General features: G+C 38.6%; 1 protein-coding gene across 3 annotated transcripts; it reads right to left on the bottom strand.

Annotated features, from left to right (window-relative positions):
• Nucleotides 1–22,938: 22,938 nt before the first annotated feature.
• magainins.L (magainins L homeolog) lies at nucleotides 22,939–41,172 on the bottom strand. 3 transcript variants are annotated; one of them, NM_001087837.1, is given in 15 exon segments: nucleotides 22,943–23,058; nucleotides 24,279–24,345; nucleotides 24,768–24,815; nucleotides 27,535–27,624; nucleotides 27,953–28,000; nucleotides 30,803–30,892; nucleotides 31,221–31,268; nucleotides 32,270–32,359; nucleotides 32,688–32,735; nucleotides 35,486–35,575; nucleotides 35,904–35,951; nucleotides 38,684–38,773; nucleotides 39,103–39,150; nucleotides 39,481–39,632; nucleotides 41,070–41,094. In NM_001087837.1, coding segments are annotated over 13 exon segments (912 nt in total). In that variant the 5' UTR covers nucleotide 39,632; nucleotides 41,070–41,094; the 3' UTR covers nucleotides 22,943–23,058; nucleotides 24,279–24,322.
• Between the last annotated feature and the right edge of the window lie 13,601 nt (nucleotides 41,173–54,773).

Genomic DNA, 54,773 nt, shown 5'->3' with positions numbered 1-54,773 from the left:
CCCTACTATACCTGCTATCCCACAGTCACACTCCCTTCCCAGAGACTATTATCTCACTGTTACTATAGGCACCATCTCTCCCTACTATACCTGCTATCCCACAATCACACTCCCTTCCCAGAGACTATTTTCCACTGTTACTGAGACTGCATAAGTGAACCCAACTTGTGAAACAGGAGACCCCTGTAGACACTGTTCTTTACCAACAGACCTTTAGGGCACTGGAAATTTTTGCTTATAGAACCTGAAAACAGCAGAGAGAATTCCAGTAAAAAAGTACAGACTAGGCATAAGAAAATGCATGATAAAAAACAGAGAAAATGTCAGGGCAGGCAGTGTCATATCCTTTAAAGTCAGAAAAGGGCACAAGGTCAAACCAGGAAGCAAAATACTTGGACAAGGCTTAAGCACAGAACTGTAAACACAGCCAGCCTGGACACTAGGTGAACATCGGGAAAGCCGTTTAAATGAAATACTAATGCCAAAATGATGTCATGACGTGTGCTGGCTTCACGATGCAGTGGCTTGCATCATCACATAGCACTATGCAGCAGGATCCCTTCTTGTAGACACACAGAAGTCTTGCACTGCAGACTTAGAGACAAGTGCACATGCAGGTGGGATCATCAGTCTTCTGGGACACTTAATAGTATGCGTGTGAAAGTTCATGTGTACTCAGCAACTGACAGTGAGCCATAAGGCAGAGTAAAATCTCTTGTGAAAGTCTCTTGGAAGCTGGAGAGATAAGCAACAAAACTGTGGAAAAGAAGGCCGTCCCATACCCATAATAGAGAATCTCAAGCAAGGGCCTTTCCAGAGAGCATTGCAATGTGCTAGGCAACTTTGGACTTCTGAATGGGAAACTGCTGAGGGATGAGTTCCAACTCAATCTAACAATGATTTATTGGATCTAACTCATAACGGACAAGTGCAGGAATTTGAGTTTCAGAAGCATGAGGCGCAGCTGCATTGGAAACAACTGGTGCCAGAGGCAGAGAGGGAAGAGTAGATAACCCTTGAGCACTTTGGAGAGCATCCAAATGGGACGAGAAGTGCAGCATGGCTTGCAAATGATAAAGTTGGTAAGCGTCTTGGATCTTAGGTGAATTAAGAAGACCTTCTAAGAGGGTTTCCAGAGAGGTGGCTGTAGCAGCAGCTTAGGAGGGTTCCATCTTGGCCCAATCAACTGTACGGTCTGTACAGAAGACCGATGCCATCTTCACTAGCACCTGTTAGGGCCCCTGAATTTTCGCTACATGATTGACAGGGAACCTGACCACACTAGAAAGAACGAATTATATGCAAAGGTTAAGGAATGTCGTAGTAAGTAACTAACAAAATGTAAGGACAGGCAACATAATAGTGAAGTCAGTAACAGGCACATGGAAAAAACACACTAACAAGGCTTAAGCAAGGAACTGTAAAAGTTTGGGCATTGTGTGAAAGTCATGAAGGCCTTTTTTTTCTAACAAAAATGCTTTATTGTCATATCCACAAAAGCATCATATATAACATATTCATGATATCTGTGGAATGTCACATACAATGTCCTGCACTGCAATATTGCTACGCATTGTGAACAATAAACAGTAAATCTCTCATAACTGTGTCTCCTCAATATGTATGTCTAAATTGACTGGGTAGCCGAAAAAAAAAGAAGAAGAAAAGGGGGAGAAAAAGAAAAGGGAAGGGCAATATAAGCAGGGAGGACTTAGGATGATTCTTCCTCCCGTGATTTAGCGATATATTGCTGCCATGGTAGCCAAATTTTGTCATGCAAGTCCCGTTTGTCTTCTAGGGTAGCTGCCATCTCTTCCATCTGTTCACTGGAGGAAAGCAGGGCAATGAAGTCAGTATGTGCATAGCCAGAGTTGAGCTTCCATTTTCTAGCAATGATCGTAGCTGTCGCCGTTAAGATGTGGAACAACAGTTTCCTCATAGTGGGAGTAGAATCTGGTGGGGCTGCATTGAGGAGTGCTATCTCTGGTTTGAAGGGTATTATCCACCCTAAGTGAATTTTAATCCATTCAAAAGTTGAGGTACAAAGCCTTTTCACTTGTGGGCACTCCCGCCACATGTGGAACAGGGTGCCCGTGGTATCACAGCCTCTCCAGCATTTTGCGTTATAAGTAGGATTGATACAATGAATCTTAGCTGGTGTCAAGTGCCATCTGAAAAGAATTTTCTTGTGGAATTCAATGTGGTAAGTGCACCTAGTTGCTACCTTAGATGCTGAGAAGATTATGTCCCATTCTTTTGGTGCGAGGCTTATATTGAGATCCTGCTCCCATCGAAGCTGGTACAGTAATTTTTGATCTGGGTCTTTCTGTATAAGCATTTTATAACAGTCTGATAGCACTCCTTTGGTTTTATAACTTGGTAAATGCGTCTGCATCAAGTGACATATTTGTAGCCATGGGTATCTAGACTGCTCCAATAAGCCATATTTCCTTTGTAAGTCCTCAAAGGGTCTCCATGAGTTGGCTAAGTAAAGGTCTCCTAAAGTTTTAATCCCTTTAGCATACCAGTCACCTATTTGAATATGCAGGATCAAGCGTTCAAGAGCTGCAATAGGGGTGAGTAAAGATCGGAAGGCCCCAAACTTATATTTCGTACGGTGTGCGTCCCAAGTATGAAGAAGTAGTTTGGTTGTCGGTAAGGCTGTGGGAGTTGCTGGTCTTGATTTACGGGGAAGCCATAATATTTCAGCTAGGGAATGGCCATCTGGATAGTGGGATTCTATATCTACCCAAGATTTGGAGCCAGGATCACTGTGCATTCTTACCACATTTTCAAGTAGGGACGCTCTGTGGCATAGGGAGACATTGGCTAGACCTAATCCGCCTGAATGTGTCAGGTAATGTAATGTATTTAAAGACAATCTAGGTTTTTTACCCTTCCATATGAAATATTGGAGAATGTTTTGTAGATCTTTAATATATTTTGGAGGTAGGTGTACTTGTAGAGTACGAAATAGGTAGAGGATGCGAGGGAGAATGGTCATCTTGATCGTAGCTATGCGTCCTAACCACGAGAGCTCAAACTTTTGCCATTTGGTGCAGTCTGTTCTAATATTATTTAGAAGTGGGGGGAAATTTAATTGATAAGTGTTGTGCAGGGTTTTGGGAATTTTAACCCCTAAGTAAGAGATATAGTTGTCTCGCCATTCGAACTGGTATTCCTGTTTTAGTCTCGTGACTGTATCATGGGGGATACCAATTGGGAGGGCTTGAGTCTTGTTGCAGTTGATTTTGTAATGAGATATGTTCTGAAACCCCACTAATTCCTTCACTACCTTCATTAGAGATGAGGTCGGGTTCGTTAGGGTAAGAACTATATCGTCCGCAAATAATCCTATTTTATGTTGTTCATCTGCTATCTGGATGCCCGTTATATCTTTGTGAGAGCGGATTCTCTCTGCTAGGGGTTCAACCATAAGTGCAAAGATAAGGGGTGACAACAGGCACCCCTGTCTGGTCCCATTGGTTATGTTAAAGGCGTTCGACAGGGCCCCCGGGACTCGGACTTTCGCAGACGGAGCGTGTATAAGAGCATGATTGCTTTTAAAATATTACCCTTGAGTCCCACCTTTTTCAGTACTTCCTGCATATACATCCAATTAATCCTATCGAACGCCTTTTCTGCATCCAAAGAGAGTACCATCAGGGGGTGTTTATCCTTTTCTGCTATATGAATAAGGTTTAACAGTTTCCTGGTATTATCAGGGGCTTGCCTTCCCGTAACGAACCCGACCTGGTCATTACTAACCAGTCTCGGAAGAAATGAGGACAATCTGTTGGACAGTATTTTGGCATAGATTTTGATATCTGTATTCAGAAGTGCTATTGGTCTATAATTGGCGCAACTATCTGGGACCTTACCTTGTTTTGGAATAGTAACTATATGGGTGGTAAGGAATTCGGGGTTAATCGAATTATCAGAGACCCAGTGGTTGTATAGTTTTGCATTTCTTGGTGCTAGAATAGTTGAGAACAATTTGTAGTAGTTATTTGAGAATCCATCAGGGCCTGGTGACTTGCCTGCTTTAAAGTTTTTAATCGTGTCCATTACCTCATTTTCTGTTATTGGGTCATTTAAGGTTGCCAGTTGTTGATATTTGATAGAGGGAAGTGTTATAGTGTTTAGAAACTTGTGTATTTCTGCTGATATGGGATTGTGTTTGTGTCCCTGATCTGAGAGATTGTAGAGCCCCCTATAGTAATCCGAGAAGGCTGCTGCAATTTCCCTTGGGTTGGTGAGATGTTTCCCATTATGTTTCAGGTACTTAATTCTGGACTGTGCCTGAACATCCTTGAGCTTATTGGCTAACATTCTGCCTGCTTTATTGCTTTTAGTATAGTATTTTACTTTCAGCAGCTTAAGTCTAAATTCTGTTTTGGCAAGTAATATTTTGTTGAGTTGTTCTTTACATGCTACTATTTGTTTTTTAATTTCGGTTTGTTTTGAAAAATTTTGTGGGGATTGAAGAGAAGCTTCAGACTGTTTTAGTTGTGTCTCTAATTTAATTTGTTGGGTTTCTCTATTTATTTTGACCTGTTTGCCTGTGCCTCTGGTTACCGCCTTATGGGCTAACCATAGCATCTGCGGTGAGGTGGTCTTGTGTTGAGGGGGAAATATTCTTGGAGTCCCTGCTCAATTTGTTACTTATGTTCTGTTCTGGTTAGTATCGAGTCATTCAGTCTCCAGATAGTTGGGCCCTTCATTTCATGTGGGGTGCTGATATCCACTACAACCGGGGCATGGTCAGACCATGACCGAGTTCTAATGGAGGCATTTTCTAGCAGGCTTGTTGTTTGGGGGTCCGCTAGAATGAGGTCAATCCTCGAATAAGAGTCGTGTCTCGGGGAGTAATAAGTAAATTCCCTTTGAATGTGATTATGGGCTCTCCAGAGATCTATAAGAGCATTTGTGTGTATATATGTATTGATTTTCTGAGCCATTCTAACTAGATTTGGGTGTGGGGTCTTCCCTGAAGGTCTGAGAGTGTCTTCAACCTGGATGAAGGCCTTTTAAATGCATAAATGGTGCCAAATTGATATGCACTGGCACCACAGGTCAGCAACATGCATCACAAAATGTGAATATGCATCTGGAGACATTAAAGAACACGAGCACAGGAACCAGAACAGTGAAGATAGGAAGGATTGCCAGTCTCTAATAATCCCTAATTTAAAGAAGGGCAATGTATACACTACTGCGGAGCTATAAACAGCTCAATTGCAATAGTAATCTCAATACAAATTTCACAATTTCACAAATGTCACCACTTTTTGCAAATTTCAACCAAGCAAACACATGAAGAACTATTCTTAACTTCTCCAAACCTGTCAACTATTTTCCCAGGATTCCCTCCCCCATTCTCCTGTCACAAACCAGCATAATTTTTTTCCTTTCATGAGTTATAGTATTCTTATTAGTGAATTTTTAGTGAATTTCTGGGGGGAAATTATGTCTCAACGGTGCTTCATTATACAATGGTTTTTTACAGATTACAAATTAACAAAATTGCTGGTTTTCAAAATTTAGATAAGAATTTTGATTAAAATATTTCCTCTTTACTGTAGAGAAAATATATATACAGTGAAACCTCTATTTTACATCCTTAAAAGTTTTCCCTAATTTTACATTGTTGTTTTGTGGTCCCACCTACTGCATATATTATGCATGATACATTTCCCTGATTTTACATTTTCCTGGATTTTAAGAATCAGTTGGTATTGTTTCTTATCAGCTTTATCAACCGCAGGTTGATTTTTATAGAGAGATTTTTGGATCCCGGCAAGCACATGTACTGGATGTACTGGATTTTTGAGATAACAATGCGGCACCAATCTTCAATGGCTTTCCTCAACGATCTTATGAATCCCACACCTACTTTGTTCAGTAAAAATTTCTAAGCCGCTTTGTTAACCACCAGCATGTCCCCCACATAGGACAGTTTAAGACTGTAAGTGGGAGAGTGGTCTCACTATTCATGGCGCTGCTCTTATTACTTTAGTTGGGAACCAGAGCAGGGTAACATTTGTATGTGCAGTATCTAGTCTGTATTGTTATACAGGTTTAGGTTGTTATCCTGTTATCCAAATAGCACTGAATTGTGGAAAGACCATTTCCCATAGACTCTATTTTAATCAAATAATTATTTTTTCTTATATATAAAAATCTCTGTAATATCAAAACAGTACCTTGTTCTTGATCCCAAGTAAGATATAATGAATCCTTATTGGAGGCAAAACAATCCTATTGGGTTTAGTTAATGTTTTAATAATTTTTTAGTAAACTTATGGTATGGTGATGTAAATTACAGAAAGACCTTTTAACCAGAAACCCCCAGGTCCTGAGCATTCTGGATAACAGGTCCAGTACCTTTACTGACATGAAGAAATAGAGACATTGATGGAAATGCCACCTTTATATATGAAAGTGATAAAAATGTGGATGGGAATAGGATACTGCTGAGAATAAATGAAGTAATTAAGGCATATTTAAAGCATGTTTATTATGCTGTGTAAAACGAAATTCTCTGAAAAAACAGTGTAAAATCTGTGTAAAATAAATGGCGAATTTATCAAGGTGTGTGTAATTTTACACCGTGTGAGCGCCAGATTTGCGGACGTTACTTTACGTTGCTGCCGGCCGGAAGTCACTCTAAGAAGAAACACTTAAAGATTTTTTTCGCTGTTTTACAAAGCGAAGCCTGGCAATGTGTGATGTATTATCCTGCTGTTTTTTACACAGCATAATAAATATGCCCCTAGGAGTGAAGACAGACGGGAAAGCTAGAAAGAGTGGAGATGAGGTCTGATCTCCATAGCTGTAATGTAGGTAACATTAACTCAGATGGTGTGGTTTGTTCATGCATCTACATCTGACATTCAATGTATTGCCATGAGAAGAAAAAGTCTGGCAGGCACCATTAGATTTAATCTCATCAGATGAAGACACGGCATTCATCGTTCCTGTCCGACAGGCATGTCACGTCACATGGCATGCAGTTTACACATCAGATTTTTATCTATCTATCGTACAATCTATCGTTCTGAAACTATCCTACAAAATCTCCCATGTAGTTTAGCCCTAAGAGTCACAGGCATTCTAGTATCCTGATTTTGCAGCATTAGAGGTGCAGCTCCTTTTCTCACAATGGCCCAGATGAGAAAGAGGGTCAGAAGAGTAACCATACTCAACCTCCAGAGTAGCTCTAGCACTGGATTTGAACCACAAAAGGGTTGCAAACCCAAAGCATTCTCCGGGATAAATATTTCTATTACAAAATGGCAAACAGAGATCAGACCTTGAAATAAGGGAGAATGACAGCTATAGCATACAAATGCAACATTTTACATATTTTTAACTAAACTTTATTAAACAGAGAAGAAACTTTCAAGCAAACTTTCAGCTCTATTTGCCTGGAGTGCAATTGCTTTGTCATGAGTTCATAGCATCAAGCCAAACTTGCATGATGCTAATGCTTCAGTTGCCTATGTCTGTGCAAATAAATTAAAGTATTTACATAAGGGTTAGTGTAAGTAGGAGAGCAGTGGTATAACTAGTAACAGCCAGCCACCCCCCTGAAAGAAAACTTTGTGGCACCCAGTTCAATTCAGCCTCCTCTTCCACCCCCATCCCCTTCTGGATTCCTGTCCGCTTAATCGTTTTCAGCAGTAAACCATCAGAAGGGGCACAAGAAAGGCACTACCATACAGCAGCATAATTACTGCAGCTTCACAAATGCACTGAAGTGGCCAAAACTTTATTGTACTATTGTCCTAAAAAGCTAGTAAGTGCGAACTTAGAAAGTGTCCCCCATCCAAGTTTTTAACAAATTCAAGTAGCTTCTAATGAGACCATCATCTATCAGTGTTATTATAGGCTTCTGCTGTTGTATAATTTGCCCGTTGCTGCCCTGAGATGGCCTTTTGGATGCTGCCCCCCCCACCCTTGCACCCCAAGATTACCTGTCGGAGCGGGGAGAGGGGGGGCTGCATTGCTAGTGCAAAGAGCTTAAATTCTAATTTAAAAATCAGAATTTTGGCTCTTGAAGCATTTGCTGCCCAGGTAACATGCAGTCTGCTTTTACAGAGGGTGGGTATTATGTCATGTTTTCTTCCTATTATCTTTGTTTCCTATTAATAATATTTGGATCCATCATTTTTTTTTACTGCCCATGCTGATAAAATACTGGCCAGATGGCATTCACCAGTCATCCAACTGGCTTTCTCTGTGGTGAAACATCTTCAAGAAAAAACACAGCAAGTCCAGTTGATTTAACTTATTTCTACAGATATACCATGATCTGGATGATTAAGAATCTTCACAAACATACACTAATTATTATTATTAATATTATTATTACAATGAAACCTCAATTTTACATCCCCTTATTTTAGGTTTCCCCTCCTTTTACATTGTTGTTTTGTGATCCTAAATACTGTGTATATTATACATAATACATTTCCCTGATTTTATATTTTCCTGGATTTTACACCATTTTTTTATAGTCTCCTGAAAAACTTAAAATGGGGGTTCTACTGTAACATGTATTTACACATTTAAACATATTTACAACATATTGCGTAGTGCTCTAATTCATAAACATACTGCGAGGAGACAATTCAACCTAAATATGAACACCCAAGATCTACTGAACAGTTTAATGCATAGATATGCATAAATATACCAAATGATGTGGTATGGAGGGACCCCAAATGAAAATAGTGCCTATGTGCCTATCAGTGTATTACAGTATGTGTCGTAAGACCCCCTAACTGTACAAAGACCCCCATAAAACTTTATATTTTTGTAATGTACACATTCTGACAAAACCAAAATAGGTAAATTCATTTTTATAGCACAGCTATCCTAAACTTAGCGGGTTTTATGACATTTCTGAAATCTCCTAAAAATGTTGCAATTTGCTGCATTTATCTCACACATTTTTTTTACATACAAAGGCCTAAAATATGAACTGTAGTTATTTTTATCACTTGAGTGAGAAATATCATAGCTGGAAATGCATCATGCTCTCTTGTCCATTATATATAGCAGGTTTAATAGTGATTCTGCCTAACATAGCACAACACCATATTTCCATTGTTTCTCAGTCATGTACCATGTTATATCAATATATACCCCGCCATTAAATCTACGGAATCTAAATAAACCCAAATACATGAATACATGTACTGTATATTGAATATTTTAAATTAGTTGTTCCTGGTTTGTTTGAAGGAAGACATTGGCACAGCATTAGTTCATTGCTTTATAATTGCTATTTCTTTTCCCTTATAAGGCAGTGTCAAAATGTTTATTTCCAAGTTCAAGTTGTTACCTGCACTCATACCCATTCACTTCAACAAATTAGGATATTCATAAAGTTTGTGCAGTGCATATTTATTTGTATATAGTTGCTTTGAGCATGTTCTTCCCTTAAAGGGATACTGTCATGGGAAAAAACATTTTTTTCAAAATAAATCAGTTAATAGTGCTGCACCAGCAGAATTCTGCACTGAAATCCATTTCTCAAAAGAGCAAACAGATTTTTTTATATTCAATTTTGAAATCTGACATGGGGCTAGACATATTGTCAATTTCCCAGCTGCCCCAAGTCATGTGACTTGTGCTCTGATAAACTTCAATCACTCTTTACTGCTGTACTGCAAGTTGGAGTGATATCACCCCTCCCTTTTCCCCCCCAGCAGCCAAACAAAAGAACAATGGGAAGGTAACCAGATAGCAGCTCCCTAACACAAGATAACAGCTGCCTGGTAGATCTAAGAACAACACTCAATAGTAAAAAAACATGTCCCACTGAGACACATTCAGTTACATTGAGAAGGAAAAACAGCAGCCTGCCAGAAAGCATTTCTCTCCTAAAGTGCAGGCACAAGTCACATGACATGGGGCAGCTGGGAAATTGACAAAATGTCTAGCCCCATGTCAGATTTCAAAATTGAATATAAAAAAATCTGTTTGCTCTTTTGAGAAATGGATTTCAGTGCAGAATTCTGCTGGAGCAGCACTATTAACTGATTCATTTTGAGAGAAAAAATTTTTCCCATGACAGTATCCCTTTAACACCTAAATTTTGCACCTCTTTGCCCACCTTTCCTTTTTTTTTTTTTTTACAAATAATAGTGAAATGTGCATTGCAAAAAAAATTTGCAAATGAGATGGGTGTTTGCATGAGTGTGGCCACTGTGCGTGTTCTTTGTGTGTGAATATAGTGTCATCGGTCATTTTGCTAAAACTGTATAGTGAATATTTTTCCCTCCACTGCAGTTGTGGCATAACTGAAATGCAGAGTGTGTGCATACAATTTCGCAGTTTGCGAGTGTGCCTTATTCTAAAAGCTCTTAAGGTCATTAGCATTATGAATAAAAATTTGCAAATTATGCCTGCACCTTAAACATGTCAATCTTGTCCAGTTTTATAAATATAAAAGACGCATATTACATTACCAATCGCAAGTTAATGGATGGGGGAATTGGAGTGGATGTGTGCCACTTAATAAAGTGTTCACCGATGAGAATTCTGCCTCCACTTTGTACACGTCTCCTTGTATTTTTCATACAATCATAATTGGAAACTTTAAAGGAGAACTAAAGTTTAACTAAAGCAGTTGGCTAGAAATGTTGTACAATATGTTTGGGGCTTCTATACCAGACCAAGGCAACCACAGCCTTTTAGCATTGCAGATCGGTGCCACCAAAGGTGCCCCTGTAGCTCCCCATCTTCTTTTCTTCTGATTCACTGCACATGCTCTGTGTTGTTGTCAGTTACTGATCTTAGGGACTGACTCAAAATATACAGTACACATAGAATATTAATGTCACAATATAAGGCTGATCAGTAATTAATACAGATAATTGCTACATGGCAGCACAGAAACCAGTGCAACTAGCATGCACATTTAAGAATTAGCCTTGTAGCATCAGTTTATATTACAAGCCAACCTTTTCTGCTTGATAATTTGTGAAGACACCTAAGCTCAGCTTCTCAACAGCTGCTCAGAGCCCACTGAGCATGTGAGTGTCTCAGACACTTTCCAAGATTGTGACCCCCTGTGACAAGTTTGAAGACCTGGATTATTGCTGCTATTGACAAGCTTTTCTTTTGCAAATACAGGTTAATCTGATGTTGTTGTTCTATGACAACTTTACTGGCTGCTGCTTGTGCATTTAATTTAGCAACAGAATATTGGTTTATTACTAATTTGTATTTGTTTGTTGTCGTATAATTATGGCTTTGTCATGCTTTTATGTATTGAGATCTCAGAGCAGTTCCTTGTGATTGCCATTCATTTCTTAACACCTTCTCGGCTGCATAATCTTAGTCTAAACCAGCTGCTTTATTAATTTCTCCATGACTTCTTTTCATAAACTGGTGCCTCTCAAACAGTTGTCTGCATGTCTGCATCAAACCACCATATAGCAGTTAAGTCAACTTACCTCTCTCACTTTAATACCTTTCTCAGCAACTCTGAGTGTAACATAGGGTATGTGTGTTGTTTTGTATTACCAAAAGAGTTTTCCACAAGACAGGAGACTTTTCAATTTCCACAACATATGCAAACAACCAAATTAAAGTATATTCTTCTAAAATCAGAACAGACTGGTCCTTTGGTATTCTAAATATCTAAGCAAATCTCTAAGCATGTCTCTACTATGAGGACAACTCAAGTTAATTTAAAATATTTTATTGGTCTTTTTTCTTCTGCTCTTTCAACTGCATAAAGAAGTCTTGTGCTCGGGAAGGGGATGAAGTGATGAGAAGAGCGGTGAAAGTCAGAAGCAAATCATAGGATCTATGAAGAAGCTGAAATCAGAGATGATATATAGGAAGAGGCTTTATTGTTAAGTGCCTTGAATGTGAGTGTTAGTAATTTGAATTTGATTCAAGAAGACGTTGTGAGCCAGTGGGGAGCAGCTGATGTGTAGTGGTGAGTTTAATGAGTTTAACAGCAGTATTTAGAACAGACTGGAAAGATGGCTTATCATGAGCCCTGCAATGAAAAAGTTGCAATAGTCAAGTGGGTTGGAGCAGAGCAGAAGTTTGCTAACCTCCTCTACTGTTGCAGGGGTAAGAGTGTAAAGCAGATGTGACTTTAGCCCAAGTTAAATTTCCATTCTCATCTAAAAGTATGCTACGTCTAATGTTATCTATTTTGTCTTTAAAGAAAGCAACAAGACCTTTGGCAGGGTGGAAGAGCCACGGTACAGAGTTAAATATAGCAGACAACCATTGTGGTTTAGAGGATAGAGAGGAAATAAAATAAGTTCAGTTGTTTAGCTAGTGAAAGAGCTTGATTGTAGCAGGAAAAAAAAGTAGAAACATTCAGGATCAGTTTGTTACTTTCTCCACTGGTGTTCAACTGATCAACCACATCTTCTAAGGTACTGAGTTGAGCTAGTGTGCCAAGGTTGGTGTTTAAGTATAGAACATCACAGGTTTATAAAACAATATCACATGGATAATGACATTTAGGCAGAGCAGCTCTTAAAACATGCAGGTATTCAGACTGGGCCTTTGTTAAAACCAGCAGAAGGAGAAAGAGCAACACCAACACAACCAGTGAAGGTGGAAAGCAGAGTGCCCGAAAAATTAGAAGGATCTTTCATAAACACCGCATCTCAGTCTATTTTAAATCTAGCAACACACTCAGCACGGGATTTGCTGGGCGGGCGCCCAAAGGCCGTGCGCTCTGCGCGGTCCTAGCACCCGCCCACATTACCACATGCTGGCGCAAAGTGCCGGAGCACTGGGGAGCACAGGCTCCCCACAGAGTGGCTGGGCAGCATGGCGCCCCCAAAAATGTGCCTATGTGGCCTCGCCACAAATCCGGGCCTGAACACACTGAGGTAGCAACAGGTTCACCCAAAAGACCCGATACCAAAGCATAAAAGGAGTAACATTGTTTATGCATTGCAGTGAGGAGTGCTTGGATTTGTATGTGCGAGAAACTAAACAATCATTACACAAATGTATGGCAGAGCACAAGAGAGCCAGCTCCTCTGGTCAAGAGTCTGAAGACTGCCAAAGGACACACGTCGGAAGACTGCCAAGTTCACATTCTGGACAGGGAGGAAGATTGGTTTAATCGAGGGATCAAAGAAGCCATATATGTGAAAAAAAATAATTTGAATAGAGGCAAGGGGTGTGGCAATGTTGTTTTGGCACCTCTCATTTTAATAACACCTCATAGCTCCAATCAGACTAATACAATCAGCACCTTGCCTTCATGAAGTTTTTAACCCCATGCTGGTTTTACAGATTATGCTGATTGGAGTAAGATTCCAGGGTATTTCAAAGAGAACTCAACCCCCCAACTAATAAAAATCCCTACCCAGAGCCCTACATAGTCCCCCCTCCCTGCTCCCCCCAAATAGGTGATAACACCTATAAGGGGCAGATTTAAGAAGGGTCGAATATCGAGGGTTAATTAACCCTCGATATTCGACCAGGAACTAAAATCGTTCGACTTCGAATATCGAAGTCGAACGATTTAGCGCAAATCCTGCGATCGATCGAAGGATTATTCGTTCGATCGAACGATTAAATCCTTCGAATCGAACGATTCGAAGGATTTTAATACAACGATCGAAGGAATATCCTTCGATCAAAAAATCACAGTCAAGCCTATGGGGACCTTCCCCATAGGCTAACATTGACTTCGGTAGTTTTTAGCTGCCGAAGTAGGGGGTCAAAGTTTTTCTTAAAGAGACAGTACTTCGACTATCGAATGGTCGAATAGTCGAACGATTTCTAGTTCGAATCGTTCGATTCGAAGTCGAAGTAGTAGTCGAAGGTCGAAGTAGCCCATTCGATGGTCGAAGTAGCCCAAAAAACACTTCGAAATTCGAAGTTTTTTTAATTCGAATCCTTCACTCGAGCTTAGTAAATCTGCCCCTTAGTGTCCCTAATCCTTTACGCACCTATAGGTGCAGAGTAAGCACAGTGGAGCTCATGGGCGCCATCTTCTGGGTCTTCTGTATTCTTCAGGTCCTCTTCCCTTCGGAAATTGCAGACACTTTTGGCGCATGTGCAGTTGCTATGAACCGGAAGACTGCTCCAACTGTGCATTTGCCATTACGGCGCTCACTTACTGGCGAAACTGTTCTTTTAATGTGTGGGAGATGGGAGTTGCAGCTTAAAATAGATACATCTGCTTCAAATTATTTAACTGGTGAGAAATGGTCTAATCCGATACACAGGGGCTAATAGTAGAGGAGGCAGGAAAGTCTCTGTACCTGGCTTGTGAGTCATTGCAACAGGAGACATTGAGAAACTTCTAGAATTAGACTGTAACACCAGAGCAAGAGGGTGAGGGGAATAGCTAGTACATGGGATCCAAAAGTAAGGTTTAGAAGAAGGAGCAGTAGCTATAGGTGCCAAACTGTGGGAATAGGAGCTGAAAGAAAAGCACAAAAAAGGGGATAAGAGATGTGTCTGATGCTGCTAGAGAAACATGTGGTGCAGAAGTTGAGAGATTCCTGGTCTCCCTTATGTGAACAGAGCTTTGTGGTTGAGGTGAGAAAAAAAGAGTGTGGGCCACACTTTTCATACCGGGTATAGCATGTGACCCTAAAGCATTTCACGACTGACACAGAGTGTGACCCTCCAGCATTTAATGACACATACAGCATGTGGCCCCAAAATATTTCATGACAGACACAGTTTGAGACCCTTAAGTATTTCATGACAGACATGTTGTGTGGTCCCCCAGCATTTCATGACAGGCACAGTATGTCCATAATACCCCCAACATTTCATGACAGTTCATGGCACAGTATATGGGTTAATGGAACTATCTGAATATAGGCAACATGGGAAACACACATAGCATATTCATCCTATTTAGTTACAGGGTGCCAGACACACAAACCAGACTGGCTCCGCTTGTAGCAGCAAAAGTCCATTTGTATGATTGGATCATTATAATTCCTGCATCACTGGGCAGACTGTGGGGTCCTAATCTCAGGCAAGCCTTAAACTGCCTTCCTGATTATGTTGCGCATGCAAGCCCACCTGTGTCGAATCGGCACAGACAATGACATCGTATTACATTCATGCAGATTGACAGTTTCTACAGCGCTCCACAAATCCTCCATAGAAGATTGTGTGCATGTGTGTGTGCATGTGCGTGATCTAATTTTTAATATATTATAGATATATCAAATATCCAATTTATGACCACAGGACCAGCGCTCCCTAATTTTGTACTAATGAGGACCAAAAAGTCAGATTGCGGCCTTTATTTGCACTTTGCACATTAGGTAGGGCAGGAATGCCCATACTTTACTAATGCGGGGTCTACTTTTAGTGATGTTGTCCCTTTATGATCTACATCCATAATATCACTATGAGCATTCTGTTCCATGGAAAATAATCCTTAAATATTATATTGATTTATAAGAGAATTTATGTTACTATATTTAAAAAAAATATTTCTTAGGTAACCTTTACAGAATAAATACTGTATGTGAATGAAAAGAATAAAACAAAAGGGTAATTTAGTCAAGCTGTTTGTTGATGGTGTCTTGAGATCTACTGATCACCAACTAAAGGTCTGCTGGTAGATCCCGATCTACCTTTTGGACACCCCTGCTCCAAAGTAAACTCAAGAAGATCCTCTGATGTAAATATTTACTTGCTCTTCGTAATTCCACCTTTTCTTTGAATGAAATTGAAGATAGAAATATTAAGTACACTATGCTTAGTACCATACACCAAAACATCTCTATGTCTCCCCTTTTGATGTTTAGTGACAATGTTATTTTAACAATGCAAAATGTCATTGTAAACGCTTAGTTAAAAAGATGTCTGACATCAAACTGGTATACAGGATTTCCATTATATTTTGGAGAGCTATTTTTGAAAATGTTTCATTTTTATGTAGTATTATTCGCAGTATTAATACAAAACCGGATTATTATATTAACTATCAATGACAAAGATTATATGTGTCAAACTAAAATATTGATTTGTTTACTTACATTAGTAACTTTCTAATTTCATACCAGGATATTAAAATGCTATACTCAGTTATGCTTGCATATATAGATACTACTCTATGTATGTGCATGGTGCCAATTTGTAGTTCAGTCTGCTTTGGTGAAAAATACAGGCCACACAGATGCAAGGAAGACCTGGAATTAACACCAGCCATTAGGAACTGTGACTTCCATGGATCCCTTATGCAAGTTGCATGTACACATGAAATTTGCACATAATGAATTGCAGGCTAATGGTCTATTGGGTGTATTTAAAATTTACATGATTTTCTAGTAGACTTAATAAGGTGGGAAGATCCAAATTACGGAAAGATCCGTTATCCGGAAAGCCCCATGTTTCGAGCATTCTGGATAATAGGTCACATAGCTGTATCTGAAAACTTGGCAAGAAGTAGATTTAAAAGGCTTCACCTATTTCTCTCAAGGTGGTAGGGAGTGTAAAGCATACCTAATATGGGTAGTGTCTTAGAAGGGGGATACACCACTCAAAGGTCACTAGGTAGCTATACATAGGGTTTTGAATTGGTCTGTTTCAATGAATTGGGGCCAACACAACCATTTCTTTGTAAACTGTACAGTATCTTTTTCTGAATTCGAGTTAAGTTCCTCAAATTTCTGAATTTCCTTAATTTTGGCAAGACATTCCCAATATTGGTATCTCCCAATTTTCTTTCAGTTTCTTTCAGTTTTGATGATGGGTCAGGGTGCAGCTGTTGAAGTAGTTTGTATAGGAGAGACAGTGTTCTAGGTGGGGCTGTTTCAGACATCCAAACCCATTCAATAGGCATTAGCTCTGGTCTGGCGGTATGTGGGAATGAATCAGGTGAGTTATTTGTCTATATTTATTATTATTTATAACAGTCAAGATCTGTAATCGGACGGCTTGTTATCAGGTCTTCTAGCATCTTAGGAGTGTTTTCTGTGTTACAGGTGGAGGCTCCTTGGTGGAGATCTAAGTTCCAGCCTTCTTAGTTGCTAAGATCTAGCCCAGGGCTACAGGAGGGATTGCCTAGGATTGTTGTGTGGAGTGCAGTGTGGTTAATCCATTTCCTGGATTTAGTGAGGGAATCCCAGTATTGGAGGGTTATGTGAGTTTGGTATCAGCTTTGTCTGGGATTATTCTGTTTTGTGTTGAGAGCCAGGGGATGGCCCACAAAGGGGTCACTACGGAGTCTTGTTCCACTTGTATCTACTATTTACTGCATCTGTGGAAAGCCCAGTCAAAGCATCTGATCGCAATCGTGGCTTTGTGGTATGTCGCCCAGTCTAGAAGGCTCAATGCTCCTAAATGTTTAGGGGCTGTCAACGTGGATCGGGCTATCTGTGGATTGGCCTAAATGAAGCTAGTGGTGAGTGCTGATAATTCTTTGAGCATACCTGGGGGGAAGGTATGGGAGGGTTTGGGATATGTAGAGGAATCAGTGTAGAACGTTTATATTAAGGATGTTAACTTTACCTATCCATGAGAATGTAGGCTGGACCCAATTTTTAAGGTCTTGCTTTACTGCTTGAAGGACACCTAGGTAGTTACGCTTAACTGGGGTTTTTACATCTGAAAATATCTTGATTCCTGAATGCAGAGCTTGAACATTTGACATTAGGTCGGCAAACTCAAGGGCAGGGATAAAAAAGTTCTGTGCGACTGATTTAGTCAAGTTCAATTGAAGTTGCTTACTTACACCTTTGATGAGTCATAAGGTTAGCTAAAGAGGTCCTGGGCTGCCTAATGAATAGGAGCAGATCATCTGTAAATACTGCTGTTTTATGTTCTGCTCTCACAACTGATATTCCTTGAATATTTGGGTTTGAGGAAATGGTATAGAGAAGTCTTTCTAAGTTGAAAACAAATAAAATTGATGACAGGGGACATCCTTGGCATGTACCATTTTTTATGCATATTGGGTCTGACAGGTGTCCGTTTACTTGTATTTTAGCGTTGGTTATGGGTTGGGTGTATAGGGTGATCCAAGGTTAATGCCTTCTAAGGTGGTGTGTAGAATTGACCAGTCTAACCTATCAAAGGCTTTTTCTCATCCAGGGAGAGAAGCATGAGAGGAATATTATTGCGTTTGCAGAGATTCATGATGCTAAAAAGTCCATCAAGGTTATCCCATGCCTCTCTCCCTGGGATGAAGCTCACCTGCTCTGGAGGTAATATCGTAGTGGTAATCTGGGTTAAGATGTTAGCAAGGACCTTTGTTTGTTTGTTTAGTTTTAAGGATATACGTAGGTATGTAGCTCTTAGGGTCCATGGGGTATTTCCCTTTTTTGTCAATAATGGAGATATCATCTTCCATAGCTTTGGAGGGCACTTTGTTGGTTGCAGTAGTGGAATTGCCCATTTCTAAAAGATTGGGGAGGAGTTGGTCACTGAGTTATTTGTAGTAGGAAATAGTAAATTTGGGAAGATTCTTATTCATCCAGGTCATGGTATAGCTGTAGAAATAAGGCAAATCAACTTTACTTACTTTGTTTTTTCCATGAAGAGGTTTCACCAGTCATCCATGGATGTAGGTCCTCTATGACCTGTTTGAATCATTGTTGTTTGTGTTGACTTTCTAGCTTGTGTATCTTTACTATAAGTTCCCATGTTTTAGGTGTGTGGTTTGTTTTTTTCCTAGTCATGCTTAATAAGTTCTCTTCTAATGACGCATTTGTGTGCCATCCACAGCGTCCAGTAAAAGATGCATTTGGTTTTATTTTTGGTGAAATAATGTTTTAGAGATTGGATTGGATGGTGTTCTTTGATTGTTGTGTCATGGAGGAGGGATTCATTCAATTTCGATTGCATGGGGGTTCTTGTGAGACTGCGTCTTTTCAGTACAGGCTATGGGGGCATGGTCTGACCATAATATTATATGTTTGCCTTTTTAAGGTGTGAGACATCATTGTGACTGATCATTATATTATATAGTCTAGTCTACTGTATTGGGAGTTGGGAGTAGTAAGTGTAGTCACTTCATAGTCAGTCATAAAGGTGTGTTGTTGAAGTCGGGACTTAATGGCTTCGAGTTTTTTGTCACTGGTTGTATTTCAATAGCAGATGCAGAAAGTATTTAGTATATTGATCTGTACTCTTTTGTCTTGTTGTGCTGTTCTCTGAACTTATATGTGTTTATACAGTCTGATGCAATCTAGGCATCAGCATCAGTCATCCTTTGCTTGATGCGTTAAACTCATGACAAACTATTGGCACTCCAAATTAAGTATTATTCTCACCCTCCAGTCTTTCTTTGGTTGTATAATTATAATATTAATTGTATTACATCTAGAATTAATACAATTGATTAGTCACATGTCCTGCTTCCCATAACAAATACAGGTATTGGATGTCCAGGGTTTTCTAGATAAGGGGCCTTTCCATAATTTGGATCTCCATACATTAAGGGGGTTATTTATCAAAGGTTAACGTTTTTCGAGGGTACTTTCAGTAAAAAATAAATTTTTAGGGATAAAAAAAACTTTTTTGAGATTTATTATGCCCTGAATCAGCAAAATGCTTGAATCTGAATATACTCTTACTAAAACCTGTCGAGGTCATGTAGAAGTCAATAGCAGAGGTCCCTTGAACCATGGGAAGATGTGTTTAGCCTTCATGATTTTCAGCTTTTTTTTTTGTACTAACAATTAGTATTCAAGTGCCCCCCCAATTGTATTGATTCGAGTTTTTTTTACATTCAATTTTTTTTAACAAATAAAAAACATTTCAGTTGTGAGTTTATTTGAGGTAGAAAAAAAGGTAAAAACCTTTGATAAATATCCCCCTTAGTTGTTCACCTTAATTAACTTTACGCATGATGTAGAGATTGATATTCTGAGACAATTTGCAGCTGGTTGTTATTTTGTACTATTTATGGTTTTGAGTTATTTAGCTTTTTTTTCTCCAGTCTGCAATTTCAGCATTCTGGTTGCTAGGGTTCAAATTACCCCAACTAAAGTAAAATATTTTACTCATATTTTTAAAGCATTTCTCTTCTGCTCTCCCAGCTGCACCAAGAGAAGTCTTGCAGTCATGAATGGGATGAAGTAATGAAAGGAAAAAGTAGAGAGAAGTTAAAGGTAGAGGCTTCATTGTTAAAAGGCACTTTAAACAACACTTGGGGGCTAATAAAACACCCACTTTGTTTGGGGGAAACTATAAGGCTTTTTCTTAAGAATTGTTCCCACCAGTGCTAGGTCACCTACACCAGTGGCCACATTGAGGAAGACGCATGCCACTATTAAAGGCATTAACAGAATCAGCCATCACAACATCATCCAACAGGGCATTCAAAACCTCAATGCCCTCATTGTGAATAACTGCATGCACTGCTTCAAATGAAAATTCTGTTCTTCTAATTCAAAGGCGTGACATGATTGGCATCTGGTGCTGCGATCTTTTTCATGGGAAAAAAGGTCCCCCACTATCTGTCTATAATGCCCTCTAATACACTCGTAAAGAGTAATCATGCTCCCTTGCAAGTTCCTTTTTTTCCAGAGAAAACAACCCCAACCTTGACGGTCTACCCTCTTGCAGCCCTGCAGCTTTACTTTATTCTTGTTACATTGATTGTGAACAGTGATGGACTTAATGGAATAAATTCGCGAAACCGCTACGGAAATTTGCCGGTGTCCAAAAAACGGACGCCGGCGTCAAAAACAAGTTGCCGGGGCCGTTTTGCGAAATTTTCGCTGTTTTGCTTTTTTTATCCAGCTCCAAGACATCCCTAAATACAAGCAACATAAGTGGCGAGGAGGCAAGCGGGTGCAAAATAAAAGTGAGAATATGTCAATAAATACCAGCCACAATGGTGGTGCATACTACAGGAATTGAATTGGATAAAGATGAAATGAAAGTATTGAGTAAGGGGTTTTCATGTGCTCTAGTTTCTGGTCCAGATTGTTTTGAACTTTATGTGGCTTTATTTAATTTTTTTTAGGAATCTAAGACTGAAAGCACAGTTTGTTAAAATGAGGACTTGAGGAGGGGTTGGTGATTAATATATTTTGTGATAAAAACATTGGGTTTGAAGTCACCAATAAAATATATAGCCATGACTACACATTATGACTACCCATGTTGAAACATTTAATACAATTGTTACTGCTGATATGAAAGAGCTTGAAGTAGCTTATAGACATGGATACAATCTAACTCCATGCAAATAGTAGCATACAGCAAAATTACTACTTTTGCCTCTGAAATGCTGTGAATCAGTCATTATGTGCATGCACACTATACAACATGGCAGCTTGCACCTGGAGCTCCCTCACGCTGCTGGTGGCCTAGAACACTGGCAGGAGCTACTTTTATGAAACAAAATATTGTTTCCCCCAAACTATAGGCCTAAAAATAACAACATTTTCAAAAACAATATAGAACAGGATTCAATGACTCTGGCCAGTCTCCACTGCTTCCGTCCAATAAAGCCTCAATTGATAGAAATAACAAACATAGTACAGTGCTATGTTCTTTTATAATTTCCTTTACAGGACGTGCTGTTTGACCAATGTAAAATTTTGAAAATGAATGTTCTTCTAAAGGTTAAAATAGTTCCCTTAATAATTAGATTGTATCAATCTTATGTGAAGCAAAGTGAGCTCTAGGCAGGCAGCTTGCAGTGACAGGGTGAGTGTTTTTAACTTTATTTCCTTTTAGATGTTCCTGAGGATAAAGTCTTATTTCTTCCTTATCTACTTGGATGGACTATTTATTATACTGAAAGACTTATGTGCACATCTCTGGGACTTTTACTATAATGGTTTCAATTGTCTTTTGTATTTACTTGAATATGGCTAGGCTGAAAAATTACCCTTGGCAGTGGCCACAGCCCCTTTACTCCCTAATTGGGGGTGGGGGAGAGTGTTTAGATTTCTATGTGGTGTTTGATTCTGTTAACACTTGAAAAACAGCTGCTCGAAACATGTAGTGGATCAATAAAAGCACAATTTTTTGACCAAGTTCTAATCCACGGTTGTTCTATAAAAATAAAAAAAATGTGTGTGTAAAAATGTTTTGAAATAAAATATTGCTTACCCCAAACCAGAGTGCTGGCTCCATTAGTCCACATCTCTGGTGGGGGGGGGGGAAATAATTAGGTAACAGGTGCCCTTTAAAGGAGAACTAAACCCTAAAAATAAATATGTATAAAAATGCCATATTTTATATTCTGAATTTATTGCACCAGCGTAAAATTTCAGCTTCTCAACAGCAATGATCCAGGACTTCAAACTTATCACAGGGGGTCACAATCTTGGAAAGTGTCTGTGTGGGCTCTGAGCAGCTGTTGAGCAGCTAAGTTTAGGGGTTGTCGTAAATTATCAAGCAGAAAATTAGGTTGGACTGTGATAAAAGTTGATGTTACAATGCTGCTTATTAAATCATGATGATCGTTGGACTGGTTTCTGAGCTGCCATGTAGTAATTATCTGTATTAATTATTAATCAGCCTTATATTGTGAGACATTTATATTCTATGCGTACTGTATATCTTGAACTAGTGCCTAAGCCCAGTAAGTGACAGCAGCACAGAGAATGTGCAGTGAATCATCAGAAAAGAAGATGAGGATCTACTGGGACTTCTTTGGAGACAAAGATCTTTACTTCTGAAGTGCTGTGATTACATTGGGCTGGTGCAGAAGCCCAAAACATTATGTATAACACTTCTAGCTACTTCTTTAGTTAAGTTTTAGTTCTCCTTTAAAGGCCTTGAATGTGTGTGTTAGTAATCTTAATTTATCTCAATAGGACATTGGGAGTAAGGGAAGATTAAATGCATTGGGAAACAGCTGATGTGGAGTTTTGAGTGTCTAGAAGCAGCATTTAATACAAACTGGAAAGATGTGGTCTTTTTACACTAAAATAATAAATGGAAAACAAAATAGAAAACGAAGAATGAAAAATAAATCACAATAAAACAAATGTATATTATTGTGATGCTCAGTTTATTTGTAGGTATATATACTGTAGGTATAGGTTATCTAAGGGATCTTCTTTTTATTCAGCACTACTATGTTCAGAATCATTTCAGCCGTTTACACATTTTCTAGGGAAAGAAAGAGACATTGTCTTTACAATATATATGTAAAACTGAAATTTACATTATTATTCACATTATTATATACACTCAGAATAATAATAGATAATACAAATTAATAATACTAAAAATAGAAAATCCTTCTGCAGCACACCCTTTTCATTGAAATTGCTAAATGTATGCATCAATCATTTCCAGGAGGTGTTTTCCACTCCAAAAATATTATTCCCAAACAGAATTAGTGTTAAGGTGTTAAGGAAGTTCCACGCAAATAAAAAAGGACTAAGACACCTCACTGGCATTGACTTGGTAAAAATAACAGATCCCTGCAAAACTGTAATTCTGAATACTTATAATATTTTAAAGAATAAGGTTAAAAATACTGTGCATCAGGGTAGGATAAGTTTAGGATCTTGCTGAATCGTTGGCTTGGACTTTTTGGAGTTGTTGCTAAGAATGAGACTAGTAAGTTTTGTCAGATTCCGTCTGTTGTTTTGCATTGCTTTGATTGGCATATATTTTGTTTTACATACCTGATAAACACACCCCAAAGACTGATCATAATGGCCGGGGAGTGAGTATTTGTTCCATGATGGATGGGCAGTTTTGCCCAGTAAAGGGTTTCGGGGGGGGGGGGTCTAAGAAAAGTAATACTTTTTATTCAGAAGTATGGTATAACATTGTCTTGGTATCAGTTATATTTGTAGTTCATTGCTGTAAAAAACTGAACATGTTCTGAAAGCTTGCTATGATTATCTTCAAGCTCTGCTTTTATGTGCCCATCAGATTGAATTTCTGAAGGTGGCCAGCATGGCAAGCATCCTATTCATAGTGTATTATGCTATTATGTTTGCTAAGTTGTAATTTGATTATCTTCTTTATTAAAGAATACAGTTAAAAACTTTTAATATAAATGATGTATTAATCCTCAATAAAAATGTGACTTTTTGCCAGACTTGAGTATTTATTAATCCTTAAGGGACTTAAGGCTGGTTTGAAAGGTTCAGTAATCATGGGGTCTTGTTTATTGACACTGCATCAAGGGCACTTTTCAGAAAAGAAGAAGGGGAAAAAGCATTCCGCTTCTAAAATCCCCATGTGCCATGTTCTGAAACTTGCATGTTCTGAAGACTTGCCATCTTGTAAGCCGGAATTCGATTCTAGCCTATCCTGAGCAGAGAACAGAACTTAGTGCTGTACAAAAGGGATGAAGACTGAAACACATTTACCAGGGGAATCATTGTTCTTCAGTGATGTTTTTCTGTTGCTGAAACTATTCAACCCATCTCCTGTCATCTTAAAAAGAAAAAAAATATGATATATACAGCACAGTACTATATATCCTTACAAAAATGCATAAAATATAAATTCTACTGATATGCAAATATCAGCCAAATATCCTTTTTGAGAAACATGGGATGAAATGTTTCTGATAATGTGCATCCTTGTAAAATAGTTTTTAGGCATAATTTAGTTCTGGGAGGAGCAACACCATAATTTCCAGGGATACCTTTCTTTTCATAAAGAGATGCTTTGTTGAAACTACTTAGTTACTAAATGTGGTCTATACTGAGCACAATACAAAATGAAATGCTGTGATGTACCTTCTGTGTTTTTTCTGAATAAGGCTAGATTTATTTAAGAGTGGTACAGTCTCCTGAGGCTACAAACTGACTGCTAAACTTTGACCCCAGAAGGGAAACCAAAAGCATAATTACCTACTGCTTCTGCATCTCGTTTTGAATTCATTATTTCTCCCACAAAAGCTAGGGAAAGAGAAAAACAGAAAAAAATTATATATATATAAATTTATAAATAAAATATAGATATAATTTACAGTCTGGTCCCTTAGGGAAATGACCAGACTGTAAATTATATCCTTATAAACAGCGAGTTCTTGCGCCAGAACGCGCCATTTATATAGAACATCACTTCCGCCGCTGATCTCTTCCTGCAGCTCTCCCTACACGCTTCCCCCTTCCTGTCTGACTCGCAGACTCAGCACAGCACAGGGCGCTCCCCCTGCCCATCCCTGTCTGCTCCGATCCCCCTCCCCTTCTTGTTAGAGCGGGGAAATTCCATGGGGAGGGGGAGGAGTAATGATCAAAGGGGTGACGAGTGGACTGTGGAGCGTTGTAGGTATGCTGCTTTCAGTGTCCGTCCGTGCTGGCTGACAGGATGATGCTAGCTCCTTCCCATTTCACCAGATATTGCTCTGGTGCTGTTCCAAAACTCACTGCAGATGGGGAGGGGTGGGCAGGAGCAGGTGATAAGCGTCTGGAACTGCCTTGGGCACAATTTGCCCAAGGCCTGGCACTGACACGGTCTTATGGTGGACTCCCTGTTTCTTGGTGTCCGCTCTGTCTAGCCCCCTCTCTGGTCTCCCTCCCCCCTCATTTGGTCTCTCTCCATTCTTGCTTACCAACTCTCCCAATTTTTACATAACCTCCCTCTCAACTTACACTTTCCCTCCCACCTCAGTCTCCAGTCCTGCTTTAAGTTTAAGTCCTACTTCCTTGGCCTTTCCTCTATGAAATCACCTGTGGCAGGCAAGGGCAGAACAGAGCCAGACATCTTTAGTAATCAAGACACTGCACCCACAAACTGTAGATTATATTGCATAATGTACCCCCTGCTGTAATTTGTAAAGATATTAGTAATCACCTCGGAGTTATGTGACCTGTATAAAAGCACTCGGCCTTCGGCCTCGTGCTTTTATATGGTCACATAACTCCTCGGTGACATAATATCCTTATAAATTACAGCAGGGGGTACATTATCCACTATATATATATAGTGAATAAAGTACCCCCTCTTGTAAAATATAAGGATATTATAAGTTAATGAGGAGTTTCATGACCATATAAAAACACGAGTGTTTTTATACAGGTTATGGAACTCCGAGGTAACTTCTAATATCCTCATATTTTGCAACTGGGGGTACTTTATTTATAATACACAAATTTCAGATAGTCATGTAAAAGAAATGACATCAGAACTCACCATTTATAACTGATGACATCAGAACTCACCGTTTATAAGGATATAATTTACAAGATATTCATGGCTTTTGTGTATATATATATATAGATATATAGATATATAGATATATAGATAGATAAAATACACAGAAGTCATGAATATCTTGTAAATTATCTCCTTATAAACGGTGACTAGTGATGTCATCAATTATGAAAGGGTGAATAGTGATGTCATCAGTTATAAATGTTGAATAGTAATGTCATAAAACTTATGTATTATCATAAATAAAGTATCCCTTTTTGGAAAATATAAGGATATTAGAAGTTACCTCTGAGTTCCATGACCTGTATGAAAGCACTTGGCCTTTAACCTCATGTTTTTATATGGTCATGGAACTCCTCTGTGACTTTTATATACTTATATTTTACAATAGGGGTACTTTATTCACTATATATCCAACCTGTGATTATGACCAGCACTCCCTTTGTTATGTACATTACTTTTTTATATGTGTATACAAAAGTCCAGTTTTGTCCTCAAAAGGTTCTGATTTTAACACAGCATGATACACAGTATAATAAATGGGCCCTACATGTCAACATAACTCTGCCATACCATTAAAAATTGTGTGTAGTCTTATTTGCATTATGTTGGACACAATCTATATAAGTGGTCACATAAAATACTAAAGATTAAAATTATAAGGCAATTGTGAAAGAGGCAAAGAGAAAGAAATGAGGGGCTATTTTTACAAACAGTGGGCTTCATGAAGTCCCTAGTTTCCCGCCAGCAAGTAAAGCAATCCACCATCTTGGCCCTTGGACCAAATTATTGATGTGTACAATCTCTTGGTTAATTTCCTACTTTAGGACAGAAATATCATCACTGAAAGGAATTATGGTCCTATTCAATTAAGTGGTGGTTTCTTTAGGAAAATTGGTGCTATTTTCTATGCTCAAGAAATATGTGCAGGCAGACAGGGAAAGCAGACAGGAAAAGCTCAACTGGAGCATCCCAGCAAATGTTCCTGGTAGACTACATGTGTAACTGTAGTTAATGTTGTAGGTATACTTTCAGATGTTGTTGCATTTGTCATTTTGAATGGTTTAAAGGTGAAGGAAAGGTTACATTCCTGCCAAATGTTAGGCACCCACAGTAATTATAATCACTTAACTGATACCCCAGGCTGGTGATCCTGTTAGCAGAACACTGCACTTGCCCAGTGTACTTGTGATCAGCTTCTTCAACTTCTTCAATGGCCCCATGGCCTGTGATTGTGCAGTAAATTAAGAAAAGTCTATTTTTTGCTTAAAGTTTAGTTTTTTTTCCTACTGCTCATACTAACTCAGCAGGAACAGAATTGCTCCATGGTGCTCACTCAGAGGTACCCATGGGTATTAGGTAAGTGATTATGATCACTGGTGGGTACCTAACATTTGGCACCTACTAATGGTTTAACCTCTCCTGCTCCTTTAAGAGCGGATGTAATGGAGAGAACCTTACCTTTTCCAAATTTTTTTGCTGAGTGCAAAAATTTACCAATTCCCCGGACCTCTCTTTCATCTAAATCTTCATCTGCAAAGGCCTCTGGTCCTAAAAACATGTACATATGTGCAATGAGTTTAATATGTATATATTATATATTTATATTTTCTCATGAGCATAGGCATAATTTAGTTCTGGGAGGAGCAACACCATAATTTCCAGGGATACCTTTCTTTTCATAAAGAGATGCTTTGTTGAAACTACTTAGTTACTAAATGTGGTCTATACTGAGCACAATACAAAATGAAATGCTGTGATGTACCTTCTGTGTTTTTTCTGAATAAGGCTAGATTTATTTAAGAGTGGTACAGTCTCCTGAGGCTACAAACTGTCTGCTAAACTTTGACCCCAGAAGGGAAACCAAAAGCATAATTACCTACTGCTTCTGCATCTCGTTTTGAATTCATTATTTCTCCCACAAAAGCTAGGAAAAGAGAAAAACAGAATTTTTTTTATATATATCTAAATTTATAAATAAAATATAGATATAATTTACAGTCTGGTCCCATAGGGAAATGACCAGACTGTAAATTATATCCTTATAAACAGCGCGTTCTTGCGCCAGAACGCGCCATTTATATAGAACATCACTTCCACCGCTGATCTCTTCCTGCAGCTCTCCCTACACGCTTCCCCCTTCCTGTCTGACTCGCAGACTCAGATTTTACCTTACACACAGCACAGGGCGCTCCCCCTGTCCATCCCTGTCTGCTCCGATCCCCCTCCCCTTCTTGTTAGAGCGGGGAAATTCCTTGGGGAGGGGGAGGAGTAATGATCAAAGGGGTGACGAGTGGACTGTGGAGCGTTGCAGGTATGCTGCTTTCTGTGTCCGTCCGTGCTGGCTGACAGGATGATTCTAGCTCCTTCCCATTTCACCAGATATTGCTCTGGTGCTGTTCCAAAACTCACTGCAGATGGGGAGGGGTGGGCAGGAGCAGGTGATAAGAGTCTGGCACTGCCTTGGGCACAATTTGCCCAAGGCCTGGCACTGACACGGTCTTATGGTGGACTCCCTGTTTCTTGGTGTCCGCTCTGTCTAGCCCCCTCTCTGGACTCCCTCCCCCCTCATTTGGTCTCTCTCCATTCTTGCTTACCAACTCTCCCAATTTTTACATAACCTCCCTCTCAACTTACACTTTCCCTCCCACCTCAGTCTCCAGTCATGCTTTAAGTTTAAGTCCTACTTCCTTGGCCTTTCCTCTATGAAATCACCTGTGGCAGGCAAGGGCAGAACAGAGCCAGACATCTTTATTAATCAAAACACTGCACCCACAAACTGTAGATTATAATGCATAATGTACCCCCTGCTGTAATTTGTAAAGATATTAGTAATCACCTCGGAGTTATGTGACCTGTATAAAAGCACTCGGCCTTCGGCCTCGTGCTTTTATATGGTCACATAACTCCGAGGTGACATAATATCTTTATAAATTACAGCAGGGGGTACATTATCCACTATATATATATATATATAGTGAATAGAGTAACCCCTCTTGTAAAATATAAGGATATTATAAGTTACCGAGGAGTTTCATGACCATATAAAAACACGAGGCCAAAGGCCGAGTGTTTTTATACAGGTTATGGAACTCCAAGGTAACTTCTAATATCCTCATATTTTGCAACTGGGGGTACTTTATTTATAATACACAAATTTCAGATAGTCATGTAACAGAAATGACATCAGAACTCACCATTTATAACTGATGACATCAAAACTCACCGTTTATAAGGATATAATTTACAAGATATTCATGGCTTTTGTATATATATATATATATATATATATATATATATATATATATATATATATATATATATATATATATATACACATATAGATATATAGATAGATAAAATACACAGAAGTCATGAATATCTTGTAAATTATCTCCTTATAAACGGTGACTAGTGATGTCATCAATTATGAAAGGGTGAATAGTAATGTCATCAGTTATAAACGGTGAATAGTAATGTCATAAAACTTATGTATTATCATAAATAAAGTATCCCTTTTTGGAAAATATAAGGATATTAGAAGTTACCTCTGAGTTCCATGACCTGTATGAAAGCACTTGGCCTTTAACCTCGTGTTTTTATATGGTCATGGAACTCCTCTGTGACTTTTATATACGTATATTTTACAATAGGGGTACTTTATTCACTATATATCCAACCTGTGATTATGACCAGCACTCCATTTGTTATGTACATTACTTTTTTATATGTGTATACAAAAGTCCAGTTTTGTCCTCAAAAGGTTCTAATTTTAACACAGCATGATACACAGTATAATAAATGGGCCCTACATGTAAACATAACTCTGCCATACCATTAAAAATTGTGTGTAGTCTTATTTGCATTATGTTGGACACAATCTATATAAGTGGTCACATAAAATACTAAAGATTAAAATTGTAAGGCAATTGTGAAAGAGGCAAAGAGAAAGAAATGAGGGGCTATTTTTACAAACAGTGGGCTTCATGAAGTCCCTAGTTTCCCGCCAGCAAGTAAAGCAATCCACCATCTTGGCCCTTGGACCAAATTATTGATGTGTACAATCTCTTGGTTAATTTCCTACTTTAGGACAGAAATATCATCACTGAAAGGAATTATGGTCCTATTCAATTAAGTGGTGGTTTCTTTAGGAAAATTGGTGCTATTTTCTATGCTCAAGAAATATGTGCATTCTTTGGTCAAAAATTAAGGCAGACAGGAAAAGCTCAACTGGAGCATCCCAGCAAATGTTCCTGGTAGACTACATGTGTAACTGTAGTTAATGTTGTAGGTATACTTTCAGATGTTGTTGCATTTGTCATTTTGAATGGTTTAAAGGTGAAGGAAAGGTTGCATTCCTGCCAAATGTTAGGCACCCACAGTAATTATAATCACTTAACTGATACCCCAGGCTGGTGATCCTGTTAGCAGAACACTGCACTGACCCAGTGTACTTGTGATCAGCTTCTTCAACTTCTTCAATGGCCCCATGGCCTGTGATTGTGCAGTAAATTAAGAAAAGTCTATTTTTTGCTTAAAGTTTAGGTTTTTTTCCTACTGCTCATGCTAACTCAGCAGGAACAGAATTGCTCCATGGTGCTCACTCAGAGGTACCCATGGGTATTAGGTAAGGGATTATGATCACTGGTGGGTACCTAACATTTGGCACCTACTAATGGTTTAACCTCTCCTGCTCCTTTAAGAGTGGATGTAATGGAGAGAACCTTACCTTTTCCAAATTTTTTTGCTGAGTGCAAAAATTTACCAATTCCCCGGACCTCTCTTTCATCGAAATCTTCATCTGCAAAGGCCTCTGGTCCTAAAAACATGTACATATGTGCAATGAGTTTAATATGTATATATTATATATTTATATTTTCTCATGAGCATAGGCATAATTTAGTTCTGGGAGGAGCAACACCATAATTTCCAGGGATACCTTTCTTTTCAGAAAGAGATGCTTTGTTGAAACTACTTAGTTACTAAAGGTGGTCTATACTGAGCACAATACAAAATGAAATGCTGTGATTTACCTTCTGTGTTTTTTCTGAATAAGGCTAGATTTATTTGAGAGTGGTACAGTCTCCTGAGGCTACAAACTGTCTGCTAAACTTTGACCCCAGAAGGGAAACCAAAAGCATAATTACCTACTGCTTCTGCATCTCGTTTTGAATTCATTATTTCTCCCACAAAAGCTAGGAAAAGAGAAAAACAGAATTTTTTTTATATATATCTAAATTTATAAATAAAATATAGATATAATTTACAGTCTGGTCCCATAGGGAAATGACCAGACTGTAAATTATATCCTTATAAACCGCGCGTTCTTGCGCCAGAACGCGCCATTTATATAGAACATCACTTCCACCGCTGATCTCTTCCTGCAGCTCTCCCTACACGCTTCCCCCTTCCTGTCTGACTCGCAGACTCAGATTTTACCTTACACACAGCACAGGGCGCTCCCCCTGCCCATCCCTGTCTGCTCCGATCCCCCTCCCCTTCTTGTTAGAGCGGGGAAATTCCTTGGGGAGGGGGAGGAGTAATGATCAAAGGGGTGACGAGTGGACTGTGGAGCGTTGCAGGTATGCTGCTTTCTGTGTCCGTCCGTGCTGGCTGACAGGATGATTCTAGCTCCTTCCCATTTCACCAGATATTGCTCTGGTGCTGTTCCAAAACTCACTGCAGATGGGGAGGGGTGGGCAGGAGCAGGTGATAAGAGTCTGGAACTGCCTTGGGCACAATTTGCCCAAGGCCTGGCACTGACACAGTCTTATGGTGGACTCCCTGTTTCTTGGTGTCCGCTCTGTCTAGCCCCCTCTCTGGTCTCCCTCCCCCCTCATTTGGTCTCTCTCCATTCTTGCTTACCAACTCTCCCAATTTTTACATAACCTCCCTCTCAACTTACACTTTCCCTCCCACCTCAGTCTCCAGTCCTGCTTTAAGTTTAAGTCCTACTTCCTTGGCCTTTCCTCTATGAAATCACCTGTGGCAGGCAAGGGCAGAACAGAGCCAGACATCTTTAGTATGCTCATGCTAACTCAGCAGGAACAGAATTGCTCCATGGTGCTCACTCAGAGGTACCCATGGGTATTAGGTAAGTGATTATGATCACTGGTGGGTACCTAACATTTGGCACCTACTAATGGTTTAACCTCTCCTGCTCCTTTAAGAGCGGATGTAATGGAGAGAACCTTACCTTTTCCAAATTTTTTTGCTGAGTGCAAAAATTTACCAATTCCCCGGACCTCTCTTTCATCTAAATCTTCATCTGCAAAGGCCTCTGGTCCTAAAAACATGTACATATGTGCAATGAGTTTAATATGTATATATTATATATTTATATTTTCTCATGAGCATAGGCATAATTTAGTTCTGGGAGGAGCAACACCATAATTTCCAGGGATACCTTTCTTTTCATAAAGAGATGCTTTGTTGAAACTACTTAGTTACTAAAGGTGGTCTATACTGAGCACAATACAAAATGAAATGCTGTGATGTACCTTCTGTGTTTTTTCTGAATAAGGCTAGATTTATTTGAGAGTGGTACAGTCTCCTGAGGCTACAAACTGTCTGCTAAACTTTGACCCCAGAAGGGAAACCAAAAGCATAATTACCTACTGCTTCTGCATCTCGTTTTGAATTCATTATTTCTCCCACAAAAGCTAGGAAAAGAGAAAAACAGAATTTTTTTTATATATATCTAAATTTATAAATAAAATATAGATATAATTTACAGTCTGGTCCCATAGGGAAATGACCAGACTGTAAATTATATCCTTATAAACCGCGCGTTCTTGCGCCAGAACGCGCCATTTATATAGAACATCACTTCCACCGCTGATCTCTTCCTGCAGCTCTCCCTACACGCTTCCCCCTTCCTGTCTGACTCGCAGACTCAGATTTTACCTTACACACAGCACAGGGCGCTCCCCCTGTCCATCCCTGTCTGCTCCGATCCCCCTCCCCCTTCTTCTTAGAGCGGGGAAATTCCTTGGGGAGGGGGAGGAGTAATGATCAAAGGGGTGACGAGTGGACTGTGGAGCGTTGCAGGTATGCTGCTTTCTGTGTCCGTCCGTGCTGGCTGACAGGATGATTCTAGCTCCTTCCCATTTCACCAGATATTGCTCTGGTGCTGTTCCAAAACTCACTGCAGATGGGGAGGGGTGGGCAGGAGCAGGTGATAAGAGTCTGGAACTGCCTTGGGCACAATTTGCCCAAGGCCTGGCACTGACACGGTCTTATGGTGGACTCCCTGTTTCTTGGTGTCCGCTCTGTCTAGCCCCCTTTCTGGTCTCCCTCCCCCCTCATTTGGTCTCTCTCCATTCTTGCTTACCAACTCTCCCAATTTTTACATAACCTCCCTCTCAACTTACACTTTCCCTCCCACCTCAGTCTCCAGTCATGCTTTAAGTTTAAGTCCTACTTCCTTGGCCTTTCCTCTATGAAATCACCTGTGGCAGGCAAGGGCAGAACAGAGCCAGACATCTTTAGTAATCAAGACACTGCACCCACAAACTGTAGATTATAATGCATAATGTACCCCCTGCTGTAATTTGTAAAGATATTAGTAATCACCTCGGAGTTATGTGACCTGTATAAAAGCACTCGGCCTTCGGCCTCGTGCTTTTATATGGTCACATAACTCCTCGGTGACATAATATCTTTATAAATTACAGCAGTGGGTACATTATCCACTATATATATATATATAGTGAATAGAGTACCCCCTCTTGTAAAATATAAGGATATTATAAGTTAACGAGGAGTTTCATGACCATATAAAAACACGAGGCCAAAGGCCGAGTGTTTTTATACAGGTTATGGAACTCCAAGGTAACTTCTAATATCCTCATATTTTGCAACTGGGGGTACTTTATTTATAATACACAAATTTCAGATAGTCATGTAACAGAAATGACATCAGAACTCACCATTTATAACTGATGACATCAAAACTCACCGTTTATAAGAATATAATTTACAAGATATTCATGGCTTTTGTATATATATATATATATATATACACATATAGATATATAGATAGATAAAATACACAGAAGTCATGAATATCTTGTAAATTATCTCCTTATAAACGGTGACTAGTGATGTCATCAATTATGAAAGGGTGAATAGTGATGTCATCAGTTATAAACGGTGTAATAGTAATGTCATAAAACTTATGTATTATCATAAATAAAGTATCCCTTTTTGGAAAATATAAGGATATTAGAAGTTACCTCTGAGTTCCATGACCTGTATGAAAGCACTTGGCCTTTAACCTCGTGTTTTTATATGGTCATGGAACTCCTCTGTGACTTTTATATACGTATATTTTACAATAGGGGTACTTTATTCACTATGTATCCAACCTGTGATTATGACCAGCACTCCCTTTGTTATGTACATTACTTTTTTATATGTGTATACAAAAGTCCAGTTTTGTCTTCAAAAGGTTCTAATTTTAACACAGCATGATACACAGTATAATAAATGGGCCCTACATGTAAACATAACTCTGCCATACCATTAAAAATTGTGTGTAGTCTTATTTGCATTATGTTGGACACAATCTATATAAGTGGTCACATAAAATACTAAAGATTAAAATTATAAGGCAATTGTGAAAGAGGCAAAGAGAAAGAAATGAGGGGCTATTTTTACAAACAGTGGGCTTCATGAAGTCCCTAGTTTCCCGCCAGCAAGTAAAGCAATCCACCATCTTGGCCCTTGGACCAAATTATTGATGTGTACAATCTCTTGGTTAATTTCCTACTTTAGGACAGAAATATCATCACTGAAAGGAATTATGGTCCTATTCAATTAAGTGGTGGTTTCTTTAGGAAAATTGGTGCTATTTTCTATGCTCAAGAAATATGTGCAGGCAGACAGGGAAAGCAGACAGGAAAAGCTCAACTGGAGCATCCCAGCAAATGTTCCTGGTAGACTACATGTGTAACTGTAGTTAATGTTGTAGGTATACTTTCAGATGTTGTTGCATTTGTCATTTTGAATGGTTTAAAGGTGAAGGAAAGGTTACATTCCTGCCAAATGTTAGGCACCCACAGTAATTATAATCACTTAACTGATACCCCAGGCTGGTGATCCTGTTAGCAGAACACTGCACTTGCCCAGTGTACTTGTGATCAGCTTCTTCAACTTCTTCAATGGCCCCATGGCCTGTGATTGTGCAGTAAATTAAGAAAAGTCTATTTTTTGCTTAAAGTTTTGGTTTTTTTCCTACTGCTCATACTAACTCAGCAGGAACAGAATTGCTCCATGGTGCTCACTCAGAGGTACCCATGGGTATTAGGTAAGTGATTATGATCACTGGTGGGTACCTAACATTTGGCACCTACTAATGGTTTAACCTCTCCTGCTCCTTTAAGAGAGGATGTAATGGAGAGAACCTTACCTTTTCCAAATTTTTTTGCTGAGTGCAAAAATTTACCAATTCCCCGGACCTCTCTTTCATCTAAATCTTCATCTGCAAAGGCCTCTGGTCCTAAAAACATGTACATATGTGCAATGAGTTTAATATGTATATATTATATATTTATATTTTCTCATGAGCATAGGCATAATTTAGTTCTGGGAGGAGCAACACCATAATTTCCAGGGATACCTTTCTTTTCATAAAGAGATGCTTTGTTGAAACTACTTAGTTACTAAATGTGGTCTATACTGAGCACAATACAAAATGAAATGCTGTGATGTACCTTCTGTGTTTTTTCTGAATAAGGCTAGATTTATTTAAGAGTGGTACAGTCTCCTGAGGCTACAAACTGTCTGCTAAACTTTGACCCCAGAAGGGAAACCAAAAGCATAATTACCTACTGCTTCTGCATCTCGTTTTGAATTCATTATCTCTCCCACAAAAGCTAGGAAAAGAGAAAAACAGAAAAATTTTTATATATATATAAATTTATAAATAAAATATAGATATAATTTACAGTCTGGTCCCATAGGGAAATGACCAGACTGTAAATTATATCCTTATAAACAGCGAGTTCTTGCGCCAGAACGCGCCATTTATATAGAACATCACTTCCGCCGCTGATCTCTTCCTGCAGCTCTCCCTACACGCTTCCCCATTCCTGTCTGACTCGCAGACTCAGATTTTACCTTACACACAGCACAGGGCGCTCCCCCTGCCCATCCCTGTCTGCTCCGATCCCCCCTCCCCTTCTTGTTAGAGCGGGGAAATTCCTTGGGGAGGGGGAGGAGTAATGATCAAAGGGGTGACGAGTGGACTGTGGAGCGTTGCAGGTATGCTGCTTTCTGTGTCCGTCCGTGCTGGCTGACAGGATGATTCTAGCTCCTTCCCATTTCACCAAATATTGCTCTGGTGCTGTTCCAAAACTCACTGCAGATGGGGAGGGGTGGGCAGGAGCAGGTGATAAGCGTCTGGCACTGCCTTGGGCACAATTTGCCCAAGGCCTGGCACTGACACAGTCTTATGGTGGACTCCCTGTCTCTTGGTGTCCGCTCTGTCTAGCCCCCTCTCTGGTCTCCCTCCCCCCTCATTTGGTCTCTCTCCATTCTTGCTTACCAACTCTCCCAATTTTTACATAACCTCCCTCTCAACTTACACTTTCCCTCCCACCTCAGTCTCCAGTCCTGCTTTAAGTTTAAGTCCTACTTCCTTGGCCTTTCGTCTATGAAATCACCTGTGGCAGGCAAGGGCAGAACAGAGCCAGACATCTTTAGTAATCAAGACACTGCACCCACAAACTGTAGATTATAATGTATAATGTACCCCCTGCTGTAATTTGTAAATAATATTAGTAGTCTCCTCGGAGTTATGTGACCTGTATAAAAGCATTCGGCCTTCGGCCTCGTGCTTTTATATGGTCACATAACTCCTCGGTGACATAATATCTTTATAAATTACAGCAGGGGGTACATTATCCACTATATATATATATACAGTGAATAAAGTACCCCCTCTTGTAAAATATAAGGATATTATAAGTTACCGAGGAGTTTCATGACCATATAAAAACACGAGGCCGAAGGCCGAGTGTTTTTATACAGGTTATGGAACTCCGAGGTAACTTCTAATATCCTCATATTTTGCAACTGGGGGTACTTTATTTATAATACACAAATTTCAGATAGTCATGTAAAAGAAATGACATCAGAACTCACCATTTATAACTGATGACATCAGAACTCACCGTTTATAAGGATATAATTTACAAGATATTCATGGCTTTTGTGTATATATATATATAGATATATAGATAGATAAAATACACAGAAGTCATGAATATCTTGTAAATTATCTCCTTATAAACGGTGACTAGTGATGTCATCAATTATGAAAGGGTGAATAGTGATGTCATCAGTTATAAACGGTGAATAGTAATGTCATAAAACTTAAGTATTATCATAAATAAAGTATCCCTTTTTGGAAAATATAAGGATAGTAGAAGTTACCTCTGTCCTGTATGAAAGCACTTGGCCTTTAACCTCGTGTTTTTATATGGTCTTGGAACTCCTCTGTGACTTTTATATACTTATATTTTACAATAGGGGTACTTTATTCACTATATATCCAACCTGTGATTATGACCAGCACTCCCTTTGTTATGTACATTACTTTTTTATATGTGTATACAAAAGTCCAGTTTTGTCCTCAAAAGGTTCTGATTTTAACACAGCATGATACACAGTATAATAAATGGGCCCTACATGTCAACATAACTCTGCCATACCATTAAAAATTGTGTGTAGTCTTATTTGCATTATGTTGGACACAATCTATATAAGTGGTCACATAAAATACTAAAGATAAAAATTATAAGGCAATTGTGAAAGAGGCAAAGAGAAAGAAATGAGGGGCTATTTTTACAAACAGTGGGCTTCATGAAGTCCCTAGTTTCCCGCCAGCAAATAAAGCAATCCACCATCTTGGCCCTTGGACCAAATTATTGATGTGTACAATCTCTTGGTTAATTTCCTACTTTAGGACAGAAATATCATCACTGAAAGGAATTATGGTCCTATTCAATTAAGTGGTGGTTTATTTAGGAAAATTGGTGCTATTTTCTATGCTCAAGAAATATGTGCATTCTTTGGTCAAAAATGAAGGCAGACAGGAAAAGCTCAACTGGAGCATCCCAGCAAATGTTCCTGGTAGACTACATGTGTAACTGTAGTTAATGTTGTAGGTATACTTTCAGATGTTGTTGCATTTGTCATTTTGAATGGTTTAAAGGTGAAGGAAAGGTTGCATTCCTGCCAAATGTTAGGCACCCACAGTAATTACAATCACTTAACTGATACCCCAGGCTGGTGATCCTGTTAGCAGAACACTGCACTTGTCCAGTGTACTTGTGATCAGCTTCTTCAACTTCTTTAATGGCCCCATGGCCTGTGATTGTGCAGTAAATTAAGAAAAGTCTATTTTTTTCTTAAAGTTTAGGTTTTTTTCTTCTGCTCATACTAACTCAGCAGGAACAGAATTGCTCCATGGTGCTCACTCAGAGGTACCCATGGGTATTAGGTAAGGGATTATGATCACTGGTGGGTACCTAACATTTGGCACCTACTAATGGTTTAACCTCTCCTGCTCCTTTAAGAGAGGATGTAATGGAGAGAACCTTACCTTTTCCAAATTTTTTTGCTGAGTGCAAAAATTTACCAATTCCCCGGACCTCTCTTTCATCTAAATCTTCATCTGCAAAGGCCTCTGGTCCTAAAAACATGTACATATGTGCAATGAGTTTAATATGTATATATTATATATTTATATTTTCCCATGAGCATAGGCATAATTTAGTTCTGGGAGGAGCAACACCATAATTTCCAGGGATACCTTTCTTTTCATAAAGAGATGCTTTGTTAAAACTACTTAGTTACTAAAGGTGGTCTATACTGAGCACAATACAAAATGAAATGCTGTGATGTACCTTTTGTGTTTTTTCTGAATAAGGCTAGATTTATTTAAGAGTGGTACAGTCTCCTGAGGCTACAAACTGTCTGCTAAACTTTGACCCCAGAAGGGAAACCAAAAAGCATAATTACCTACTGCTTCTGCATCTCGTTTTGACTTCATTATCTCTCCCACAAAAGCTAGGAAAGAGAAAAACAGAAAAAAATGTATATATATATATATATATATATATATATATATATATATATATATATATATATAAATATATATATATATAAAATACACAGAAGTCATGAATATCTTGTAAATTATCTCCTTATAAACGGTGACTAGTGATGTCATCAATTATAAACGGTGAATAGTGATGTCATCAGTTATAAACAGTGAATAGTAATGTCATTTTTGTCACATGACTCACTAAAACATGTGTATTATAATAAATAAATAAAGTACCTTTTGTTGGAAATATATATTAGAAGTAAGAGCGGATGTAATGAAGAGAACCTTACCTTTTCCAAATTTGCCCGCTGAATGCAAAAATTTACCAATTCCCCGGACCTCTCTTTCATCCATATCTTCATCCGCAGAGGCCTCTGGTTGTGGCAGTGCATTTGCACAGATCACAGCAATTAGTGAACAGATAAATAATCCTTTGAACATCCTGAGGAGAAATCCAATAGCAGAAAGTACAAAAATGGTTTTACAGTATATGTTTTGCATATTACTTGAAATTACCCTTAAAGAGTATGTGAACACTGTAACTCAAATATTGCCAACTCAAATGTAGCAGTACCATTTTTCCCAGCATTATCCAACGCATTAACACATGTTAAAGCATGCTGTAGCTGTTGTCTGGTGATATCAGAGATGAATGTTTATATAACACATCTTCATACAATTTTCCCCAACTCTCCAAAGCCAGTGCAGGAAAATCCTCCAATGTAAATATTAAATTACTCTTTTGTATACCCAGCTAGCACCATACAGCAAAAACATCTCTATGTCTTCCCTTCTGATGTTTATTAACAGTGTTATTTTGACAATGCAAAACTTCATAGTAAACGGTTAGTTAAAAAGATGACTGACATCGAACAGGAACACTGGATTCTCATTACTTTTTGGAGAGTTTATATAAATAAATGAAATGGTTCACCTTCATAAAGTATTTTAGATAATAGATAATTGTATTAACTATTGACTGTATATGTGAAATTAAATTTTTTATTTGCTTACTTACAGCAGTTACTGCTGCTGATTTCTAATTTTTACACAATGATATTAATGATTAATGATATTAAATATTATTATATTATCGCTTGCTTATGAACAAAAGCACACAGAATCCTGTACAAAACTGTGTTCATCCACATGCTATACTCAGTTATCCTTGTATACTGCATATACATGCTACTCTTTATTTGTGCATTGTGCCAATATGTAGTTATGCTTGTATGCAATGTGTGAATTGCATGCCAGTTGCGAAAATACAGGTCACACAGATGAGAGGAAGACCTGGAATTAACACCAGCCATTAGAAGGTGTAACTGTCATGGATCCTTTTGCATATTGCACCTACACATGCAACTGACTTGCACCTAATGAATTGCAGGCTAATTCTGGTGCTAAAACTTGCTAAATATGAGAAAATGTATTCCATACATTGTAAAAACATTCTTGACACTCAAATTCTCTTGAGAAAATTCTATAAATTATTACTCAATCCCTCTCCCATCCTAGTAAGAAAGGGAAAACAGTAGAAGGTAAAAGAGAAAAACAGGGGAAAACATGAAGAGGAAGAAGTAACAATCATTTTGGACAAAGAGACAAAGAAAGACAGAGGAGGACAGAGTTAAAAGTAAAATGAATGGAACAAGGTGGAAAAGACAAAAGTAGAGTAGCTGGGAAACCATAGAAAAGAAAGGAAAAGCGAAGTAATGACAGTCATAGGAAAGGTGGACCACTACTATATGTAAATAAGAAATACAATTTTGATCTTGGACCTATAAGGCTACTGAAGGATACTGATGTGCTACTGTGTGAACATAATATATCTGAAAACTTGGCAGAAGTAGGCAGAGTGAAAGAAGAATCCACTTACTTTTCCAAATATAGTTGTATTTCAATAGCAGAAGTAGAAAGCAATCAGTATATAGATTTGTCTCGTTGTGCTGATTTTATATTGTTCCCTGAACTCATTTGTGTTTGTACAGTCTGATGCATTTGAGTCATCCTTAGCTTGATGCTAAGAACTCATGACACACTATTTGCACTCCAAGTTACTGAGTCTTATACTTGCCCTCCAGACGTTCTTTGGTTGTATTGTTATAATATTTAGTTTCTTTAGATGTAGAATTAAAACACCCACTTCCGGAAGAGAGTGGAACAATAAACACAAAATTTAAAGGAACACTAACCAATCACATTTTCTCCAATTGGTTACTACAATTTAGAACTAGAAAAAGATTTGTACAGAGAACAATAGTGAAATTAACATTTATGGATAAAAACTGGCAATCAAAAATGTTATACATAAATGAAATCTAAAATAAATGAAATAAAATAAATAAAATGCCATATTCTAGATTCAATCACTCAGGTTGTCTTGAGCCTAGGTAAAAAAAACCCATCTAGTCTCCTTAAGTTGAGAGGTTATATGGGCTCAGTGGGCTCACTTTATCTATACCTGTAACAGTTAGACTGGACAGGGACCTATTTGAACATTCTAAAAACATGTCTGGCAACATTTTGTTTACATTTGGCATCAGTAATATTCAGAATGTATTCTCTGATTCTCTCTTTTAACTTTTGGCGGGTTTGTACTACATTATACTATTGTTATTTTTACAGTGTTGTGTCCATGGAATATAGTAAAACACACTGCAAGTAGCTGCAGGAGTAATTGTTGCAATGCTTAACAGGAAGGAAACTCCATAACACAGTTAAGATAAATTAGCAGAGAAAACATAACAGCAGATTTAACTTGAAGTCTTATACATAAGACTCTAGTACTAGAACAGCATCAGCAGATTCAACAGGAAACAATTACTTTATCTCATATTTAACAGTTCTCTCCCCTATCAAGATTCATGGTGGTAACACCTGTAAAAGAAATGGTTAATAAAAGTCACAGGTTATAAGTTAAGTCTATCAGGGAGTCTCTTTTTGTGGGTAGTGCCTGGAAATGTTGACCTCTTCTATGGAAGAAAAACTGGTGCTCAGAACAACCAGGTTCCGAAATGCTTCAGAGTACATACTCTCCATTTCTGTTGGACTTGCAAGGGTTGTTACCTCTGGTGATTCCACAATCTGGGGCTTTGGTATAGGGAAGTCCAACAAGGTTTTGTGTTTGGTTTTGCTCAGTGGTAACTGCAGTATTACATAGCTGGTCAATATGATGACACCAGTATAGAATGCCTACCACTTTTACTGTGTAACTGCATGGACCAATTTGAGCAGAGACAATTGCTGGTTGCAATTTATTAGGCCCTCTGTAGTTCCTTGCCAAGACAGTTTCTCCAACACTAAGCTGCCGCAAGGTTCTCCTCTCTCCTCCCTTGACTTTAAACTGATGGGTTTTCACATGATGATTAAGATCTGGTTTCAGCAAGTCTAACCGTGACCTAAGATTGCAGCCATAAATAACATTGCAGGCATACAGCTTGTAGTCGCATGAATTGAATTCCGATAGGATAACAAAAACCTTGCCAGTTTCTGCTGCAGGGATCCACTGTCATCTGCAATTGACCACAGTGACTGTTTCATAATTTGTACAAATCTTTCCGCTAACCCGTTTGTTGCAGGATGGTATGGATTTGATGTAGTATTATTAATTCCATTGCGTTTCATATACAATTGAAATTCTACAGAAATGAATTGAGGACCATTATCACTGACAATCTGTTCAGGTATTCCAGTTCTTGCAAACAAGGTTCTCAATATATCAATAGTAGATGTGGTACTAGTAGACTTCATGCAGGAAACGTCTGGCCATTTAGAATGGGCATCCACAATAATGAAAAACATCAGTCCCAGAAATGGTCCAACAAAATCAATGTGTATATGTTGCCAAGGAGCAGAGGGCCATTCCCACAGATGAAATGGAGCAGGTTGTGGCATAGACTGCACCTCTTTACATCCATGGCACTTGTTTGCCAATTGCTCTATTTGTTGATAAATTCCTGGCCACCACACAAAACTCCTAGCAAGTGACTTCATTTTTACTATGCTCAGATGGCCTTCATGCAGCTCATCTAGTACTCTTGATTGCAACTTTGTGGGAATAATAACACAAACTCCCCACATTATACATCCTTCATATATGGTCTGCATGAGTAGTAAGGAATTAGCGGGGCCTTGTCTGTATACTTCCAGCCTTTAAGAGTTGCCTCATAGACGCATGCTAGAGTGGGATCTCTTTTGGTTTCATTTTCAATAATTTTACAGGTTAGAGGAAGACAATCAATCTGATGTACATTAACATATTCAGAATTTTCTTCAGAAGTGTCTTGACCTGGTAATTGCAGAAGTGAAAGTCCATCTGCATTTGCGTGTGCAGCTGTCCGCTTGAACTCAATATCATAGTCATAACCAGCAAGAAACAAAGCTCATCGCTGCATACGTGCAGCAGCTGTTGCAGAAACTCCTTTCTTTGGGTGAAGTATTGCAACCAATGGTTGATGGTCTGTTATGAGTGTAAACTTCCTGCCATATAAGAACTCCCCAGATGAGGCTTCCTTGTCTTATCTGTGACCAGTTGCGTTCTGCACTTGTGAGTGACCTTGAAGCAAATGCTAACAGCCTTTCATTTTTGTCTGGGAGAACATGAAATATCACAGCTACAATGCCATATGGGGAAGCATCACATGTCCGTTTTAATGGCAAGGAAGCATTGAAATGCACAAGGACATCATCAGATGTGACCAATGTCTTCCTTGAAAGCTTTGTCACTTTGTCCCATTTTTGACCTTTCTGCAGCAATTGACTTAATGGGTATAGCACAGTTGCAAGATTTCGAACAAACTGGCTGTAATAATTAATAAACCCTAAAAAGATCTGAGCTGTGTTACATCCTTGGGCAGTGGTGCTTGTAACACTGCTTGGATTTTGTCTGGAGACTCGTGCAAGCCACTGGCATCTATAATATGTCGACAATATTGTATGGAGTGCTTAAAGAAGGCACATTTTTCTTTGTTGGCTCTTAGCCCATATTCTTCTAGCCGTGTTAGAACCCTCTTTAGGTTTTCCAAATGTTCTAAATCGTCTGTGCCTGTTACAATTATGTCATCCAGATAACATTTAGTATGTGGAATGCCTTGTAGAACTTGATGGCAGGTGCTGAGGCCCAGCCAAATACTAATCTGTTGTATCGGTATAGTCCTTTTGGCGTGTTGATTGTAAGGTAGTGTTTGGCATTTTCCTCTGCCTCCATTTGTAAGTAGGCTTGTGCAAGATCAATTTTGCTCAATTTTAGTCCACCCACAAGAGAGGCAAAGATATCCTAAATCAAAGGTAAGGGATATTGTAGAACCGGGTTAATGGAAATCTGCACATATTCTAACTGAACCATCCCTCTTTATAATAGGCAAAACAGGTGTGCCTCAGTCACTCCAAGAGACTTTTGAAAATAGTCCATCTTGTTCTAGACAATTCTACTTCCACTTTTGGAAGAATGCTATAAGGCACTAGACGAGCTTTGTGAAATTTGGGCTGTGCATTTTCTTCAAGGCATATATTAGCCTTGATGTGTTTTAAAGTACCCATGTCTTATTTAAATACTTCTGAGGCCTGATCTAAAATGGCCTTTAATTGTTCCACTGGTTTGGTGTTATCAGGAGACACTGAATGTAACATTTTAATGGATTTCCAGTCAATGGGTATTTTGTGTAACCACTCCCAGCCCTGTAATGCAGGATCACCTGTATCCATCAAATATAAGTCCAGTTGGCATTTAAAATGATTGTACTCTGCCTCAGCATTTAAAACTCTGAGTGGCACTATCTTCTGTCCAGTATATGTTTTTAGAAGTAGTTTTGTTTTCTGAAGAGGTGTGTCTTTAAACAACTTTTTATATTCCGGGTATGTTATTATGGAAACAGCAGACCCTGGGGCTCATTTATCAGCACTGGGCAAATTACCTATAGCAACCAATCAGGGATTAGCTTTTAAAACCAGCTGCAAGTAGAATAATGAATGCAGCAATCTAATTGGATGCCATGGGTTACTGCCCATGGGCAAATGTGCCCAGTGTTTATAAAGGACCCCCCCTGTGTCTAATTCCATCTTAACTGAAATACCAGATATTTCTGGTGTTAGCCCGTTGACAGATTGGTCACCGGTATCTGCATGATAAACATCAATACTTACAAGTTCTGAATAAGTGCTATCAGGTAAACAAGCATTATCAACATCATGTGTATTTGTAAAAGGCTGTTTTAAAACATGGAAGCTGCTTTTGTCACTTGGGCATACTGCTTGGATTTGGCCCTTTTTGTATTACATTTTCTGTAGTAAGCATGCTTGAATTTGCAGGTTGCTGCATCATGGAATCCTTTCCCACACCTGTAGCAGGATCCGAAATTCTGTTTAGAATATCTTTTATTTTGACCTGCCCCCACTCTATGCACATCAGTTGCTGTTTTCTCTAGTGTTTCTGCTTTGCTTCTGTTCTGTAATTCTAATGTGTCCTTAGCAGCGGTCTACATTGCGACTGCAATTTCTATTTCTTGTTTAAACGTAATGTTATGCTGCCTTTTCTGTATTTTTTCACTGTATAATCCACATACAAATCTGTCCCTTAATGCATCATTCAGCCCATCCTTAAAATCACAGTGTTCTGCCAATTTCCTTAACTCTGCTGCAAACCCAGAAACTGTTTCACCATCCTGCTGGTTCCTTTTGGGAAATCTGAATCTTTCTGCTTTGACCAGGGGCTTAGGTGACATGTTCGTGAACAATTTGCACTATTTCTTTAAAGCTTTTAGAAGATGGTTTTTCTGTTGCTGTTAAGTTACGCACAAGGCTGTATGTTTCCCCCCCTATTACACTGAGTAATGCTGCCACATGTTTCTCTAGGGGTATGTCATTTACTTCAAAATACTGTTCCAGGCTCTCTCTATGAAAAATAAATCACAATAAAAAAATGTATATTTTTTGATGCTTGGTTTATTTGTAGGTATATATACTGTAGGTATAGGTTATCTAAAGGATCTTCTTATTATTCAGCACTACTATGTTCAGAATTGTTTAGCTGTTTACACATTTTCTAGGGAAAGAAAGAGACACTGTCATTAAGATATATATGTAAAATTGAAATTTGCATTATTGTTCACATTATTATATACACTCAGAATGATAATACAAAATAATACTAAAAATAGAAAATCCCTCTGCAGCACACCCTTTTCATGGAAATTCCCACATGTATACATCAATCATTTCCAGAAGGTGTTTCCCACTCAAACAATATTATTCCCAAACAGAAAAGTGTTAAGTAAGTAAGCTAAGATGGCTGGTCTTAGAAAAAATAACACAGCCTAAAAGGGGAGGTGACATACGAAAATCCCTTGGACAACGGGAAGCGTATTGGATAAAAAGAATGAATACAATGGCCCCTGCAGGTTTGAATGATTATTGGAGCTTATCTGCTTTTTTATAGTTAAACTGTTCATGTATCTCTTTCTTCACAGATATTGAGTACAGCTTGTGATTAGAATACTTTGTTGCAAGTATCGGCTAAGGGTAAGACCTTTTGTATCAATGGTTATTATTGTATAGGCAGTTGAAACAAGGTAACCTTTAGGTAGGCTCTTTTGTAGGGATGTAGCGAACTGCCGTTTATGTGTTCGCGAACGCCGTTCGCGAACACCGGCAAAAAATGCGAACAGTTCGCGAACTGTTCCCGAACTTCGAACATCCGAAAATCGTTCGATTCGAACGATCGAAGGATTTTAATCGTTCGAATGATTTCATTCAATCCAATGGCTTCGATCGTTCGATTCGAACGAAAATCCTTCGATTTAGCGATCGAATGGTCGAATGGTCGAACGATTTTTGACTCGAACGCCTATGTTCGCGAACATTCGGCGGACGCGAACAGTCGAAGTTCGCGCGAAATAGTTCGCCGGCGAACAGTTCGCTACATCCCTACTCTTTTGTGAGCAGTTCCTACAAGTAATTTGGTTATTGTTTTTATATCTATTTATGTGTAGTTTGTCTCAACTATTTCATGAGGAAATTGCTACAGACGACCGCATTTTAATGGTTATGGAATTTTTGACACAACGGATTGAATCGGGAACCTGCACAGTTACACAAATAATTTTATGACATCCTGGACTTTTAAGTATTTTACATTTCCTATATCTATTTTATCCTTATATTATACACTATCTGTGTTCATATGTAATTGATTATTGTACCTCCCAGTGGTAAGGGTTAACTGTGGTTCAAAAGATTTTTGATGGAGGGGTGGGACTTCCTGTATGGCACTATAAAGCACTTTTTCACTTTGGCTTGTACACACTTGAGAAAGGGCCCTTGCTGCCCGAAACATGTCGTGTGGAATGCACAATAAAGATTGAATAGCAGGTATTCTGCTCTTTGCTGTTTCTCTTGATTTGCTATTCTAATATATTGAAGTTAACTCTGTGGTTGCCTGTGACGGAGCACCAGTGCAAATCAAGAATATCCAACCAAGGCTGGGTGCATGTGTGTTACCTGTAAATGTGAGAAAAGTGTTAAGGAAGTTCCATGCAAATAAAATAGGCTTAAGAAACCTCACTGCCATTAACTTGGTAAAAATAACAAAACTGTAATTCTGAATACTTATAAGATTTTAATGAAAAAGGTTAAAAATACTGTGCATCTGGGTAGGATAAGTTTAGGATCTTGCTGAATCTTTGGCTTGGACTTTTTGGGGTTGGTCCTAAGAATGAGGCTAGTAAGTTTTGTCAGTTTCCATTTGTTGTTTTGCGTTGTTTTGATTGGCATATTTTATTTTACACACCTGATAAACACACCCCAAAGACTGATCAGAATGGCCAGGGAGTGAGTATTTTGTTCCACGATGGATGGGCAGTTTTGCCCAGTACAGGGTTTTCAGGAGAGGTCTAAGAAAAGTGATACTTTTTTTCAGAAGTATGGAATAAAATTGTCTTGGTATCATTTTTTTTTTTTTAATAAATCAGTTAATAGTGCTGCTCCAGGAGAATTCTGCACTGAAATCCATTTCTCAAAAGAGCAAATAGATGTTTTTATATTCAATTTTGAAATCTGACATGGGGCTAGACATATTGTCAATTTCACAACTGCCCCAAGTCATGTGACTTGTGCTCTGATAAACTTCAATCACGCTTTACTGCTGTACTGCAAGTTGGAGTGACATCACCCCCTCCCTTTCCCCCCCCCAGCAGCCAAATAAAAGAACAATGGGAAGGTAACCAGATGACAGCTCCCTAACACATCAGCTGCTTGGTAGATCTAAGAACAACACTCAATAGTAAAAACCCATGTCTCACTGAGACACATTCAGTTACATTGGGAAGGAAAAACAGCAGCCTGCCAGAAAGCATTTTTCTCCTAAAGTGCAGGCACAAGTCAGATGACCAGGGGCAGCTGGGAAATTGACAAAATGTCTAGCCCCATGTCAGATTTTAAAATTGAATATAAAAAAATCTGTTTGCTCTTTTGATAAATGGATTTCAGACTTCTGCTGGAGTAGCACTATTAACTGATGTGTTTTGAAAAAAACATGTTTTCCGATGACAGGATCCCTTTAAAGAATACAATTAGAAACATTTAATATAAATGATGTATTAATCCTAAATAAAATTTTTCCCTTTTGCCAGACTTGAGTATTTATTTACCCTTAAGGGGTTTGAAGGGTTGCCTATTGTCACTGCATCAAGGGCACTTTTCAGAAAAGAAGAAGGGAAAAAAGCATTCAGCTTCCCCATGTGCCATGTTCTGAAACTTGCAGGGTTAAAGGACTTGCGATCTTGTAAGAAGGAATTTAATTTTAGCCTATCCTGAGCAAAGAACAACGCCTAGTGCTGTACAAAAGAGATGAAGACTGAAACACATTTACCAGGGGAATCATTGTTCTTCAGTGATGTTTTTCTGTTGCTGAAACTATTCAACCCATCCCCTGTCATCTTAAAAAGAAAAATAAATAAATAATGATATATACAGCACAGTACTATAAATCCTTACAAAAATGCATAAAATATAAATTCCACTGACATGCAAATATCAGTCAAATACCCTTTTTGAGAAACAGGGGCTGAAATGTTTCTGATAATGTATATCTTTGTAAAAATTGATTTACATTCTTAAATGGTAAACTATAGCTCTATAATTATATACTGTAGGTAAATTGTGCCATTCCGATACTAGTTCTAGCTTTTATATATTCAAAACAAAAAATCTGCAATAAGCACTGAGAGGAAAATGGGGACCTAGGCTAAATGTACTTTGAGGTTTTAAAACATGTACATATGTGCAATGAGTTTTTTTTATATTTTCCCATGAGCATAGGCATAATTTAGTTCTGGGAGAAGCAACACCATAATCCCCAGGGATACCTTTCTTTTCATAAAGAGATGCTTTGTTAAATGGACTTAGCTGCTAAAGGTGGTCTATACTAAGCACAATACTAAATAAAATGCTGTGAGGTACCTTTTGTGTTTTTTCTGCATAAGGCTAGATTTGTTTAACAGTGGTACAGTCTCCTGAGGCTACAAATTATCTGCTAAACTTTGACCCCAAAAGGGAAACCAAAAAACATAATTACCTTCTGGTTTTGCATCTCATTTTGACTTTATCGTCTCCCCCACAAAAGCTAGGAAAAAGAGAAAAACAGAAAAGAAAAAAAAGTCCAATCTGTGATTAGGACCAGCACTCCCTTTATGTACATTGTTTTTTTATATGTGTATAGCGAAGTCCAAACTTTTGGCCCTCAAAAGGTTCTCATTTGAACACAACATGATACACAGTATAATAAGTAGGCCCTAAACATAACTCTGCCATACCATTAAAAATTGTGTGTATTCTTATTTACATTATGTTGGACACATTCTATATACGTGGTCACATAAAATACTAAAGATTTTTTGTTATAAGATTAAAATTAAATGGCCATGGTAAAGGACCATGGCCTTTGTATTGGTACAGTACAAGGTTACCACGCTTGAACACCCTGGCTCTCCAGGACAAGACAACCCGGTGCACACAAAGCACAAAGCCACAAAGAAGAATTTCACTGGCACTCGAAGGTTCATTCAAGCAGGTACAAGCCCTTGCTGAGTTTATTTTGCGAAGGTGCAACGTTTGGGGGAAAACCCCTTTATCAAGTTTCTATTGGTACAAACAGTGGGCTTCATGAAGTCCCTAGGTTCCAGCCAGCAAGTAAAGCAATCCACCATCTTGGCCCTTGGACCAAATTATTGATGTGTACGATCTCTTGGTTACTTTCCTACTTTAGGACAGAAATAGCATCACTGAAAGGAGTTATCGTCCTATTCATTTTAGTGGTGGTTTGTTTAGGAACAAGTACACTGTATGTGCATTCTGTGGTCAAAAATGAAGGCAGACAGGAAAAGCTCAACTGGAGCATCCCAGCAAATGTTCCTGGTAGACTACATTTGTTTCTGTAGTTAATGTTGTTGGTACACTTTTCAGATATTGCATTTGTTATTTTTAACAGTTTAAAGGTTGAAGGATATGTTAAATTCCTGCCAAATGTTAGGCACCCACAGTGATTATAATCACTTAACTGATACCCCAGGCTGGTGCTCCTGTTAGCAGAAACTGCACTGGACCATGGTACTTGTGATCAGCTTCTTCAACTTCTTCAATGGCCCCATGGCCTGTGATTGTGCAATATTTTTTCCAAAAAAAAGCCTATTTGTTGCTTAAAGTTTAGCTTTTATTCTGCTGTGGAAACATATAAGGTCAGATCAGATATTGAATCATATATGAAGACACCATTACAGTCTGGTAACTTTAATATGAGTCGATTGGAAACAGATACTTTATCAGAATTGTCTTCTATGTCACACATAACAATTAAGCCCTCTGACAAGGGAGGGGCTATTGTTGTGTTGGACACAGATAAATACATGGCAGAAATTAATAGACAATTGTCTGATTCAACAATATATATTGAACTAAGGGCTGATCCTACCAGCTCCTTTAAAAAGGAACTGAATGGTTCGTTACAAAATGCGGCTCAATTAGGAATTATTAATAAATCATCTAGGACATATATGACAGTGGACTTTCCCATAATCCCTCTTATATATATCCTACACAAGATACATAAGGATCCTATAAACCCGCCAGGGACGCCGATAGTGACGGGTATAAGGTCCTTGACAAGTAATGTGGCAGAGACACTGGATAAAATATTTGGTCCCTTAATACAAACTGTAAAAATTTTTATATCAAAAAAGATATATGTCCCAAGGCCTCTTAGGGTAAAAACAAGTAATTTATTAGTAATCACATTTAAAAAAGTTTTCGTTACATACTAACCCCAAATATCCCACCTTACGCGTTTCACACCCTCCGGCGCTTAGTCATAGGTGTCTGTCAGTAAAAAATCGAGTACAGAATTTAAACCCAGGTGATCCCACCCCTTTTTTGTTTAAAACCAATCTAAAGTCACAGACAATTATCCCTGCTTCCTTTGTATTTAGTAACCCATAATACCTATGCAGGGTGTTTGTACCATTTGTTATACATAGTAGTCTTAAGTTGTACATTGTATTCAGATTATCAGTTTATCTTTATGGAGATGTTAAGATTCATTTTACACAGAAACTACTTTCAATTTCGGGGACAAATATTACTTGCAGGTGCGGGGGACATCCATGGGCTCCAGAGTCGCCCCGGCATTTATGAGCTGGTTTGAGGAGGAGCACATCTTTCGAAATGTACTCTTCACTGGACACTGTGTTGTCTGGTGGCGGTACATCGATGACATGTTTCTCCTATGGCGTGGTGACCTGGAGTCCCTGGCCGCCTTCCGCAATGCAATTAATGGAGCCTATAATAATATAGAATTCACAATGACAGCGGATCTCCAATCCGTACACGCACGCATTTAGGATTAGATCTACACTAAAACTACAGATCAAAATCAATTGCTTGCTTATGATAGCTTTCACCCGTCTTCATATAAGAGGTCAATCCCCACAAGTCAGTTCACAAGAGTAAAAAGAATTACAAATAATCAAATAGCTTTAGAACAAGAAAGTATGGGTAATAAATTACATGAAAGGGGATATCCAAATATATTAATACAGACGAAAAAGCAGTTAGCTAGGGATGGCATGTTGAGTCATCAGAAAAAAGCTCATAATGATAAAAGAAACAGATTGGCCTTTGTATCACAATATAACACAGCAAGTTCAAAATGTAAATACATACTGGACAAACACTGGAATTTGGTAAAAGAAGCATACCCTTCTATTCCAGAATTTGAGCAAGGTCCCATGATGTCATACTGGAGAGGAGCCACTATAGGCAGTAGGGTAGAAATGCAGATTTATGTATGCTCCCCAGGAAGGTAGGTTTTTGGGGTCCCAAAAAAGAAGGAATGTATAAGTGTAAATGTTGTGCCCAGTGTCGCTATGTTCTTGTAAGCCCAGAGTTTGATCATCCACGTATAGATAGGAAGTTTAAAATTAGAGGGTATAAAACATGTGAAACCAATTTTGTGGTATATATGCTGGTCTGTCCATGCAAGTTGGTCTATGTTGGGGAATGACACAAAAGGTGAGAGATTCTCCCAACATAGATTAACTATAGATACAGTAATAGATCACTTCCAGTATCTAGACACTGTTTAGATTTCGGCCATTCGTCAGATGACCTATGATTTAGGGTTATCGATTATATTCCACCCCCAAAGAGGGGAGGGGATCGAACTTTAGCATTAAAAAAGGCAAAAGTAAAATAGATTGATAGATTGGGGACTCTGATTCCGCAAGGGTTAAACCGTTATTTTGACTTGCATATGTTTTTGTGAATATTTTATTCCATTGAATTGTACCACATTGTAAATTGGGATCATAACAGTGGTCTTATTTATATAGTTAAATCAAGTCTATGAAGTATAATGAGTGATTTTTCCTTTACCAAGTATTTATTTTACTAATCTAATTCTGTGGTATCTATGGACTTTAACTAGACGTGCAGATCCGTCCCTATTATTAGGACGCGTCATCACAGCAACTGGCTACGTCTTTTCTATACTGCAAGAAGGTGAATTGAATAATGGAGTCTTAAGTGCTGCTGCACGATGTAAAATGCTTGAAAAAGAGAAGGAGGATTTCCCAAAACGTTGAGTAGGTGCTTGAATATGCAGCGCAATGATTGGACTCCGTGCATATAAGTTGGAAACTTTGTTGCATATGGGACTGCTCTATGTTACATTTTAAACAAGTGAAATAAATGCTATGTTTTAAACGAAAGGAGTGCGATTTGGGTGGATACTATATATTGGGAGCGGAATTTAGATCAGCACCTGGATAACTGCTCTATGCTATTTTTTGCTTTGTTGGTGCATCACAATCGGTGGAATTTATTTATTTATATATATATATATATATATATATATATATATATATATATATATATATATATATATATATATATATATATATATATATATAATGGAGGTAACAAGAAAAGCCCGCACACACAGGACTTGAGTGAAGCAAAAAATTAATCGTTTATTCAACGTTTCGGCCCAGTCACATGAGCCGTCTTCAGGAGCTCATGTGACTGGGCCGAAACGTTGAATAAACGATTAATTTTTTGCTTCACTCAAGTCCTGTGTGTGCGGGCTTTTCTTGTTACCTCCATTCTATGTTTAATTGCTCCAGCACCTAGGCATCCATTTTGTGCTCTGTGTGCACCGACCCCTTGGTTGTTATATATATATATATATATATATATATATATGTCGCTTCTGGAGGAGCTCTCCTCTACTTGGATGCCGCCAAGTCTTAACATGAGAGCTAGTATCGTAATTGTGGTTGTGGAACAAGCCAGGTCAATACCAAACAGACAGTGTGGTAAGAAATCAGGAAGCATAAGCCTAGTTGAGGTCATAGGCCGTAGTCAACACCAAATAGTAGTGTGGTACAAAATAAGGATCCAGAGAATGGTCAGTAACAGGGAGGGGTCAATACAGCCTGCAGAACAGCAAGGTCAGGGACAGGCAAGGGTCAAGGACAAAGATCAGACAATATATATATATATATATATATATATATATATATAGTCAACTAGAAGAGGTCCTCTGCACTCAACCCATTATCAATATATTTAAGACAGAGACATTTTGTGCATACTGCTACTAAAAAATGCCTTACCCTTTAAACAACACAGGGATTGTTTGTCCATATATTGCAATATATTTAAGCTGGCCAACTACGTCAAAGTCATCCCATATCTGGCCAGTCCTACGCTTAATTTTCATCTGATTCATTAAGAATTCAATTGCTTAATTATACATTTTACAAAGGGACTACGTTTTACCTGCAACTTACTAGCTGCTTTCAAAGTAAAACTCCCAAACTTGGCTGCCCTTTTATTAGGCACCAGTGGGATCACCTGACTATAGCTGGGAGGGGTGGGAGCTACAACATGAAGCTGGTCACTGCTCCTGTATAACTATAACAAACAAGGGAAAGTTGTGCTCACCACTATTTTTTAAAACCATTAGGCGGGGGTGCAATGAGGGTGTGACCACAAAATACATATAATCAACTACAAGAGGTCCTCTGCACTCAAC

Source organism: Xenopus laevis, chromosome 6L (genome assembly GCF_017654675.1).
Source record: "Xenopus laevis strain J_2021 chromosome 6L, Xenopus_laevis_v10.1, whole genome shotgun sequence".
NCBI classification, from domain to species: domain Eukaryota; kingdom Metazoa; phylum Chordata; class Amphibia; order Anura; family Pipidae; genus Xenopus; species Xenopus laevis.
This window is presented reverse-complemented; position numbering and strand designations above follow the sequence as displayed.

Coding starts and splice junctions, on each gene's coding strand:
- magainins.L (XM_041565303.1), bottom strand. CDS start 39,631: ATGTTCAAAGGATTATTTATCTGTTCACTAATTGCTGTGATCTGTGCA. Junction 28,001..30,802: donor AGCAAAAAAATTTGGAAAAG/GTAAGGTTCTCT, acceptor CTCTTTTCCTAG/CTTTTGTGGGAGAAATAATG. Junction 24,816..27,534: donor AGCAAAAAAATTTGGAAAAG/GTAAGGTTCTCT, acceptor CTCTTTCCCTAG/CTTTTGTGGGAGAAATAATG.